The sequence below is a fragment of the Tribolium castaneum genome, chromosome 2 (assembly GCF_031307605.1).
Source record: "Tribolium castaneum strain GA2 chromosome 2, icTriCast1.1, whole genome shotgun sequence".
Taxonomy (NCBI): Eukaryota; Metazoa; Arthropoda; class Insecta; order Coleoptera; family Tenebrionidae; genus Tribolium; species Tribolium castaneum.
In genome coordinates, this window is record NC_087395.1 from 3770788 (window position 1) to 3842216 (window position 71429).

The 71429-nt window shown below is 31.8% G+C and overlaps 6 protein-coding genes across 8 annotated transcripts in view; 3 read left to right on the forward strand and 3 right to left on the reverse strand.

Annotated features, from left to right (window-relative positions):
• Positions 1-243: 243 nt before the first annotated feature.
• LOC107398588 (uncharacterized) lies at positions 244-35485 on the reverse strand. The gene is made up of 21 exons (XM_064355072.1): positions 35384-35485; positions 35246-35337; positions 35054-35190; positions 25488-26004; positions 14207-14643; positions 13752-14149; positions 8531-8736; positions 8255-8435; positions 7980-8210; positions 7625-7933; positions 7337-7576; positions 4098-4313; positions 3909-4052; positions 3714-3859; positions 3251-3667; positions 3138-3200; positions 1477-1657; positions 1282-1428; positions 1029-1237; positions 626-978; positions 244-579 (listed from the first exon to the last, which is right to left on the reverse strand). Exons 1-21 carry the CDS (start codon positions 35447-35449, stop codon positions 296-298), a joined length of 4974 nt encoding a protein of 1657 aa, XP_064211142.1. The 5' UTR covers positions 35450-35485; the 3' UTR covers positions 244-295.
• A 5161-nt stretch (positions 35486-40646) lies between these two features.
• On the forward strand, positions 40647-44395 carry LOC103314609 (uncharacterized). The gene is made up of 5 exons (XM_008201056.3): positions 40647-41148; positions 41194-43691; positions 43736-43862; positions 43907-44049; positions 44100-44395. The coding sequence occupies exons 1-5, from the start codon at positions 40719-40721 to the stop codon at positions 44322-44324; spliced, it is 3423 nt and encodes a 1140-aa protein (XP_008199278.3). The 5' UTR covers positions 40647-40718; the 3' UTR covers positions 44325-44395.
• Positions 44396-46124: 1729 nt separating this feature from the next.
• Positions 46125-47981, forward strand: LOC135265482 (uncharacterized). Its single transcript, XM_064355079.1, has 4 exons — positions 46125-47277; positions 47322-47448; positions 47493-47635; positions 47686-47981. The coding sequence occupies exons 1-4, from the start codon at positions 46303-46305 to the stop codon at positions 47908-47910; spliced, it is 1470 nt and encodes a 489-aa protein (XP_064211149.1). The 5' UTR covers positions 46125-46302; the 3' UTR covers positions 47911-47981.
• A 2693-nt stretch (positions 47982-50674) lies between these two features.
• LOC103314608 (uncharacterized) lies at positions 50675-52626 on the forward strand. Its single transcript, XM_008201055.3, has 4 exons — positions 50675-51919; positions 51965-52091; positions 52136-52278; positions 52329-52626. The coding sequence occupies exons 1-4, from the start codon at positions 50675-50677 to the stop codon at positions 52551-52553; spliced, it is 1740 nt and encodes a 579-aa protein (XP_008199277.3). The 3' UTR covers positions 52554-52626.
• A 2825-nt stretch (positions 52627-55451) lies between these two features.
• On the reverse strand, positions 55452-66040 carry LOC655468 (cationic amino acid transporter 2). 2 transcript variants are annotated; one of them, XM_008201054.3, is made up of 10 exons: positions 65703-66040; positions 65243-65497; positions 65066-65194; positions 61278-61436; positions 61125-61229; positions 56346-56858; positions 56050-56298; positions 55835-56001; positions 55676-55784; positions 55452-55629 (listed from the first exon to the last, which is right to left on the reverse strand). In XM_008201054.3, exons 2-10 carry the CDS (start codon positions 65490-65492, stop codon positions 55514-55516), a joined length of 1797 nt encoding a protein of 598 aa, XP_008199276.2. In that variant the 5' UTR covers positions 65493-65497; positions 65703-66040; the 3' UTR covers positions 55452-55513. The 2 variants fall into 2 exon arrangements, with proteins under 2 accessions (XP_008199276.2, XP_967105.4); XM_962012.5 differs by lacking the exon at positions 65703-66040 and adding an exon at positions 65550-65656.
• Positions 66041-70365: 4325 nt separating this feature from the next.
• The window catches only part of LOC655390 (high affinity cationic amino acid transporter 1), a 28187-nt gene continuing 27123 nt past the window's right edge, over positions 70366-71429 (reverse strand). For both annotated transcript variants that reach the window (XM_064354834.1, XM_064354833.1), the window contains exons 6-7: positions 70692-71429; positions 70366-70635 (exon numbers count right to left, since the gene is read on the reverse strand). The exon at positions 70692-71429 is cut by the window's right edge and continues 324 nt beyond it. In XM_064354834.1, the coding sequence (XP_064210904.1) occupies positions 70529-70635; positions 70692-71429 (845 nt within the window). In that variant the 3' untranslated portion in view covers positions 70366-70528. The remainder of the gene's footprint in view (positions 70636-70691) is intronic.

Here is a 71429-nt window from a genome sequence, read left to right on the forward strand (position 1 = left end):
CGTTGTATTTTGTAAACTGTTGACTTTGTACAAAAACCCAGAATCAAGCCAAACTTTTGTTTTTAATGTTTTTAACTGTATATTCTATGAGACTTTTCAACTAAAAATTCAATTATTTTATTCCTTTTGCTAAACAATTCAAGTGCGATAGTCAAAAATTTTTATATTTTGAACGAAATATTTATCAATTTTCACAACCCTTCAGCTTCCACCCATCCACTCTCAGTGTCGGAAAACCGACAACTGCCGACAGTCGACTCTGTACCATTACTTCTCGTGCAAGCTGTACGTATATTCATGGAATATTTGCAGGATGGGGCCGGTGAAAAATATATTTTTTTGTCAAACTTACAGAAACATCCCTCAGGATGTAGCCGCTTGCACTCTGTTCAATCATTAATCGAATTGAATTAAAAACGTTAAAATTTTGATTATATGACATGAATTCTATAAAAATAACTCTGGTTTCTGGATTTATCCACTCATCTTGAAACATTCTCAAAAAATTAGCCACAGAATTGTACGCTTTACGACCCAAATAATAAATATATCCACCTCCAGTGTAAGTAGCGAATTCACCTAAAATAAAAAAAAAACTTAAAAGATTTTATTTCGAGAGAACTACCGATGGCAGGAGAAGAGCCCGCTTCTGCTCCAGTTTGATATTTCCAAACATTACGAAGTCGGTCATGAGTGGCAGCAATAGGATTATTAACTGATTGTTTCCAACCCACACCGAAAGTTTTAGTTTCGAGGAATCTAATAGAATATTCTGGCCAACAAGAAGTGTTTAGGAAACGCATTCTTGGTGCCACCTCGCATGCATTCGGTTCAATTCTCTGCTGTCTCATTCGAACCACTCCGAGGTATTTATTTGCCACGTCTTTCATCAATGCCGGTTCGTAAATCGAGAAATTGTCATACCATTCTGATGCGTGAAGAACTTCGATTAAAGTTAAATTAATGTATTCATAGATTCTTAAACAAAAAACATTGTTTCTTAGGTTAAAATATAAAAATATTTTTACTTTTCCAATTCATCCAAATTTTCAAACGTAATACTTCTAGTGTGTAAACCTGTAAGCAAGTCTCTCATATCATTTTTAGAAACAACCATAAGTCGGTCCTTGTTTGCCAAAACTACAACGTATAATATAACGATGTAGATGCTAAACATTAAGAGATCTTCAAATTCGGAAATGATTGAATATCGATGAATCAGCCATTTTTGTACTTTCTACAAAAAACGCTAGAAAAAATATGGAAATGTTGCAAACTAACCTTAAATCGTTTTTTCTTTATAGGTTTGTACAAGTGTTTAAAGTAAGGTCTTAAAATCATATTTCCAAATTTGCTACGCAAATACTTTCTCTGGTATTCACTAGTCTGCAGTATGTATTGGTACAATTTTATAACGTTATGTTTTTTCTGCAATAAATTATTATTATATAAATCGTTTATGTTTACAATTGTTACAAAGGAATTTTTCATGAACAAATTCTGAATTACAGCAAATATGATTTCGTATAGAAAAATATCAAAGGCTATTCCAATTAGACAAGAAATAAGCCAACATAAACTACTGTAGTATGGCACCCAAAAACCATAGACCGTCAAAAATGTTGTTGAAATAATTATTAAACCAATAAGGAGTGACCTAAAATACAATTCACTATAGTTATAACTTAAACACAATTTTTTTTCTAACTTGGTTACATTAAAATTCAAACTTAATATAACAGAAGAGAAGAGAAGCTTTCGACAATATCAGGCATTCAATTTTATTTCGAAGTGTTACTTACTTACAAGTCAAGTCAAAAACTAACTATTCTCTAACTTTATGACGTTTAAACCAAACTTAAGAAACATAAGATGGTACAGGGTGACTCAGCAGTGTGTCTATAACTTTATGCTATTTGAAATATTACAATTCTGTTTTTATTGTACGATAGATCGACTTAAAGCCCACAAACTAAAAATATTTTTATTATGCACAAGGTGTTGTATACAGGCTGGTGCACTAAAGTTATATTTTTTTAAATGGAACATCCTATATATTTTTGCATAATTAGATTGTACGCAAAAAAATATTGTAACTTTATATAAACTATTGTGAGTCTATCTCTTTACGTTTCGGAATTATTCAACTTTTCGTTATAAAAAAACCAATTTTTGAAAAATCACTGCAAAGTAGCTTATGAATATTTTCCGATAAATTTGCAACAGAAAAATTCAGAATATCTGGTATTTTTAGCAAATGGACGACTTTTAGTTAAAGTACGCAGATAATATACAGAGTGTGCCAAAACGCAAAAAGTTGAATAACTTATTTTTTTCAAATGGAACACCCTGTATTTTATTAAATGTATCGATAGCATTTTTGATACGCTTTCTAACGGTATAAGGTTTGCATAGCAAATTTAAAATATTTTTCGAGATTTTTCAAAAAAATATATTTTATTACAAGAAAATTTGTTAGCTTAGAATCTGATAGTCAAATGGTAATTAATTTTTTGATATGTACTAATGTGATTAATTACACAAGTAATCTAATTATTACCTGATACATAAATAAATTTCACTTATCAAGAATTAATAATAAAATAAATAAAAAATTATTTTTATTTTTTTTGAACACTTTAAGAAATATTGTAAATTTGCTATAAAAACCGCATATCAATTGAAAGCTTATGAAAAATGCTATCGATACGTGTAAAAACATACCTGGTGTTTTAATTAAAAAAATTATTTATTCAACTTTTTGCGTGTTGGCACACCCTGTACATTATTTCCGTGTTTCAAGTAAAAGTCGACTATTTCCTAAAACTACAAGGTATTCTGAATTTTTCTGTTGCAAATTTGCCGAAAAATATTCATAGGCGACTTTGCAGCGATTTTTCAAAAATTGAAAAATCCAATCATGCAAAAATATATAGAATGTTCCATTTAAAAAAATATAACCTTGGTTCACCACCCTGTATACAACACTCTGTGTACAATAAAAACATTTTGAGTTTGTGGACTTTAAGTCGCTTTATTGGATAATGAAAACATAATCACAATATTTTAAATAATAAAAAAGTTATAGACCGATTATACACCCCTGGGTCACCCTGTATTTATGTGTTTATACTTACCAACAAGCAATAGTCAAAATAAATGCTACCGTATCATTCTTCCACTTTTGAAATTTAGATAATCTGAAACATTAATAAAAACTTGTGTGTTTACAATCACATTTGTTTAGTACCGAAAGCCCCATATTAAAAAAGAGTGAAGCACAAACGCAGAAAATGAAGACACAAAAGCGACCAAAACTGTAAAGTCATTTACTTCGAGCGCTACATAAGTGTCTAAGCAGTCTCTTAGAAGAATTTCTGGTAGTCCATAACATAAAAGTGTGAGGAAATAGATTGTTAAAAGTGTCGACAAGATAATGGTTAGTTTCTGAAGATATGAAATGTGTTCCTCTTTTTGACACAAGTTCCAAACGTGAAATCTTTGAGACAAATTTAGTTTGTTTTTATTCAGTAATATTGATTTTTCTTCTCTGAACGGTTGGACCGCACAATAAGTGATACCTTTTACGACAGAAAATTTGGTTTCGACTTTGAATCGCCATTCATTATGTTGTTGCATATCGAAGACGTAAATGTCGCGACAACGCCTGAAAATTATTTGTGTATAAATTATTCTGACTTTTTCTATAATACCATGTGGGATTCACTCCGAGTGAATCAAACCATAGTTCCATTTCTTTAAGTTCACCTAAACTGCTTTCTGTACTTAGCAGAAACATATCTTCTCCGAATGATTGAAGTAACGACTTTTTGGGGTCAGGATAATTCAAGACATGTGGCTACAAGTCGGTAAATGAGCCTTAAATTAACCTGCATTTTAATACAAACCTCACTAGATTTCTTTGCTCCATGGAGTTTAATAGTTACATTAGATGAAGTACCAGCACCGACTCTGAATCCGGTTTTAACAGTCAATAGATACGCAAAGCGATGCTTTGTATTATTATCAGCTAAATAATACACATTAATTTTCTAAAAAAAAATTAAACATTGAATTTTGTAAACATTATTTTATACCTTTTTTGGTAACAAAATTAATAGTAAAAGAGAGCAAAATAGAAACATTGTCACAGCAACTGTTATGCAAATAATTTGGTTTGAAACAAGTTTTAATTTCAAGTTTGGGGCTTGTATTGCTTTTTCCAGAAACTTTATGTTTTCAAAATATCCAGCAATGGCAGAGAAATGGTAGCACATACAATCGACCATAGTACTATTTCCATTGTCTCCAGGCTAGAAGAAATGCGTATACATGTACCTATATCGCGGTAATTTTTAGAGGAAAAAAAGGAAAGGTATTAATAATAATAATAATAATAATAATCATAATAATAATAATAATAATAACAATAATAATAATAACAATAATAATAAGAAGAAGAAGAAGAAGAATGAGAAGAAGAATACAAAGTATTTTGTATAGATCAAGAAAAGTGTAGGTACATCATAGATCATAAAAACTTCTATGAAAATGTACCTCAATCGTATAAAAGGACTTGATTTAAGTTTTGATTTTTTTTAGCAAAACTTCGAAAGCTGTGCTTTCAATTCTATCACTTGTAGTTTTTTTTTAGGGTGAAAATCATTTTGATAGTTATATCCTGGTTTAAGGGTAGCTTATTTGAAATCAACCAATTTTGGATTTTCTCGTACTGTACTGACATACGCGACTTAAGACAGAGTAAACAGAAGTCAGACAGACCTATATTAATATTAGCGTCATCTGCAAAGTGTATTGAATTAACCTCAGGTACAAATATTTGCAGATCATTAATATACAAAAGAAATAGAAGTGGCCCTATAAAGAACGTTTGTGGGACAACATGTTTAACTCTAATTTCAGCAAAAGATTTACCATTTACGCTAACTTTTTGAAAGCGATTACTTAAGTAAGACTGAATTAGATCAATGCAGCAAGAACTAAAATTATAGCAAAATAGTTTTCTAATTAGCGGAACGTGAGAAACAATATCAAAAGCCTTACTAAGATCAAGAAATAGTGCCATATAATATTTTTTACTTTCGATACAATCAACAACATTTAATAACCGCTAATGTAGTAAGTAGAAGAACGTTTACGATCTTTTTTTGGTATCTAAAAACAGTGTATCATAATACAAGTCAATAAACTAAGAAACGTACAAACAAACAAAAAATAAACTTACAAGTCACTAAAATTACAGCGAAAATATTCATCAAAGTCATAGACACAAATTCACAATTAAAAAATATTTTAGCTTTCTTTTAAAAACATATAAAGGTAAATTACAAAAACTAGTTGACAACATATAAAATTTAGTGCAATAATGTCTTGGTCCAGTTTGGTTCCCTTTTAGGCTAATGAATTTTGGAATGAGTTTGTCACCAATACGAGTATTATAAGCATGGTTTTCAGAATGGTATCGAAAAGTTTGGGTACTTTGTTTCACATAAAGCAGACAGTGGCATATATATAATGATGGTAAAGTCTAAATTTTTTGAGTTCTAAAAGTAGATCTACAGTCTGCTCGATATTCTAAACCACTTATAATTCGAATTATTCGTCTCTGTAATGAGAACAATCGATGCCGACAAGAAGAATGGCCCCAAATTAGAATACTATATGAAAGAACTGACTGAACAAGGGCAAAGTATGCAACTCTAACAGTTGATAGAGATATATTGTTCACTAACTGTCTAAATAAAAATGTTAATTTGCTTAGTTTCGTTGCAAGCGTGTTACCTTGATGGTCCCATAGTAACTTGTCATCTATAGTGATACCTAAATATATTAGTATACCTTTTGAAACTTTCATCAATGTTACTGCAGTTTTTTAATGTAAACAACATATCAACTGTTTTTGTTGTATTCAAGCCCAGTTGATTCGAAGAAAACCATTTGCTGGCCAACAATTTCGCTTGATCACTGTTTGCTGTAGCTGTGTCCAAGGTCTCACCACTGTTGAGTAGTGACGTAACATCCGCAAATAATGTCACTTTGGTGTTCTTTAAACAATATGGAAAGTCATTAACCTATATTAAGAAAAGTAAAGGACCCAAGACAGATCCTTAAGGGACACCACACTCGACAGGAAGACTCTCAGACACACTATTTTTAAAGTTGACACTTTGTTGTCGATCACTTACATACGAAGATAACAATTTGCAACTATTTGGAAGCATATTATAGTAGAACATCTTGCGAACTAATATGGTATGAGAAACACAATCAAATGCCTTACTTAAATCAAGGAATGTGGCTTTTGCAAACTTTGCATTTTCAAAACAATCATGAATCTCGTTCGTAAAGTCCGTAATGGCATCAACTGTGCTTCTTTGTATTCTGAAACCAAACTGATGTGGACACAACAAATTGTTATCTTCAAAGTGCCGTGTCAATTGCTGGACTAAGACTTTTTCTAGTATTTTTGAAAATATTGGTGTTAACGAAATGGGTCAAAAACTGTTAATATCATTTTTGTCAGATTTTTTATGAACAGGTGTTATTAGATTTTTTAAGACATTTAGGAAAAGTAGATGTTCTTATACAGTAATTAATTAATTTAGTAAGAGGAGACAAAATAACGTCCTTTACTGTTTTCACAATATCTTTACTGAAACCATACCAATATTTACTCGTACTATTTTTCAGAACAATAATTGCATCTCTTACTTGAAGAACCAAAATGCGGGACTTTTACATTATTGTTATAACACATACTTGTAAATACAATAGGATCACAGTCAGATTTTGGAACTTTATCTATCACAGTTTTCGCAACATTAGTAAAATATACATTAAAATCATCTGCAGTAATATCACAGTCACTCATATCACAGTTTATGTTCCGACGACGTTTTGAATTTATTACAGTCCACATGGCACCAGAACTGTTTTTAGAGGATTTTATAAAGTTATCATTTGCCTTAATTTTGTCGTTTTTAATAGCCATTAAAATCCAAAATTATTTGGAAAGAGAATTTCATTTTATCCAAGTAGCCTTCCAATTATTTTGCAAAAAATGGGCAACAAAGATATTGGACGATAATTGGTTATGTCATTAGGATCACCTTTTTTAAATCTTGGTATAATTATTGAAATCTTCATAGTGGTTGAAAAAACTATATCATCAATACAGCAATTAATTAGAAAAGAAAAAGAATGGAGGGAAAAGGAATGAAAAGTCAGCAAAAGAAAAAAAATAAGGTAAGCGAAAAAGCTTAAATAGTTTCTCTAGACAAAAATAAACAAATCTTTAAAAATTACATCTACGTACATAACATGTCAGCTTCCATTGATTTGCTTTCATACTCCATCGAATACAGTTTGTTACTTTCGAATGTACGTTGTACTTTATTGGAGTTGATGACTTGTTATCCACAGACACGATTCCAACGTACACTAAGACATCGTAGTCTTTTCTATTAACAAACGAAGTGTTTAGGCTGTCAAATTCATTAACAGTACCGTTGCCAAAATCGTCCATAGTTGGAAATTTAAAATAGGTTGTTATAAACTGTTTCAAACAACAATTAACTCAAATAAAACATAAAACTTTACCTACTTTTAAAGAACTTGTTTGTGAAAACGCAAAAAACTGAACATGCAGCGTCCTCCTTTTCGGGACAGCAAACTGTAACACTTGTGGACAAGAAGATCTTCCACAATCCTTCAAAATTCTAAAAGTACGATTTCTTGTTTTTTCAGCAAAAACAAAACCAGGTCTTTTAGCAAAAAAAATCTCAACTGGTTGAAAAAACTCATAAATACGTTTCTTGCAAGTTGAATGCCAAAACTGGACAATTGCTATATTTGTCGCGACACAAGTGTGGTTTGGGTTCCACCATAATATATCTTGCTTCCAGATTGTCAACTAAATTTTTTTTTCGTAAATTCAATTAAATTTTGCTACAAGTTACCAAAACGTCAAAGGAGTGAGTTTCGTTGGCAAAATCTTGAGAGGGAATTAAAACAACTCCGTCCGAAGCCAATTTAGTGACAGCTATTTCCTTTCCTAAGTCTTTGAGAACGAGTGTTGTGTCGTATTCTCCTTCAGTTTTTATGACACCTTCGCCGATGGCTGTTGTAAATGCGAGTGCTTTTGCCATTTTCATGGACGCATTTAAAGTTTTCCCAGTTGCGTTTCTTAACTAGTGCACAAGTGAAACTATGATCAAACAAATAGTTAACTTACATTATTAAGGTCATTGTAATAGTTTGGACCATGGTCTTCATAATCGGGATAACTTTCAGTCAGCACTGATTGATCCACCTTCTTCTTAGCAGGAGGAAATCTACTTGAAACATTTAGTTTCACAGGTTCTAGTATTTTGAGATTTTCTTTAGCATGCGACTTTAAACACCGAGACACAAACCTAAACATAAAATATTTGTTAATCGGTTAAGAAATTTGCCAACTAACAGTATTGGGCAAAATGTAATTTGTAATTCCAATACTCTGCCAACAAACCTGGCAAGTGATTTCGATTTGTCAGACATGGTAAGAACATTTTTCTTCTTCTGCATCACTTTCAGCATCTTGTCTGTTATCGTGTCACACACACTTGTTGCTATTTTGGCAATTTCTGTATCTGTTTGTGGTGGAGACTTAAAATCATTCAATCTCGTTAACGTTTCACCGATTTTCAAAATATTAGAAGCTCTTGTAGCAGGTGTCTACAAATTGTTGTTATACAGGTGTCCGGAAAGTCGCGCACCTCGTTGAAAGTACTGAAAAAATGTTAAAAAAAAATCCCACATGCACCGTTTTTACATCCGAGCCTACACAAATTTTGAAAAAAGGCAACACTGCTCGAAGATACACATAAAAACTGAAATTAAAAATTATAATTGAAGTCTTGGATACCATTACAAGACGTTAAACACATTTAATTTATAGTGTTCAAACCACTGCTTACGCCGTTGTAGTATGTAGTAGTCGGATTAGTTCGCCCATTATCGTAATTTTTATTTATGTTATTGAATGCAACAGAGCGGTGGACAGTTTTATTTATTGTAATATTTTAAACACAAATAAACAGAACGGTGGACATCGTTATTTATTGTAATATTTTAAACACGAATAAACAAAATAGAAAAAATTAGTAGAATCAAAACTAAAACAATACACTAAAAAATTACAATAAATGCTCAAAGTTTTGTCCATCTACTTAGAGGCAAGCATTTGCTCGACGAGAAATATTAGCATGCACCGTTTGAAATATTTCCGGAGTGATTGTAGCACTAGCGGCACGAATTCGGTTTACCAAATTCTCACGAGTTTCAGGGACTCCAGGTCGGTAAACCATATTTTTTAAATGTCCCCACAAAAAAATCCTAATGGTGTAAGGTCAGGAGAGCGTGGCGGCCAGGCTATAGGACCACTTCTTCCGATCCAACGATTTTCAAAATTTAGGTTTAACGGTGGTGTTAAACATCATCGGTTTAACCATTCCCTAACTTCAACCGAAAAATCTACTGGAGCTCCATCCAACTGCAACCACTGAAGGACTTGGATAGCTACCAAAGGAAGTTCGTCTAACATTGCTTGGAAAGGGCCCGTTAAAAAATTCAGAAAAACATTTCCGTCAACTCGGAGGGAAAGAATGAAGGACCAAGAATGTGATTATTTAATATTACTGCCCAAACATTAACTGAAAAGCGGTCCTGAAGTCCCATCACACGCATTACTCTGGGATTTTCAGTGGTCCAATAATGATTATTGTCCTGCGTGAACGTTGCCCCATCTGTCCACAAAACACTTTTCATAAAATCCCTATTTTCTTCTATTTGTTGAAGATGCCATCGACAATAAGTTCTTCTTCACGAAGCGCCTGCACTTTAGTGCATTTTTTCCGATTTTAGCACTTCGTGGACGATTGATTTGGGTAGTTCAAGTTTGCGGCCAAGTTCTCTTATACTAATTGTAGTGTGGTTCTGGACTTCCTCTAAAATTGCATCTTCTGCAGCAACGGTTTTCGTACTTCTGGGCCGACCAAGTTCTCTTGGTAAAGGCTCCAAACGACCAGTTGTTCGCATTCTATGGTCGAGTCTAAGAATAACGTTTGTGTCTGGATGCCGTCGATTTGGCTATTGTACGGCGTACTGACGAGCGGCTTCACTTGCATTTCCAGCATATTCACCAAACAAGAAATACATGTTGGAAAACGTTTTAATTTTTCACTGACACTCACAGACGAAACGACAATTTTAATGATACCATAAACTTATTGTGAATGGGTAAAATTTGGTTCTTGCGTGTAAATATACAGGAGAAAGTATTCTCAAAGGCTTATTTATCGGTAATGTCATCCGTAAGTAAGAAAATACACGTGTTAACCTAAATATGGAAACACACCAGTGGCGTCGTAACGTATTCTGATTTTCCGCTTTGATACTGAATATTTTTGAATATTGTAACTCTGACTACATGTCATAAGATAGAATTAGAAGTACTTTAACTAAGGCAATTTTTTTTAACTCGAATACATAAATTATTTCTGAAACTCGTAATGTTTTTTCAATTGTTTGCCCCTTGAATACGAGCGGAAATTGAACAAGGAGTAAACTTCCTCTTGCCCCTCACTTCACTCGCCCTTACATGTTGGCTTCAAACAACCTGCCTATAGTAATATTTTTTAAATTTTGGTCGAATGTCGTAAAACGTTGTTGTTTTTCTACGACTGATCCAGAAATACTGATTAGATTATATTATATTAGATTTAAAAAAAACTGGTACATAGAAAAAGTCTTTGTCTTGATGAGTTCTACCACTGGATAAAATTAATGTACTTATTTCGCTTACATCCTATATACCCTACATAAATAAAATCGAATAGAAAGAGGTTGTTTACTGTTGTAGGAGAAGACTACAGGCCGAACTCATAAATTAGATTGGCGACTATAGAGCAGAATATTTCAGAAATTATTTAATTGAAAAAAAAAACAATTATTGGAAAAATATTTTAGAATGAAATTAAATTCCAGTTTTGAAGTTCAGGAGCTTTCAGAGTGCGGATGCATATAACCGTTAGCAACATACAGGATAATTCAAAATCAAAAGTCTTGGACCATCTTTTGGGTCAAAACTGACTTACAAGTTCCTATGAAAAAAATTGTTTAAACTTTGTTGTCAAAGTTACAATATAGAAACTCTATTATAAACAAGCACTGTAACCATGGTTTTATCTGAACAACAATGGTTTGTGCTAAGTGTTGCCAGATTTATCATCATTGTTGACTCAAACATTTTGTTAACATTTATTAAAGAATTAGGAAAAGTTTCTTCAGTTTTTATGTTATAAAGTTCTTTTATTCAATATCAATTATACCTCAAATGAATTTGGATCCAAAATAGTAGTGCAAACACCCTCATTTTTGGCAAATAATTTTTACTCTTTGCTTCATCATATCTTCAACAATAAAAGACTTATGCCCGGTTGCACAAAACTCAAATTAATCGGCCATCATATGATGGTTCGTCAATCATCCATTAGCAAAAAAACAATTTGGCAACAAGGCCTTACGCCTTGAATTTGTCATTTGATACACATTTGACAGCATGATTTTTTTTATTAATATTCAGAAATAAAATCAACTAGACGCCATCTGGTGATGACTTTTGAACTATGTCGAAAACAGTAGAGAAATTTTAAATTCGACATTTAACTGACATTTAATGAATTGTTCAACAATTTGCGTGTATAGTGTTAATTACTTACAATAGAAAGAATCACTTTAAAAGTACGTGGTGGTAAATACTAGCGTTGACTTTGGTTCTGTAGTTTTTCGTGGTATAAAGTGTTTATTGTCGGAACTTTAAAGTGGATAAAAAGTAAAAAATATTTAGATTTTGATTATAAAGTGTTTTCAAACAGTTGTCTAATTAAAGATTATAAGTAATGGATCACAGCGAACACAAAGTTTGGCTCAAGAAATCAATAAATTAGTGAAGTGTGTGAATTTTAGCTTAGAATTTTCCACTGAAAAAATAATGAAATGCTGCGGTAAATCTACAAAGCTACAATAAAAATTAACAAACGCTGATACATTTAAACGTAAATTATGCCAAAAGGTAGGCTTTTCAATGTCTTTGTAATAATTTTCCAATAAAAAAGTGAACCAAACAGTCATTCGTTATTCGTGTTTTCCTCGTCATCTCTCATTTGTCAACATAAGTTTCTTTCATCAAAGATATAATAATCATTCCGCATAGGCAATGCAATAATTGTGAAGCCCCAAAATTCGTACAACGCTCAAAATATACGAATAAACATTTTCCCGTCATTTATGGTTACTGTTGTCGACCTAGCTCAGTGGCGCCCCCAACGGTAATTTTACTTCCGAATTGTGTTTTCTCGGACTGTGGGTTTTACTCAGTGCTTTACTGGACGATTTAACTCAGAAAGTTCTGTATGGTGCAGACAATTTATGGTGCCAAAAATGATGTTTGTGGTCTTGTGTTGATTTGTTAATTCTAGTGATATGAGTTTATGGAAAATTTCTTGACCTAAAGGGTGCAAGAAGCGAAATTGGCGTTGTGAAATTTTGACGTGTTCGCGAACTCTCCAGTTTTCTTTTTTCGGAGGTTTTTGCCTTGCCACTAAGTGCCAAGGAGGTACCAAGAAGCGATTCCTGAAGGCGAAACAAGGGAATAGCCTTAAGGGTAGATGAAGTTAGGGCGTAAAGGAATCTACTCGTGTTTATTACCAAAATCAATAAATCTTGATTTAAACATTGGGGTTTTATTTCAACTAAAACTAAAAAAGTTTTTGCATTTTTTTGTTAAGTTATTAGAACTGCTGTTTAAAAGTGAATCATGCGCATTGGCACATTGGGAAGCAATAAAGTAGATAACATGTTATTGGTTAAAAAATGAGTTATTCCTCGAATTGTTCATTGAACAAACGATATAAATTCATGTGTGAGCGAGTTGTGTTGTGACTTTCTGTGATAACCCTACAAATGTTCTACAAAAGACAAAAAACCAAAAACGCAAAAAAATTTAAAATTTTGTTTGTGCACTGCGAGATTTGATTAGTTGCGTTTTGGTGCAATTTTTACTCTGGTTTTTATTTAAACTAAAGCGCTTTTTACACTCATGGTTAACCAACATCTCAAACAGATTCTCAAGATCTCTGATTTTCTGCAAGGCCTCTCAGACACTTCAGTCATTTGCACATAACCATTCTCATCCAATAAAATAAATTCAAGGTTTTCTTCTTTAATTCTTGTTATTGTCTTACCCCTTAGGTAATGGTTCAGTTTAGTTAATGAAATTTTATCATAAACACCTTAAATTCTCAAACAACAAGTGTTAAAGACGGTTAATCAGAGATTAATCGCCCGTCGTTCGGCCATCAAATTGATGATTCGTTAATCACTGATTAACTATGACATTTGCCTTGATTTGCGTTTGTGAACGGAAAACAGAGTTAATCAATGATTAATTGACAATTATCGTTGACGTTCATCAAATATTTGATGAGAGATTAATCAGCCGTCAGCAGGGTTTTGTGTTGCACAAAATTTTTGATGGACGATTAACGCTTTGTTAATGCCCAATTATCTTTTGTGCAACAGGGCATTAGATTTTTTTTAACATTTTTCTTAGAGTCTAAAGCATCGCCCAATGATGTGCGACTTTCCGGACATCCTGTACATCTAAAATGCAAAATCATTCGAAAACTTACATCAAGTAGGTCTTTGGTGGCTTGGATCTTTAAAGTTCGAATAAAGTCATTAAAAACTGGATCATCATTTTTAGTATCTGTAAGTTCTTCGACCAGAGAAGTCATGATTTGCATTGCTTTTTTTCTCTCAACCGGATCTGAGCTCTTTGCTAATTCTTTAATTGACTGACTTTGTGTTGTGCCACTGTACAGATTGTTGACTATTTTTATTACTTCTGTTGAAGGTTTATTAGTTAGACCTGGAGTCACTTCAACATTAAGGAGAACGGTTGTTGGCTTATGGCTGCCTAGAGTTATTGTCAGTTCAAGTTTCTTGTTTGTAGAAGGTGGCAGCACAAATTTCTCTCCAAAAACGTCAGGGTAATAACCTTCAGTAACCGTCACAGTTTTCGATGAATCTGTGAAAGATAAATTTCAATAAAAATTTGCATATAGCATGAGTAGTTATAATATACCTTTAGTGTCCACATACTCCAATTTGTAATGGTTTCGTTGATTAGGCGGTGATTGAACGCACTTGAACGAAAATGACGTTTTGAGTGATTCGCCTTTTTTAGGTGTTACTTGACAATCTTTGACTTCAGGAGATCCTACGTATTCTATAATCATACTCGAATATCCCTTTCTTTTATGTCCGGCTTTTAAAGTAACGCTTATGTTGTAAATGCCGGGTTTTAAAACGTTTTCTTTAATAACAAATTTGCGACCCTGTCTACCAAACCGGGTGCCAGTCTTGTAGTTAAAAGTAAATTTTGGATTTGTTTTAGATATTATTGTCCAGACAAGATCGTTATCCGTCACAAATTTACAACTTTGACGACAGGATGCTTCGAGAAATGTTGAAGTTCCTGTCACTGTTTCGGCGGCTACTGGAGGGCAATTTTTATGGCATCTAAATAAAAAGATTTAACATTCAGATTACAAGTTGACTATTGCTAAAACTATGCTAGAACAAAACATTGACACAAACACCCAAAATAAAAATAACACGCGCATTCTTAAATCATCAAAAATTGCATGTCAACCTTTGAAATAATTGAGGATTTTTTGTTGTAAATGGTTGATTATGACACGGTTTCACCAATATGGTAGTAGTAGTAGTAGTAAAATAAATCTTAAGAGAAGTAACAAATAAAACAATTTGAGAAAAGGTTAAAAACAAATTTGTTAGTTTGCTTGCAAATTTAATGTATTATTTGTTTAATAGTTTAATAGTTTAAGAGAAGCTGGTCCGGACTCGAACTGAAAACTGATCCTTGTGTAAAATTTTCTACTAAATTTTATTCTGTAGGTCGCATTTCGATTTGGAATTGTCTTGATTATGAAAAAGACGTTTTTCTGAAAATTTTTGAAAAACTAAAATTGCGGAATTTTTGTAATTACATCGTCATATTTTCCATCTGAATAAAGCTAGAAACTTCATTTTTTGCACTAGATTCCTCAATAAACGTAGATTTTAACGTATACTGGGTGTTCCGTTTTTATTATTACAAATTCAAACAGATGGTAGAACATTCAGTTTTAAGCCAAAAGTTTTCAATAAACATGTACGGAAAAATACTTAGTAAGGGAGCTACACTCTCTCAAAAGAGTGCTTCTTTTAGTAGGTTTTCCTCAATATTTCAGAAACTATTACAGATAAAATTACAAAATTTGGTACAGTTTATAACATATACACGCCTAATCAAACTTGGAGATCAAATGTAAACATTTTTAATTGGGGGCGTTTCACGTAAATTCCGTAGTTTTTTACACAAAAATAGTCTCTTGTGTTATTTCGATACAACTCATCGTTTTTGAGTAAAATCTGAACTTAACTGTGACATTAATGGTGCTGTTTCTATTTTTTATGATCACCTCTATAAGGCTCGTGATATATTTGTTCCAGTGAGGTCCAGAATATCCTCTACTTAAACTCCATGGTTCACTAGCAGTGTTATTAAGCTTATTAAATTTAAAAAACTAGCTCATAAGAACTACAAAATTACCGGCAGTTATGCAGCGTATATCAATTTTGCAAATTTAAGAAAACTATGTAAGATAGCGATTTATAACGCCTACGACGACTATACAGGGTGTCCCAAAATTGGCGGAACAGATATGTGGTACACTAATAGGTACTGTTTAGAGAATATAGAAAAAATGTTAAAAAAATTCTATCTTTTTTAATTAAGCTGTAATGGAGGTTTCAAGTTGGAACATTTGACCTCACTTAGTTCAGCACCTACAAAAATTTCATGTATTTTTTAAATGCGGTTTGTTAGAAAAAGAAATAAAAAAGTTATATTCCAAGTTACAGCTTTTTACGGTATTGTCTGTAGCTTTTACAGCTATTTATTTTTTAACCATTTTACCTGAAAAAATATGCGGCAACATTGCCATTAACAACGCTTATGACAATGAACTTATTCCCAATAACGCATCAAAATTGCTTTAAGTGGAACTGATAGTCAACTGTCTGATCAATCTGTCATCAGTCATTGATCAGAATTGTCTGATAATTGTCACCGCCATAAAAATCTTCCGAGTCTTCCTTACTAGCATTGAATTTTCTCAAGTTTTCGTTTGAAAAAGTAAACCGTTGTTCTTTTCACTTAATTTTTTAGTTTTCTTTGATTTTTATTCCACAAGTAATATTCTTGTTGAGTTCTTGTTAAGGTCGTTCCGTTTAGTCGTTTTTTGCTTTCAATATTGTGGTTTTTCTTTGTTTGAAATGTTTTCCAACAATGAATATGCTGATATGCATTTAATATTGGGTGAATGCAGAAACAATGCAAACGCTGCTGCTGTGCTTTATCGAGAGAGATACCCATTAAGAAGGCAACCTAGTAGCAACACTTTTAGAAGGCTTGACCAACGAATTCGTGAAACAGGACGCGTAGATCCAGTTGGGCCATTTTACCGAGATCGAGGGCGACCAAGAACTTCAAGAACTCCTGAAGTGGAAGAAGCTGTTCTGGACTTGGTAGACCAAAACCCAACAACATCCACCCGCATAATCTCCAATATGTTAGAGATTTCCCAAAGTTTAGTTGGAAAGATAATTAAAGATGAACGTTTGCATCCTTTTCACTATACCAAGGTTCAGGCTTTATCACCCACGGACTTGCCAAAACGAGAAAATTTTTGTAACTGGTTGTTGGAGCAAATCCAGCAGGAACCAAACTTCAGCCAAAAAATTTTATGGACTAATGAAGCAAATTTTTCTAGGGACGGATTTTTTAATACAAGAAATAGTCATTACTATGCTCTAGAGAACCCTCATGTAATTCGCCCTAGTCACCACCAACATTTAAGAGATGATTTAAAAATTTAGTCGAAGATCTTCCTCTAGCTTTAATGAATGACATGTGGCTTCAGTTGGATGGTGCTCCAGCTCATCATGCTTTGCCCGTGAGAAACTGGTTGGATGAAAATTTTCCAGAAAGATGGATAGGTAGAGGTGGGCCATTTCAGTGGCCACCTACATCACCTGACTTGACTCCACTAAACTTTTTTTTGTGGGGACATGTCAAATCTCAAGTTTACAAGACGCCAGTATTAAACGAAGATGATCTGAGACAACGAATTTTTGATGCAGCTCATTCTGTGACGGAAGATATGCTTAAAAGGGTTCAAAACAATCTTATTAGAAGATTAGAAACGTGCAGAGATCAACACAGAGAAAATTTTGAACAATTGTTATAACAATCTAATCTAATTTAAATAAACAAGTTATTGAACATGATGAACTTTTCCACAAAAAATTAAGTAATAAATTCCGAGTTTTGAGTTTTGCCTTAGCTTTTTGTTTGTAGTCGGTTAAGGCGTTGATGCCTGTAAACAAAAATGTTTGCTATTTTTTTTTATTTTGTCAGCATAAAGGTCCAAAGATTCAAACCGGATGTAGAAACCACTTTTTAAAACCGTCTGCTCTGGTCTTACCGTACCAGGCCAAAGTTGCATGTTTTCGACCATTGTTACCACAAGAACAAAAGCGTCGTAGGGCTGCGGCAAAGCTGTATTAAGACGGATTTTCGTTTTACCATTAAACTGTCATATTTACATTGACGTTTTGAAACGATTTTGTGACTTGTGAAGTCTGGTTTTTATTGTTGCTATTATATGGTTTCCATAGTTTTTATTATTGCATTATTGTTGGGGCACGTGGATATTGTTTCCATGAACTTAAGAGGTCACCTTTTTTAGAGTTCCTTTATTGGGAGAGTTGGGACACTGAACGTCAAACCGAGCCAATTTTGTATTATGTGGATAAGGTATATATTTCTATCCTTTTTTATTAAAATTTTTGTTAGTAACTTATGTCAGAGGTTTATGTCGAAAATAATTTCAAGGTTATAATTTTTGTCAAATGCATAAAATGACATAATTTTACGTCAAATTTAACCAGGGACGTAGAAAACAAAGAAATTTTGGGATTACTATTTAAAAAAAGAAAACAATTGAATACCTACTAATATTAACGTTTACATTTCTAAAATTTTTCGATATTTATTTAATATTAAATACATAACTTAAAACATACTTCAATGCTAAAAATGCTTTTTTTTCAGTCACAATTTTTAGTTGAACATCTCGTCCCAAAAATTGGTCATCAAGAACCCTTCATATTTCCTGTCGTCTTTTTAAATTTTCTAAAAAATGATATTGAAGGTGTTCTCGTATGAAAAACGTAACAAAATCGTGAATTCCCAATAACTTTATAATTTGAAACAGAATCTAAAATTCACGTAGATGCTAAAGGCGGCCAAGTAGTGACAGGTTCAACTTTCCTAAAAATTAGAACCAATTTTGGGTTCAAGTACCTACGTATTTTATAAATGCATAGACAGATTCCTAAAATCTCATAGATTTTGTACATAACATTATTTAGACAATCCACTTTTCCAAATGCTTGTTAATAATAAACGTAAAACTTGGCAGGAAAGGTTCAATTTCTCTCTCTTTCATCGATGATTACCATTTCTTAAAGTTAAGGAAAAAATGTTTATGATGAAGAGTTTAGACGTAAAATTCTGGTACTTGCAAAGAAATCTCTTTTAAAATTTGGAGTTCATATCAAGAAAAACAGTGAATTGACGACGACTGTCAGTCTAAACCATTTCTAAACGCAGTTAGTCGATGAAAAATGGAAACATTATTTGAGAAATTTATTTGACTTTTCGCCAAATTTCAAGTGTAACACCACTGATCTCTATCCCAATTTGTTTTTTTACACATTCCAACCGACGTATATGAAACAAAATTTCGAAAATTGACATTCAGTGTCCCAACTCTCCCAATATAGGAACTCTAACCTTTATGCCTATCGAGATCATCAAGGTAAAACTGCAATATTGCCAAATTTTCTATTAAAAATAAACAAATATCTTAAAAACTAAGAAAGATGGATTTTTTAAAATATTTTTTTGATGTTTCTGGACCATAGGCCACACCTCTCTGCTAATCTGTTCCGCCAATTTTGGGACATCCTGTATAAATGATACTAAAAATCGGTTATTGAGTGATCCATCTAAATTTTGGTACTTTGTTCGTAATAAAACAAAAACGAATTCCGTACCGGTGCCTATGATGTTTAGTGATAATTTACTGTACGATAATCAAGATATTTGTAACGCTTTTAGCGCTTTCTTTTCATCATTTTATAATTCTAATAAGTTTCTTAATTCCAACTTTAATAGTAAACAGACTGCTCTTATTAATAATGTAAGTTTTGATGTGTCTAGTATCGTTTTGGCTCTAAATCAGACCTTAGCAAGGGTCCCGGTCCTGAAAGCCTTCCTGCCGTTTTTTATAAGTCATGTAGTGCATCGCTAGTTCTACCACTTAAGCTCTTATTTACTCATTCCCTGAGTTCTGGTATCTTTTCATCATTTTGGAAATGGGGTCATGTGGTTCCTGTGCACAAGAGTGGTATTATCGTTCTATTTCTATTTTGTCAATTCCTAGTTTAATATTTGAGTCCATAATCTGCAAGTCATTGACTTCTTCATTTCAACACATAATAGTTTCTCAACAACATGGATTTTTTCCGAGGCGGTCTACTACAACTAATTTGTTGGGGTACGTCAATAAAACAATTAAATATATAAGTGAGGGACTAGAGGTATATGCTGTGTACACTGACTTTAGTAAAGCTTTCGACAAGATTAATCATTCAATTTTACTACATAAATTAGCTTCATATGGAATTGGTAATCCGCTTCTAGGTTGGTTAAGAACTTATCTTATCGGGAGAACGCAGCAAGTCAAGATTAGTCACTCTTTTTCTAATCCTCACTCTATTCCATCAGGCGTCCCTCAGGGTTCAGTATTAGGCCCTTTACTATTTTCACTATACATTAATAACGTTCATGACTATCTCAGTTGTAGTTATAGACTTTTTGCGGATGATCTCAAGTTGTACAAAGCAATAAAAAAAACTGATGATGTTGTTTCTCTTCAGACAGATCTAGATCTTTTAACTGATTGGTGCAGGGAGAATGATATGATTCTAAATGCAAACAAATGTGTTTTTATCAATTTTAATAGAAAAGTCATTCCTTCTTCGCCAATTTTACTGTTAGATGGTGTGTGTCTTCCCTCTGCATCAGTTATAAAGGACCTTGGTATCCTGTTAGATAGCAAACTAACTTTTGTGGCTCACTACGACCATATTATAAGTAAAGTCAATCGGGTTGCTGGCTGCATCTTGAGGTACTTTAGGGATTTCAAATCGTTAAGAACTTTGATGTTATTGGTTTCAACTCTGGTACGACCGATTCTTGAGTACGGTTGTATTATTTGGTCTCCTTATTATCAACGTCATGTGTGTCGTCTTGATTCGTTCAAAATAAATTTGTATGTCGTATTCAATATAAACTTCCTGATCGTGTGTCTTCTTCTTCTTGTTCTTTGAACAAATTATACCTTGGGCTCAGTAATCTGGAGACCCGTAGAGATTATTTTAAATTATGTTTTATGTATAAATTGCTTAACAATATGTACGATGCTCCTGATTTTTTAAGTACCGTAACATTCAATGTGCCTAAGCATGCCGTCAGGACCGTTCCTCTTATTTATTTAGATTTTTGTAATACAAACTGTGCAACTCTTTCTCCTTTGAACGAGTTATATCGCTGCACTAATAATTTTAGTGACATCGATTTTTTTAATTGTGCTTCATATAACTCATTCAAAAGACAAATTAGAAAACTGTTGAAAATGTAAATCAAGTTTTATTATAACAGCCTTCTGATTTTTTTTATGGCGTTAATAAATCAAAATCAAGTCTAACTGAATTAATTTTAACGTTATGTTACAGACCATAAACAGCATGAAAATCAGGGATGAACAGCGGCTTTCAGGCGAATAGAACCTGTTCAGAAGATGCCGGTTAGAAGAACGGGTAAAACGTCGACATTTTTTTACAAATTCATGCGGTCTATCCCCAAACGACCTAGATTTCACTTTGGTTCTGCTCGTCCTTCCTGATTTTTATACTGTTTGTGGTCTGTAATACAAATTTTGAATCGATTTTACTCAAAAACAGTGAACTGTACCGAAACGACACACAAGACCATTTTTATGTAAAAAGTATGAAAACTTCTTGCTGAAATTGTCACAAAAACGAAAGCCAGAATAGTTGGAGTATTTTTACCGTTCACCCACTTAAAATTTTTATTTTGAATGTTTTTTGATAAGGCGTATGCAGATTATTAACTGTATTAAATTTTGTAATTTTATATGCCATAGTTTCTGAAATATTGAGAAAAATCTACTACAAAACACCCCTTTCAGAGGGGGAAATATTTTTCGATACATATTTATAGAAAAATTTTGTCTTAAAAGTAAGTATTTACATTTGTAACAATAAAAACGGAACACAATGTATAAACAAGCCTTAGATTTTACAAAAGAAAAGAAAATTACAGTTGTATTATAACGTGTCATATTCGTGTAACAAAATTTTAGGTATACAGCAGGTGTAATGGTTTTGAGACAAGGGATGGTACGAATAAAATTGAGTAAATGCTTTTACTTCATATTTTGCAAATAAATGTCATAAATTGTATGAGTAAAAATGTAAGTATAAGCTTACATTTTTGAGCGAGTATTTGCTTCAACGTCGAGTTTTACTCAAAACAAAATGAATAAAAAAGTAAATGCTTTTTTCATTGAGCATTACTTCAAAATTGTTGATACTATCTCAGACTCGAAACGAAACAACCTCGCAAACTTTTAGGAGAAGATTTTATAACTTTATATCCGTTTAAACAAAAAAATTTGCATACCTTAGCCAGGTATTTTTTGCATGAAAACAACGAGACGCGGGGATATACTCTAATGGAAATTTATTGAATAATTATTTGTTGCTTTGTTCCATATAATGTTGTAAGCATTTGAGGATAAAGATTTTGCCGGGGATGATGAGGAAAATAATAACAAAAATAATATTTAAGAACAGTGCGAGTTTTGATAATGTTTTTTTTTGGAAGGGGGCAGATTACACGACATTTCACATTTTGTTGAAAAGTAACAATTGTAATCGAAAGAAATAACATCCGCCCTTTTAAAAATTATAACATTGAAAGCTTCACAATGGTTTATTTTGAGTGCAGATTCTCCAAAAAATAGCATTTATTTAGAAGTTAAAGCAAGAGCAAATGCTCTTGTACTTTATACTTCAAGTAATTGCTTTTACTTTATATTCGTGTTTTAAGTAAATACTTTAACTTTATTCATTCATATTAAAGTATATTAATAGTATATTAAAATCTATGTATAAATAAATGTAGGATCGTAGTAGGTGTTAAAAGTTTGCCGCTTCTTTCCATAAAAAACAAACAATGAAAAATTTGGTTTTACTGGTTACCTGAGTAGATAAAAATTGATACATTTCAAAATGTCTTATCTAAGACTTTTTTCTCAGTTATTTGTCAACGGATTGTTATAAAATTTTGTAAAATTTAGAATGCACATGTTTTAGGAGGTGATCTTTCAATTAGGGACAAAAAATGACCTCAAGTTAAAAAATGAGATTTTAAAAATATTACTTTTATTTAAAATTAAGCCAAATAACCGTTGGATCATTAAAGCCCGAAAAATAAATGGCCACACAAAAAATTAACCAAATCGCTCGGCTGATCCAAGAAAAAAAAATTTTGTTGTTAAAAACTTGATTCAAATTTTGATAGTAATTTGAGCAGTCACCTTTTAGAACAGTAAAAAAAAACTGTGAAATATGTAAGCGCTGTCAGAAAAGTAAAATTGTTTTCATTTAGTGAAGTTACTTAAAAAACCAACAACATTGGCTGAAATTTCTGTGTTGTTCAAAAAAGGAATCAATATTCGTCTATGGAAAGTAGAGATGGTATAGAACAACGTTTCTGCGGAACAGTTCCGAACTGTTCCTGTTACCGAATGATATCTGTTCCAAATACCTGCTCCTGTTCCAAGTGGTTCCAAAGCAAGTCACGTTGAAAGTAAAATGAAACTCTTACCGATACCGATAACAATATTGCTTCGTCTGGCTTGGTGTCGTGCCGTACGGGGGAACTACACTCTTACAGGCATCACAAGACTCGAAGTCGGATGTTGTTCCTCATAAAAATACAAATGAAATAAGTGAATTACAATTGATTTATATCAAGAGAGTACTTCTTTTCTTCTTTACATATTACACAAAAATAAAAGGGTTTGAAAAGTTTGAGAGATGACAGTTTTTATTTTTCGTTTAGGGAGAATTGCCCGGAGAATTATATTTTTATCTGTTTATGTTATTTGTTAATCTACAGGTATATACGAGTATGTATACCACAGATTAAAAAAAGCAAGTTTTAGTTCGCAATTAACTTGACGTTTATTGTCTATTGTCAATGCAAGATAAATGACAAACAATCATTGGCAACTTAATTTAAAATTAGTTTAATTCTGAATTAAATTTAAATTTCGCTTTATATTGCAAATTTACGTATCTAAGAGCAAACAAAGAAATAAGCAAGATTAGCAAAATAAAATTTAGAATATTTTACGCATTTACGTATTTACCTATATATGACTAATTAATCATTATTTTTTATTATTACAAAATTATATTATACGTGATTATGTTTTTTATTCATTTTTGTTGTGTTTAATTTCGTTAAAGATAATTAACGATAAAAATAAGACGCCGCATTAGCAAAATATGAACGTTGTAATTCGATACTAAATAATGAAACATGTAAGTATGCGTCATCGAGCGAGAGTACCGAGACCAAAACCACTGTCCGATGCCGATATTGGCAGAGATCGCCGTAAGTGAGTAACAGAATAACAGAAACAATTTCGGGAACAGGCTAGGACCAGATATTAGTTGAAGGATCGAGATATGACGAGACCAGTATTGGTTCCAGTGCGAAAGTTGACAACGGGTGTAAGCATAGAACAGGCGTCGTTCCAAGTATCGCAGTAACTGTTACTTACTGAATGACGGAACAGTTCCGTAGAACAGTCACCGCATACCTGTTCCAAAATAACAGTTATATTATATAACATTATGTAACAGTATTTTCGTACCATCTTTAATGGAAAGTGTCGTTGAACTTTTTGTGAAATATTATTTATGAAATTTAAAGTTCAAAGAATCGTCAATAATTTGAAGACACAGGAAGCGTACCTGAACTAAATCAAGTGAGGATAAAACACGTCACTGGAAACGAAGCAATAGTTGAAGCTGTAATTCAAACTTTTGAAGAGCATCCAATCAGCAGTGTACGAAACATTTCCAAAGTCCTGAATGTTCAAGTGTCTAGAATTTTTCAGTTGTTGTTCAGTCTTTTAGTCCTTTTTGAAAGAATTAAAGCATCCAGTACCAAAAGTAAGTCAAAAATATTGTTTTTTAACTTTGTATGGGTGAGAGATAATTGTGAAATATTCCTAGCGTGACAGTTACGTTTTTGCGAGTCGGATTGACTAAAATTCAATGGTAGTGCTCATTTGTCTCATAGAGATCTACGCTTTTGCATCTGTACCCACGTTTAACAGTTTGTTTCTCATTTTTCTCGGGAAACAGATCTCTTCCACGAACGAGTTTTTTTGACAGCATTTTTCACTGACGATAATTTTTTTAATATTAGTCTTAAATGGCTCAACATTTTGAAAAGGTATGTAAAAATTACGTTTTTAAGATTCGAGTTGTTGCATTAAATGGATTTTAATCTTTACCTTCTAAAATATCTGCATTTTAAATTTCATAAAAATCCGTTGACAAAAATCTGAGATATCAGGCTTGAAAGTCTTAGCTGAGACACCCTGTATAATTAAATGCGACAAATCACCTGAGATCCCATACTCTTTTATAAACAGTCAGTATAAGTATAAGTGCTTTATTTAATCGCGCGTGTTTTAAAGACCAGTTATCCACGAATACTTTAAGTAATTTTTTTATTGGTAAACTTTGAAATACTGATCACTTGCAAATCACTTTGAAATAGTGATAATTATATTACAAGAATTATAAATAATGTAATGTGAGATCAGTATACCTTTCGTTGTCATCGAATTGATTGTCATTATAATAAAAAATCATTAAAAAATTGTCATTTATTTTTACGTTTCTTAGGTCATTGATGTTGCCATGGATACTTTAAAAATCGCGCGTTTTTGAAAATTCGATTTATACACGCTGCTGTGTGCCTTAAATAAGCAAAACAGATTCCGAAAAAAAATTTTTTTTTGACCGTGTATAGTGATAGACTTTTGGATTGTACTTACTTGAGTACCAAATTGACTGAATTCTTCAGTACGTAGATTTTTTGCGATGCATTGTCATGAGTGTCCCATTCGGTGGACACTTTCAAAGTGAAAACAAATTCATCCTCGTCCACAACATGTTTAGCTGGAATAGTCAGCCGTTCTTTCGTGGAAGTCCAATCGCCTTTACAAAAAGTAGGTGGTGTTAATAGTTGCGTACAAGTCCATAAATAAGTTAGTCCTTCGTTAGTGACTTCTTTATGATTAACATTGTTTGATTCTGATCCGTCGACTACGAAGTCAACATTAGGAGCTACAATACGTGATGATCCCCCTTCTATAATTGCTTCCGGATCTTCGGCGAGAATCACAAAGTAGCACTTATAGGTTTTGCCCAATCCTTCGATACCCCCTACCTGAGAAACTTCTACAAGAACCATGTATTCTCCTGGCAGAGTTGCATACGGTTCCATTGTGAAATCTATTTCGTCAATATCAAAGTCAACGTCATTCGTTTCAACCTCTTCGCCAGTGTCCTCTTCAAAATCAAATAGTATTAATAATTTATTAGACGCCAAGAAAGTATTTTACAGTAAAATATAAACAAAGAATCAAAGATGATTAATTATTGGAAAAGCAAACAAGCTTATAAACTAAAAAACAAACCGGTTTATTTCAGTGAATCCTGCGGCTCATTCTATGCATTGTATCAGCTTTTCACAAAAATTCAAATTTTGTCAAAAAAAATGTTTAACCCCAAAACTACGGTTGGTGTCATTCAACTCTTTCTCTAGTAGCACAGTTTTACTCAGTTATCTTTCGGTTATATAACCGCAATACACAAATCTAACCATGGTTATGTTATGTTATGTTTAGCGTCTATAACCATGATTATATTACGATTAGATAACCGTAATGTTTCTTAAGCAATATAGCCCAAGTTAGATTTAGGTTATATATCAGTGTTCTAACCATGGTTATGTCTAGCGTATACAGCAAAGGTTATGTGACGGTTAGATAACTGCTATGTATGTAATGCAATATAGCGTATGCTAGATTCAGTTTATATATCGGTGATCTAAGTATGGTTATGTTACAGTTATGTTTAATATTTGCCGGTATTTCATAATAATAATTACAAAACAAAATAAGTGATCTAAGAAATTTTTGGTTATATGGTGGAAAATTATCTAGTTTGTTGGTCGTAAAATGCATTCAACAGTGATTTTTGCTTTTTCTTTACTTCTACGTGTTGCAAACTCGTGAATCGTCACCTATATATATTGTTTATCATGTAAGTAGAGTACAATTTGAACTTATACTTAATTGAAAGCTGAAAAAGCTTGCATAAATGTATTTTAGTTTTGACCACAAAAAAATGAATTAGTCAAAACCAAAGCAAATTATTCTAAGAATGAATGTTTTCTGACTTTCTACCTGTCGACCTTTTAATCCTTCAATGTTAAGCTGGATTCGGAGAATTTGTCCAAAGTTGAGAAAACAACGAAGAAAACAGTGAACAATACGTTTTTAAAAATAGTAATACTTAAGTTCCTGATAACTGTAATTTGTTAACAGTTTGACAAACTCTTGTTCTTTGGAGGAAAAAGATAACACTGACTACGTTAGAAGTTTTGCTGTAAGATGGCACTTCACCTTTCCTATTACTCCTACAGCATCTTCGGTCTTAACATAAGTTAGTTCTGGTCATCGAACATTTTCTTGCAGAAGTCAGCCCTGAAAATTCTTTTGGAATTTTTCAACAAGGAGTCAACAAAACACTGAACAATATTTGCTGTGCACCCCAAAGAGGCTGGATAGAAGCACCAATTTATTTATTCTAAGAGCCGGTTTACAGAACATTTTAATTGCAATTAAATTTTAATCGCGATTAACTTGACATTTGTCAATGCATTTTAAATGGCAACTTAATTTAATTTTGAATTAAATCTTAATTTCACTTTCTGTAAACCGGCCTTAAATATTTAAAATTTTAATTTGTATTAAAATCTACTATGAGTTTTTTTAAATAAACTTTAGGCAAAAGTTATATAAGGGCGATATAATAGTTAGATCACCAAGCATAACCAAAGTATAAGCGAAATGCAAAGGAAATTATATAACCGCAACCTAACCGCGCGTAGATAACGGTTAGATAAAGTGGTTAACTGACAGTTAGCTTATAAAAGCGTCACATTTGGAAATTGGCGGTTATATTGAAAGGTTTTATCTCTGTTATAAAAGTGTGCTACTAGGGTTGGCTCATTTTGCGTATTATACAATCATTTTAAAACACTAGCTTAGTTGAAAACTTATTTAAACTCATTTAAAAACTGAGTGTAACTTGAAAAATGGTAGATGCACCGAGTTATTTATTAAAAAGTTCATAACTCAAAAACTAAGAGTTCTCGAGCAAAACAGCTTGTTTCTGTGAATCCTGCGACTTATTCTACATATTGGACAAGCTTTTCACAAAAATTCAAATTTTGTTTTTTTTATTACAAAATAGTATACTATTACAAGTGATAGAAATGCATTGTTATATGCGAGTGAAAATTTTGACTTGTCACGAACTTTATAATGGCATTTACAGGTACATTGTAAAAAAATCCAAAAAAAATTAAGTAAATATACGCCTGTAACATTAGCATAGTTCTTTGTATCAGTTTTCGTAATGACCTGTGTTGCTATAGTTATAAAATAAAAATTGTTTATTGTTATCGTTGTTTTCCCCAATTTTCCCCAGATTTACTTACTTGTGAGTAGAATTGACAGTTTTATCTCTCTTGTAAGGGAAATTTGATTTCTCTCACCGAAAACAATGATATAAGTGATAGCTTGTGATATAAGTGATAAGTGATAGCTTTTTTAGCATGTGTTTTAGTGAGTTTAATAGTTTATCTAATATTTACGGCAACGTTTTAGACTTATTTTTTTTAATTGTAACAACATCGAAGTTAATGAATGCGATCCCTTATATAAATTAGATATTAGTCACCCCACGTTTACTGTTAACATTGATGCTTCTAGCGGTGGTAGTATCTTCAATGATAAAATCTGGTACTACGATTATAATCAGGCGGATTTTGAAAACATAAATAGATATTTAAATAATATTAATTGGATTGATTTTTTCAAGGGTCTAAGCTGTGATAAGGCAGTACAGAATTTTTACTTATGCTTAAACGAAGTTATTGATAAGTACGTTCCACTCAAATGTAAATTTTTGTTCTCCTTTCCGACATGGTTTAGTAACGATATTATCAAACTGATCAAAAATAAAAAGTTGGCACATACGCGTTTTAAAAACGCTAATTCTAGTGAAGACTATTTATGTTTTTCAAACTTGCGTCGTTAGTGTAAAAATGATATTAAACTTGCTTATGACAACTATTTATCAAATGTTGAACATGACTGGAAATTCATCAGAGACAAGGCAAATAAATCAAGTTTTTCTTTGACAATGAAACATATGGATGTAATCTGCTGTTTGATTTAAAATCGGTCTGCAACGCTTTTGCAAGTCACATTTCTTCTGTTTATGATAAAAATATCTTCATCAACCCCTGGTCCTGGTCCCGATGGAGTTCCACCTAGTTTCTTTAAAAACACTTGTGACGTCGTTGCTTGGCCGCTTCATATTTTATTCAATTTATCTTTGCGTACAGGTGTTTTTCCAACAATGTGGAAGCATGCCTTTATTATCTCGATTCACAAGTCTGGTTTAACAAACTAGATTGATAACTATCGACCAATTTCTATTCTGTCTACAGTTGGTAAGGTGTTTGAAACTGTTCTAGTTTCAAAATTTTTTCCTTTATTTAAACCTATACTGTCACCACATCATGGCTTTTTTCATAAACGTTCTACTGTTACTAACCTATTCCACTACATAGATTTCATTCAAAAGGCTCTTGGAAGCGGATATGAAGTTCACTCTACATACACAGATTTCAGTAAGGCGTTTGATAAAGTGAACCACTCACTTTTACTACAAAAGCTATCAGCTTACGGACTGTCAGGACTTATGCTTCATATCTCTCCGATAGAACTCAGCAAGTTAAGATTGAAAATCAATTTTCGTACACGGTCAATGCACCCTCTGGAGTGCCACAGGGATCGATTTTGGGTCCGTTGCTATTTTCGATATTTATTAATGATATTGGGGACAATCTTACATGCAGTTATCGTCTCTTTGCTGATGATTTGAAGGTCTATAATACAATTAAATGTGCAAACGATATGCTCAATTTGCAGAGTGATCTCAACCGTTTGAGTGAGTGGTGTAAAAAAAACAAGATGTGTCTCAATGTTAGCAAATGTCAGGCTATGTGTTTTAGTCGTAAAATCGTACCAAACACCCTGTGTATCCTTTAAATAATTGCCAACTCCCTATAAGGTTAGAGGTTAAAGACTTAGGCATTATCTTAGATATCAAATTATCATTCGTGCCTTACTACGACAACCTGGTGTGTGGAGCTAATAAAATTTTGGGTTGTATCGTACGATATAGTCGTGACTTTAGAAATATCGAGACCATTAGACTCGTCGCGTTGGTGAGATCTGTACTAGAATACGGGTCTGTCATTTGGACACCTTTTTACCAGGTCCACATAGACAGGATAGAGTCGGTCCAATGTAAATTCTTTAACTATACTAAATGGAAGCTTCCTTTGCCTGTTGCCACAGATTATAAATTAGGCTTAAGTTACCTTGGTCTCTCCTCGTTGGAAATTAGGCGTCAATATTACCAGCTCTGTTTTATGTACAAATTATTGTTTAATCTAGTCGACAGTACAGAGCTAGTAAATTTACTATCCTTTAATGTTCCTTCCTACTCAGTGAGGAGGGTACCGATGTTCGCACTTCAAAATCATAAAACTAATTATTTGTTGGGTTCTCCATTTGTAATAGTATTTTACAGTATTAGCAAGGTAAAACGATTTTTACTGGCAAAAGGAGGGAATGACTGGCGAGCCGAAGGCGAGCCTGTCACCTCCTGGAGCCAGTAGAAACGGTTACCTTGCGTATACTGTACAATACTTTATATGTTTCTCACTTGTAAACAAAACGAAAGTTATTAATAAAATTTGAATAAAAAATGTGGCTATTTTCGAAAATTTATCAAAATGCTGTAGAAAATTACTGTGGAAACGACATGACAACAACGTTATTTATTAAACAATTTCTTTGCAATTTTGTAATTATTACACCTTTAACAGATTAATAAAATGTCTCACGTACCAGAAGCAATTAGAAACGAAGCGAGAAGTGTAGTATCGGGTTTATTATTACCCAAAAAATCTTCAGCAAGGTACGAGCATCAGTATTTAGATTTTAAAAATTGGCAGAAGAAGCAAAACGTAGGGAGTGTAAACGAGGAAGTGATATTGGCATACTTAAATCAACTGTCGATGAAATATAGCCCCAATTCTTTATGGTCCAAGTGGTCAATGTTAAAAAGCTGCTTAGAAAATAAAGAAAATATTGGAACTGACAGGTTTGCTGTTTACTGTAAATAACTGAAAGAAATAACTGTTGTTTTCAACAGGTGAAACACCCAATTACAGAAAATAAACTTAAACTTAATGATCGTGCTGCATGCACGAAACAAGAACTAAAATTAAATTTTACCTAGCCACTAAAGTAACTAAGTATATGATTTTTAATGTAATTAAATGAATGAAAATGAATATCACAACTACTGCTAATTTTGTTAAAATTACTACACATTACATATAAAGGTGATTTTAATAGAACATTCGTATTACAACTGAAACTGTAAAAAGTCATGGGATGCCGTGAGTTAATTCTAGGAACCAGAAAAATTATCTTATTAACAAGAGCAATACAGACAATCTTGTTGTTTAGTAATTTATGTAAAAATTCAATACTTGAGATAATTCTCCTAATTTCTAGAGAATTGATATTAAATGTCCTTAAAAGCACTAGTTGGTCACATCCCCTATCGGGGTAATTTTTAAAAGAAATATACCATAGCAGCTTCAAAAATTTTTTTTGGACTGATTCAATACTATTTATGTGTGTGGCATATATAGGTAACCAAATAATTGCACAATATTCTAACTTGGAGCGTACAAGGGCAAAAAATAAGACTTTTAAGGCTCTTAAATTAGTAAACTCTCTACAGTTGCGATAAATAAATCCTAAAGTTTTATACGCGCTATTAACAATATTTGTAATATGATTCACAAATAAAAGTTTGTTATCAAAGGTAACTCCTAGATCTTTAAATGTGTTTGTTCTTTGTAAAATGTGACCACTAACATTATAACTATACATGATCGAAATTTTCCTAATAATAAAGCATTTAGATATATTTAGGTTTAGCCTATTAGCCTCGCACCACTGGAGGAGATTGTTGATGTTATTCTGCAAGACTTGACAATCATTATCGGTTTTTATGATATTATAAAGCTTAAGGTCATCAGCAAATAGAAGACTGTTACAAGTTACTGCTGCAGTAAAATCGTTTATAAATAATAGAAAAAGTAAAGGACCTAAATTTAAGCCTTGCGGCACTCCGGAAGTTGGTACGAAGCTAGAAGATAAACAGTTCCTGTATCTAACAAAGTGTTCACGATTAACAAGATAGGAAGTTAAGAGATCAAGTAGGAAGCTACTGAAACCTATGTGCCGTAATTTATCGAGAAGTATAAAATAATCCATTTGGTCAAACGCCTTCTGAAAGTCCGTGTACACTACGTCGACTTGCCCATTTACATCTAGCTCTACAGCGACATCTTGAGTGAAATGTAACAAATTTGTCACGGTAGGCCGTTTCTCCATAAAACCATGCTGAGTAGGCGTTATAATGTGTTTGATGTTTGAGTAAATTCCTCTGTATAATACAGTCTCAAAAATTTTGGCAAAGTTAGATAGCAGTGCGATGGGTCTATAGTTATGAACATCAGAAATATCACCTTTTTTAAATACCGGGCAAATAATAGATTTTTTCCAAACTGCAGGAAAAGTAGAGGTTTTAACAATAAGATTGAATAAATAAAAAAGAGGTTTGACAAAAATATGAGCACAGTCTTTGACGAGGAAACTTGGAATGCCATCAACACCAGAGGTAAACGAATCTTTTGACCGTACTAACGCTTGGAAAGTTTCTTCTTCAGTAATGTTATCTATAGAGACCGTGATGTTATTAATCGGTGAGGAAGCATCGTTTTTGTTTACAGTCTGCTGGGACTGAATATACACACTACTGAAATAGTTACTGAAAGCATTGACTATGGAGAGCGGGTCATGTAATTCTTGATTATTGTACTTCCTAAGACCTGGGATCCTGGTTGCACTTTTCTTTTGTTGAACAAATTTCCAGAAATTTTTAGAGTTGTTTGTTAAAGATTCTTGAGTTACACGGATATACGTTTTGTGGGCAGAGGATATTAGTGATTTGGAGCAAGAACGATAGTGTTTGAAGAGGTTAAGAATATCATCCCATTTAGTTTTTTTGTACTTCTTGAAGTAAAAATTCTTCTTACGGAGACAGTTGATAATCTCACCATTAAACCATGGAGGATAGTGATATTTGCCGTTTTTTTGAGATGAGTACTTCGGCACATGTAATGCAAAGATGTTGTTTAGTGTGTCATAAAACAGGGAACATGCTTTTTCGATATCACTATAATTATTTAAAAAAGACCAGTCAATAGAATAAAGGGATTGATACAGCAGAATAAAATTTGCCTTTCTAAAATTAAACGTTTAACTTATCGTGGCGGTAAATGCATCTCCCTGAATGCTGGTCAACACACTATTGGTGGCATATCGAAGAAAATTGCGTCGTACTTGAAATTAAGTGAACCAGAATTGTATACCGGTCATTCTTTTCGCCGCTCAGCGGCAACTATGGTTGTGGATTCTGGGGGAGACATTTTGGCAGTGAAACTCGCCTTCGGCTCGCCAGTCATTCCCTCCTTTCGCCAGTAAAAACCGTTTTACCTTGCTAATACTGTAAAATACTATTGCAGTATTAGCAAGTTAAAACGGTTTTTACTGGAGAAAGTAGGGAATGACTGGCGCGCCGAAGGCGAGTTATTTATAACGTTGCGAACGTGTTAATTTTATAACTGGCGCTCCTTTCAGTTTTACTAGTAGCTAACTTGTAAAAGTGAAGTTTCTAAGTGATTAGACAGATCGGATAATTGACGTTTACAAGTGAGGAACAAATAAATCTTTTATCAACTTGTAATTTTTATGCGGGGTTGATTGACTTTTTTAAATTTCCGTCTTATGCCTCTTTTCGTAAACATCCTAAAGGACTAGGCACACTTCTTATGGGAATTTAAGGACCACTCAAATTGAGTAATTTTTATATCAATCGATGCGTCTTAAAAAACTGAACAAATCATATTATTGCGCCAAACGTGTAGCTTAATTAGGAACGCGGGAAATTGCAATTAAAGTGAAGATTTGTCCCATAAGAAAAGCATTGGGGCGGCTTTTGGGTGAGTACAAAGAGCTTGTAAATTTTCGAGATTTACAACACTGCGGTATTACTACAATTACTGGATTGGGGGTCAGGTATAGGGAACAGACACTTTTATGGAAATAGGGATTTAAGCGGACAGAAGTTAATATCTCCAACAATAGGAATAATTTAAATTCAATCGCGATTTCTGGCGTTCCTAATCAAGCTACACGTTTGGCGCAATGATATGATTTGATCAGCTTTTTGAGATGAATCGATTGATATAAAAATAATCCAATTTGAGTGGTCCTTAGATTCCCATAAGAAGTTGCCTAGTCCTTTGCATTGCAATGTTAATGTTACCTTATTATTACTACCTATTGTAAAAGGCTTTTTGTACCGTTAAAAACATTATATTATTATTATTATTATTATTATTATTATTATTATTATTATTATTATTATTATTATTATTATTTTTATTATTATTATTATTATTATTATTATTATTATTATTATTATTATTATTAATGTACCTAAAAAACTGCACCTGTAAGATAAATTAATTTTATTTTTCGACACACTCGAAATTTACGATTTTTCTCCTGTGTAAGAAAGTTCTGACAACTGTTTGGCATTTCCCAATACAAAACATTAGATTGTTATAACAATTTTATGCCTTCTTGAGCCTAATGCGAAGAATAAAATGTGATATTCAACTCGTTTTTGTGTAACTCGTTCCATTTACTTCACCTCGTGGAATATAAACCACTCGTGAAATAAAAGCGTCCGATTTACTCTCAGACTCGTTAAATAAATAACTATTCTAATAATAATTGTAATTTTTATTGGAACTTCACCCTAACATTAATACCGTACATTATCATTTCTAGACCGAATAATACCATTATTTTTAAAACACTGGTTTACGCGAGAACTTATTTTTTGTACTTCCATTAAAGTTGTTACGTTAGTCCTTGGGTCACCCTAAATTTAGGAACTAAGTATTTGTCATGTTATTTTTTTTAAATAAACAATCTAAGTTTAACAAATTTCCAACAATGTAAACCCTCGTGTAAACTATTTTTTAGTATCTAGTGTTTGGTTTCAAATGTACTAGTTTTTACGTATAAAAATTACTCACCATCAATTACATACGTGAAGTACCTAAATTGAAAATCATCGATGGTCTTTTTGTTATCGAACTGTACATAATAAGACGATATTCTCACTCCTTCTGAGACATAATAAACCTCTTCTCTAGCTTCTTCTAAACTTTGGCTAGAATGCAAATCATTTATATTTATCTTACAAAAAGTATACAATAAATACGTACGTGCAACGAGGCTCTGGATATGTCGCAAATAATTGTGACAAAACGCCTGTTATTAATAAAAGAAGTAATGCTCCTACTTTTAAAAATTGTACCTAAAATAAACATTTATTTGTGCATTTCTGTAAAATACTTACATACTAATTGTTGGTTTAACTGGATTGTGCAGCTTTTTGAATAAAGAGTCAAGAAAAGCATGAAACGCATTCTAATTACTTGTGACACTTCCCACTGTTTACTTGACAAGATGCAAAACAAAATCTACTTCAAGCCATCTTTATGGTAAAAAAAACTGCAAGTTGAGATGGACTAAAACTGTTCTCATTTCTTAATGCGAACTAATTGATTCTTGGTATCGCACAATTCGTTTAAAACTCTCTTATTAAATCTTCATATCATAAACAACAAAGCAAAAACTTGCTAAAGTTTTAAATAAATAAACAAATAAATAATGAATAGCCATTTATTTACATCAAACACTTGCCCAATTACAGGAAAAGTAAAGGAAGTTGAAAAATAGCATTATGCAGCCTGTTCCGTCTAAACCCCACATTAGGTGATTTTGGATAAATATTGCGTCAGTTGTGGGAAATATATCCGTCGTTGAATGGATAATAAATTATTAGAAAAAAATAAGACGAAAAATTTTGTTTTTAAAGATTACAGATCATTTACAAGCAATTAATAATGTTAATGATGTCTAATCGTCTTTATCATCATCTTCCTCTTAATTTTTTTCTTCATCTTTGTCTTCTTCCTTATCGTCCTCTTTATCTTTATCATCGTCTTTTTCCTCCTCTTTATCATCCTCTTCTTCTTTTTCTTCTTCTTCATCATCACCACCATCTAGACCACCATTATCGCCCCTACCACCGCCACCCAAAACCGCCCCTATCTACTCGTAAATCTGTTCAATCAAATGCTTCGAATAAAGAAAAGCAATATGATCGTATTTTTTCCCAATCTCAAATTCAACTGAAACTGCTGTTTTTTCCGAACTTCCAACTTCATCATACAATCTTTTTATATTTTTATTCCTGTACAAACTATCATTTTCAACATAAAACAAATGCACCGGTAATTTCAAATCTTCAAGTGGATAAGTTATTTATTATTATATTTTACTTTTTACTACTCGCAATTTGCAAATTCTGTTTCAGTTGGATAATTGACGTGCCACTAGGCCAATAACTGAAGTACAATAAAAGGTCGCGCTAAAATATTTCAATAATCATTTAAATAAATCTCCTACGTAATCGTCAATTCTAGTGACTAGCACAGTGACGATCAAAAAGAATGGCACCACTAACAATAGCGAGGTCCCGACCCATATGTTTTCGATCATAAATTTTAATTTTAGTTTATAAACTATTCAGCTAGTTTTTAAAGTAGTCAAATTAATAAATTAAGCGTAATATATCGAGGAGTACATTCTTTTGTATCGTGACTGTACATAGCATACTTTTATTTTTTAGTTAGTTGCATAGGTCAGCTGATTTCATAGATTATAATTAATCTATGAAGTTAAGCAGCTCTCACCCCGGTCATTCCTTGGATGGGTGACCGGATAATGTAATGCCAAAACATCGCAACTAACTCGTCTTTCGGAGGAGACGTTAAGCCGTCGGTCCCGGTCACTACTAGTGGTCGTTAGGTCAGGTCAGAGGCTGTAGATGCGACCTGAAAACTCTGGCACTTGGGTGATGGCATTACCACCATACGCATATTTATATTTTTTTTTATGGCATACTTTAATTTTTTTTTACTTTTTCGTAAAAAATTACCAATATCCAGAGATATTATACGAGTATTTAATTTTTGTTCATTACTCACATCTGAAAATTGACTAGTTCGACCAAAAGCCAGATCTAAAAGAATTCGGCAATACCTTAACCAAACATGTATGAGAAGCATTTAAAAGAAGATATGGAAATGAATATGAAATGAATGAATGGAATAAAATTATAAAGAAGAATCTACAAAGTAATATCTAAAAAATCTACTGGCAGAGAAAAGTCTAGACTAGAATTTAATAAAAAAGAGAATACAAAGGAAATTTTTTGAACGAACCTAAAGAAAAACAAAATCATTTATCGAAACATTTAGAGAATGATTTAGAAAAAAGTTAAAGATGAACGTAAAAAAGAATCTGCAGAAAAATCATAAAAAAAACATTAAAAAATATATTAAAAAATACCTACTAACTATACAGCGGGCTCAAAAACTGGCGCACCAACTCAATGGTGTGTGGAAGAGAAGTGGTTACATATTGTCACATACGCAGAAATCGGGTTAGTTTTGTTATTACCTAATATTCCGTAACAAAAATTATGTTTCGAAAAGAGGTCTGGGTTGCGATGTGTTTCATAAGTGTAACACGGAAATGTTATCAATACTGTCGAGTCAGCTTCTCGAACCATAATAAAAACGCGGAATATTAGGCAGTCCAGTAAAGTCCTGATTAGTTCGAGTTAATTTCTCTTTAATCGGGTTTGTCATTTTTTGCTGTGCTAAGTGTGACCTGTGCCCTTAAAATGATCGTCCCTAAAATGTAAGTACATTTTGCCAATCTAGTCATTGTGTAAATAAACCTTTTATACAAAACACCCACATGCCTTTTAATCCCACCCTGTGACATATGGTGGAGGCGCCGTTGTGACAATATAATGGTAAAAATAGTAAAAAAATTCTTTGTATTAAAGTTATTGATAAATAACTAATTTTAGGTAAATGATGTGGCAACGTTGTCTAACAGTCATGATCGCAATAGAATTTGGTGAACAATAAAAATAAATTATTTTTGAAACGGTTTCCTAGGAAATAATTCCCAGTGTTGGCATATCTACACATTGTGATTTTTTGGATGAATTTTAATTTTTTTAAATTAAAAAAACTGCTAAAATCTGATAGTAAATTTTAAAATAATTATTCATCGTTTTGTTACGGAACAATTACCTGGTATGAAACATAGAAATATAAAAAAATAATGAAAACTAAAGAAGTTAACACAATAAGTTTGTTGCTCCAGATTTTTTAAAATATAACTTTAGGAATTTTTTCAACATTTTTTCCGTAATCTGCACTTGCTTCTCAATAACGTACCACCGAGTTGGTGCGCCAGTTTTTGAGCAGCCTGTAGTTTAAAATAGTGAAGTATTTGCAATTCGGAAATAAAATTAACTAGACGCCCTCTGGTGATGACTTTTGAACTATGTCGAAAACAGTAAAGAAATTTTCGTAATTCCACATTTAATTGACATTTAATGAATTGTTTAACAATTTTGCGTCTATAGTGTTAATTACTTACATTAGGGATAATCACTTTAAAAGTACGTGGTGGTAAATACTAGCTTAGACTTTGGTTCTGCGATTTTTCGTGGTATAAAGTGTTTATTGTTGGAATTTGAAAGTGGATAAAAAGTGAAAAAGATTTAAATTTTGATTACAAAGTGTTATTAAACAGTTGTCTAATTAAAGACTATAAGTAATGGATCACAGCGAACACAAAGTTGGGCTCAAGAAACCAATAAATTAGTGAAGTGTGTGAATTTTAGGTTAGAACTTTTCCACTGAAAAAATCATGAAAAACTACGGTAAATCTACAAAACTACAATTAAGATTAACAACTGCTGATACAATTAAATGTAAATTATGCCAAAAGGTAGGCTTTTCAATGTATTTGTAATAATTTTCCAATAAAGAAAGTGAACCAAACAGTCATTCGTTATTCGCGTTTTTCTCGTCATCTCTAATTTGTCAACATTCGTTTCTTGCACCAAAGATACAACTGTCATTTCGCATAGGCAATGCAATAATTGTGAAGCCTCAAAATTTGAACAACGCTCAAAATATCCGAATAAACGTTTTCCCTCCATTTATGGTTACTGTTTTCAACCTAGTTCAGTGGCGCCCCCAACGGTAATTTTACTTCCGAATAACGAAATAAAAAAAGATTTAGAGAACGTCTGGAAATAGATCTAGCAATAAGTCAAAGATTTAAAGAATATTTGAAAATGGATTTATAAAGAAGAAAGAGTTGTGAAACGGAAGAATTTGTAAACAAATGTGATTAAAAATGTTTACAAGAAAACTTTGAAAAAAACTACAAAATATTAAAAAAAAGATTGCTGAATAATTTACATAAAAGTCTAAAGTGTATATTACGAATTAAAAAAAACGTAAAAAATACAGAAAAGAATCTGGAACTGAAACAAATAACACAGAACAGTTTTAAGAAAAATTTAGAAAATAAGAAAAATAATAATGTAAAGAATACTTTACAGAAATATTTGGATATTTGGAATTTTTCAGAATAATCATCAAAAAGCCCTTAGAGTAAGGTCAATTTTTTGATATACAAAATGAACTTAAATCTTTTCGTAGTTTAGTCTATGTCTAACTGTCAAAAGACATCTGAAAAAATATCAACTCATAGAAAAAAATCTAAACTTAAATTTAATTAAAAAAAAAAGAATTCAAAGGAAAATTTTTGAATAACTCCAAAGAAAAACAAAATGATTTATGGAAACATTAAGATAACATTTAGATTTAGAAAAAAGTTAAAAAGAACGTATAACAAAATTACAGAAGTATCAAAAAAACATTAAAAATATATAAAAAAATACTAACTAGTGTAGAAAAGTAGAGTATTTGCAATAACGAAATTTACAATAGGATTTATAGAACGAGTAGAAATTATTGTAAAATAAGTCAAAGATTTAAACTATAAATAATTAAAACAAGATTTATAAAAGAAGAAAGGTTTGTGAAAGAAAAATATTTAGAAGACTAAAGAAATCTTAAGTAGGATATAAAAATAAATTTGGAGAAAAATTTAAAGACCAAATCTTCAAAAAAATGAGGTTTTAGAGAACGATTATTAAACGAAATGTTTACAAAAAAATCTATACAAAAATTACTTTTAATAACAATGTTAAAAAAAAAATAAAAACTAAAAGATATAAAAGAATTTGTAACGGAAACAAAAAACACAGAAGAATTTGAAGAAAAATCTATTAAATAAAAAAAAGAATAATTTAAAAAATACTATACAAAATGACATGGATTCTTATTCTATTCTGTTCTTAGATTAACCTTTGAAAAATCTCTTAAAGTAAAACCATTTTTTAATATGCAAAATAAACTTTTTATTTTGTTCTGTTTATGAGGATTACGAAGACATTTTTTTTGTACTTTTAACTATTAAATATTAACTATTTTAGCTATTAACTATTAAAAAATATTTAAATCTAAAAAGAAGAAGAATCTAGAAGAGAATCAAAACTTAAGGAAAAATTACGAAAAATCTAATAAAAAATCTAGAGAAAATTCACATAATGATTCAAAAGACAGCCAATAATGTCGAGAAAAATCTAGAAATAAATTAAAAAAGAAGCTAAAATTATAAATCGCTCTTTGTCAAACTTGTCATTTTCGATGTCAAAATTTCGAATGTTTTAAATTCTAAAACTCCACCATGACCTCGCGTAAGAAAAGTCGTCATGAGCCTCCTTTTATGAACAACATCCTGGACGAGATTTTCCACCCTGAAAAACCAGTTTGCCAAATCATTCCAACAGGTTGCCACAAAAAACAAGACCTTTTCTCCCAATACAGACCCCAGCCGAAAACTTGTCTGGACTACAACATTTCGCAAACGGATACAAAAATCGACGCTGGAAACACCAAAATTCACTACCAACAAACTGTAGCCGAGTACATTCCAGGTCTTTCGGACCCTCCACCACCCCCACCCCCAAAAAAACGGCGGTATTTTAGTGGTGGGCCTCCCCAGTGGGAGTTTATGGATGAAATATGGAGACGAGAACAAGAGAAAATACAACAATATTATATTGAAGTGTTTCAAGGGTTTGGGAAACGGACCAGGAATAATCATCGATACGAGAGTAGTTTTTGTAAAAAATTGCCAAAATTTTGATTTGTGATTTCAGTGATGAACAGTCACCGTAAAGCTATAGCAATGGTTGGACCTGCCTGGTTCCAGGAACTTTCTCCCTTACAGTTGGCCACAGTTGATAATTTGAAAAAATGTATTCTTAAGGATTTGGCCGATGATACGATCATCAACACACAGGAAAATATCGCATATCTTGGTCTAGTTTTACGGCCAAATCATAATCACATAGCCAAAGCTTTGAAACATTGTTGTAAATGTCCAGTTGAGTTTCTTCTAATTTTGTACCAATTGATTAATCCCAAACGAGTGAAATATTCGATAAATGACCGACTTTTGCTAAGTGCTGTGGTCCACCTAACCATGCAAGACACCCTAAAGGAGTTACATATCAGAATACCATCACCACCAAGACCACCAAAACAACCAAAACAAGTACCAAAAGTAAAAAAGTCGCAAAAATACGACTCGCCATATCTTGTTCGTTTCACTTTTGAACGAGAACCACCAAAGTTCACAGGGAAGTACTACAACAAGCACGTTCAACGACCCCAAAGTCCTTACTTTTGTTATTTGAAAGAACTGAGGAAAATGCAAGAAGGGGCGTTACAAGTTGTTGCAAACGACAAAGAAATCGAAGAAGAGTTGATTCTTGCCCAATCAATTTATGACGATTTGGTTAATTTTAAACCAGTCCCTAAACTACTGAAACCATCCAAATTTGTCCCGTGTGTCAACTTTAGGTACAAACAACAACTCAAAGCTGAAATGGATGAACGGGAAGAAGAAGTAAAAGAAGTTCAAGATGATGCTCCTTGTTATTTGGAATATGTCCATGCGGAGACAGAAACTGAAGAAATTCACGGTGAATGTGAGTGTCCACCTACCAACACTTGTCCTTGTGCCTTGAAAGACCAATCAGTGCAATGTGGTTCGAAGAAAATTGCAATTGAAGAATGTCATGAAGAAACAACTTGCTCATGTGAAGAACCGGTCAAAAAAGAATGTCTTTTTGAGAGTAGTACCGTTTTTGATAGTTCGGCCAACAGCGATTTTGCGTCGATTAGAGCACAATATGGTAGCGTGAAACGTAAAAGTGTAGAAAGTGAACCAAAAAACACGTGTAAACATGCTGAAGATGTGGCACGTTTCGAGTGGTATTGTGAGTACAAAAATCGTAAACCTGAAGAGAAAAAATCGTGTCGTTGCAAACAGAAATATAGAGAAGTTGTTGAAAAACCGTTTTGTCAGTGCGAACAATGTCAGGACGAAAGAAGGAAGAAAGGAACAATTTATGGAATTGCTGGAATGAAGGAAACAGAATCGGACGCCGTAATCCCGATCATTGACCAAGTCCTTGCACAAAAACCATGCGATTGTTTGAAGAAATACGAAGCTAGAATCGACCAATTCGAAAAAGAAAAGAAGAAACCTTGTAGTTGTCGCAGAGAAGCACAAAAATTGATGGAAACGCCGTTTTGTCAATGTGAGAAATGTAAAGAGGATCGGAAACAGAAAGCTGAGAAGTTTATTATTGGAGGAATCAAGGAAACGACTGAAGACAATGTTCCAATCATTGAAGGTATTACAAGTGAACGCCCTTGCATTTGTGTGAAGCAATACGACGAAAAGGCCGATAAATACGAAGAGTTCCAAAAACGCAAACAATTAGTTTGTTCGTTGAAGCAACAACAAGACAAATATATTATTGATGGTGTTGTTAGTACTCCTGAAGGTCCAATGTATGTCATTTCGGGGATGCGACCCCCAATTGATTGTGCTTGTGCTAAAAACGCTCGCATGGAAGAAGAGGAAAAACGCATGGAGGCCATAATGCCACATGCACCAGGTGGAAGAATCCGATATGGGATTACTGGTGTTAAGGAAACACCCACCGGAAATGTGTATATCCTTGATTGTGCTCTACCGACCGAAGAGTGTGACTGTATGGCTGTTTACCAACAATTCGAAGACGAACATTTTCCTTGTATGGGCTTGTACGAGAGATATTTGGCACAAACGAAAGATGCATACAATGAGTTTATGAAGGAAATGTTGCCTCCAAGTAGTAGACGATCAAGCGTGACGAGTTCGGTCTTTCGTCAAAGTGTTGTGGAAGGAGTTGAAAATGTAAAGCTTGAACCGGTTGAAGAAGAAGAAAAACAAAGTGAAGTTTCTTCACCGAAATCTGAGCCATGTGTGAAGGAATCCAAACTGGACCAAGCAATTGAACCATGTGAAAAAAAATCACATCCATGTGCAAAAGAAGAAAACATTGAACCAAGAGAAAAGAAATCAAAGTTATGTTCAGCTTGTTCTCAGAATTATTATGCTGCGTGTTGCAGTTGTGGTCAAGTCGAATGTAAAGACTGCACGTGTGGAAAAGTAATCGAGTGTGTTGATTGCACGTGTGGTCCCGAAGAAGTCGAAGAAGAGGAAGTTGTTGAAGAGGAGGAAGAGAAACAGGAATTGAAACGATTCTTCATTTTTGACAAAATCTTGTGCAATCGTAGGTGGCAAAAGAAAGTTCTGAAAGTAAGTGGGATCATTCCATTTTTATAAGTAATATCTGTCTGTAGAAAGCTTTACAAAGTATGGCCGATGATGGTTACCCTTTAGCTAAACTTCCAGAATGCTACAAGTTACCACACTTCAAGCTTTGGATGCAAATGAGGTGCGGCAAATTTTGGACTCAGGACGATAAATGTATAAATAAAATTGAGCAAACTTTTGTGTACAATTTTTTTCAGATAACTATGTCTTCAAGAGCCGAATCTTATGGAGGCATTGCGATGTGTGCAATGTCAGGCGTAATCCGTCTCCAAAAATGCCGATCACTCTTCAGGAAGCTCATAAGATGAATTGGTCCCAAGCACCTGCTATCAGAAACATGGTAAGACACAATGGTAAGCATTTTGAAATATTTTACTAATAATTTTGTAGGCAAATGTTGCAATTGAGAGATTTTATCGCACTGTGAAACAGCACAGAGTCAATTTTGGCCGTGAGTTTTTCCCCACAACTTTTTCCTACGAATTTCCTTTTTCGACGTGGAGAGACTGTTATTTTGCTTACACTCCTTCAAAGGAAGAAGATGTTCTAGCACGATTTGTGTGGCAAAAGTACGATTTTAAAAATTTTGCCGACATGCAAAGGGCTTGTGGTTAAGTAATAAAATGGAATTTGGTTTGTCTCTATTGTTTTGTGTTTTGGTAATAAATAAATTATGTGGAAATGAGTTTGTTTTACTCATATCGTATATATATATACAACTGTAGACTATCAAAGCCAAATAAAAACTTTAAACGTATTAAAACGTGAACATAAACAAAATTTGTTAAATTACCTCGGAGAATGTTTGGTTTATAAAAATGAGTAAAAAAACAAGTATTAAAATTTATGTTTTGGGTACGTATCTGAAAGAAATCACAATTTCACCAAACTTTATGCTGTTGAGTTCACTTTAAAGTCAGAAATACTTTTTTATTTCTGAAAAACATAGATCAGGTCAGGTCAGGTTATTTCTGAAAAACATAGGTCAGTGTTAACTCGTTGGGAGAACCGAAAATTGATGTAAATCTAGAAATTTAAAAATTTACTCGCAGCTTTTAAGTTTTGCTAAATAATTTTAGCACTATAAGTTCTAAAGTTTAATTCTTTATTTTGCAATGTTTCAGCTTAACATGAAGACCCACCTGTTATTGTGGCCAAAAAGGTAAGTTAAAGTTTGAGAATTTTACATTCAGTTTGACGTCAACAATTCTCTAAATTATTAATGTTTTTTAAATTTATGTTTTAATTTTTATTTTTTTATTAAACTTTAGTCTTTATTATTTTATTTATTTATTTATGTTGTTACCATAATTCTAATTATACAGGGAACTCAAAAACTGGCCCACCACTTTAGTGGTACGTTGTTAAGGATCACGTGTAGATTACTGGAAGAATCTTGAAAAAATTCCTAGTCATTTTTATAAAAATCTAGAGTTACAAACTTATTCTGTTAACTTCTTCAGTTTTCATTATTTTTTAATGTTTTTATGATTCACATTAAATAGTCGTTCTCTAACAAAACAATGAATAATTATTTTTAAATTTCCTGTCAGATGTTAGCATTTTTTTTTAATTTAAAATTATAAAGATCTATTGAAAAAATCACTATTTGCACAATGGCAGACACGGAATTTTAAACCTTTCTGTCAATTGTCAACGACATGTCATAGGCGTTCAAAATTATGTGTCCGCCACTGTAAATGTGTCAACACATAAAATTATTTACTAGGAAACCGTTTCAAAAATAATTTATTTATCATTTATTTAAAATTTGTTATTTATTAATAACTTTACTATTTTTACTTTTTTTTACTATTTTTATCTTTATATGTAATTAATTTTCTACCCCACACCATTGAGTTGGTGCGCCAGTTTTTGAGCACCCGGTATGTTATTATAAACTAGATTTGGAATTATCGCAACTTTATTATGACTGCAATAATTAATCTCTTCTTAAATTAGCTGACCTTACAATGTAGCCAATGTAAGGTTCTACGAACGAATACAATTTTTTTTGTTTTGTTGACGGGCTCCCCTCGGTCCATTTTTTGTTTATTAAAAAATATCTCAAAATATACACCACACGCTTTGAATTAGTCTCTAAACTATCGAAATCTCAACTCTGCTGGTGTGTCATTTTCATTTCCAGACAACAACTAAAAGCTGAAATAGAAAAATAAAAATTTTAAAAGGTTTTAGATGAATATCCTTGTTACATGGAACACCTCCGTGCGGAAACAGAAACATAATGGGGCTTTCCGTTTAAAAACCCTTGTGCCTTAAAGAATCAAGCGTACTTACAATAAGGTTAGAAGAAATATGCATAAATATCAAGACAAAAAGGTGGAGAAAGATACAACAGTAATCTTGATCATTGATCAAATACTTGCAGAAAAACCATGTGATTTTTTGAAGAAATACAAAGCTAGGATCAACCAATTTGAAAAAGAAAAGAAGAAACCTTGTAGTTGTCGCAGAGAAGCACAAAAATTGATCGAAACGCCGTTTTGTCAATGTGACAAACGTAAAGAAGATCGGAAACAGAAAGCTGAGAAGTTTGTTATTGGAGGAATTAAGAAAACGACTGAAGACAATGTTCCAATTAGTGAAGGTAGATATTACAAGTGAACGCCCTTGCATTTGTGTGAAGCAATACGACGAAAAGGCCGATAAATACGAAGAGTTCCAAAAACGCAAACAAATAGTTTGTTCGTTGAAGCAACAACAAGACAAATATATCATTGATGGTGTTGTTAGTACTCCTGAAGGTCCAATGTATGTCATTTCGGGGATGCGACCCCCAATTGATTGTGCTTGTGCTAAGAACGCTCGCAAGGAAGAAGAGGAAAAACGCATGGAGGCCATAATGCCACATGCACCAGGTGGAAGAATCCGATATGGGATTACTGGTGTTAAGGAAACACCCACCGGAAATGTGTATATCCTTGATAGTACTTTACCGACCGAAGAGTGTGACTGTATGGCTGTTTACCAACAATTCGAAGACGAACACTTTCCTTGTATGGGCTTGTACGAGAGATATTTGGCACAAACGAAAGATGCATACAATGAGTTTATGAAGGAAATGTTGCCTCCAAGTAGTAGACGATCAAGCGTGACGAGTTCGGTCTTTCGCCAAAGTGTTGTGGAAGGAGTTGAAAATGTAAAGCTTGAACCGGTTGAAGAAGAAGAAAAACAAAGTGAAGTTTCTTCACCGAAATCTGAGCCATGTGTGAAGGAATCCAAACTGGACCAAGCAATTGAACCATGTGAAAAAAAATCACATCCATGTGCAAAAGAAGAAAACATTGAACCAAGAGAAAAGAAATCAAAGTTATGTTCAGCTTGTTCTCAGAATTATTATGCTGCGTGTTGCAGTTGTGGTCAAGTCGAATGTAAAGACTGCACGTGTGGAAAAGTAATCGAGTGTGTTGATTGCACGTGTGGTCCCGAAGAAGTCGAAGAAGAGGAAGTTGTTGAAGAGGAGGAAGAGAAACAGGAATTGAAACGATTCTTCATTTTTGACAAAATTTTGTGCAATCGTAGGTGGCAAAAGAAAGTTCTGAAAGTAAGTGGGATCATTCCATTTTTATAAGTAATATCTGTCTGTAGAAAGCTTTACAAAGTATGGCCGATGATGGTTACCCTTTAGCTAAACTTCCAGAATGCTACAAGTTACCACACTTCAAGCTTTGGATGCAAATGAGGTGCGGCAAATTTTGGACTCAGGACGATAAATGTATAAATAAAATTGAGCAAACTTTTGTGTACAATTTTTTTCAGATAACTATGTCTTCAAGAGCCGAATCTTATGGAGGCATTGCGATGTGTGCAATGTCAGGCGTAATCCGTCTCCAAAAATGCCGATCACTCTTCAGGAAGCTCATAAGATGAATTGGTCACAAGCACCTGCTATCAGAAACATGGTAAGACACAATGGTAAGCATTTTGAATTATTTTACTAATAATTTTATAGGCAAATGTTGCAATTGAAAAATTTTATCGCACTGTGAAACAGCACAGAGTCAATTTTGGCCGTGAGTTTTTCCCCACAACTTTTTCCTACGAATTTCCGTTTTCGACGTGGAGAGACTGTTATTTTGCTTACACTCCTTCAAAGGAAGAAGATGTTTTGGCACGATTTGTGTGGCAAAAGTACGATTTTAAAAATTTTGCCGACATGCAAAGGGCTTGTGGTTAAGAAATAAAATGGAATTTGGTTTGTCTCTATTGTTTTGTGTTTTGGTAATAAATAAATTATGTGGAAATGAGGTCTACCTTTGTTTTATTCATATTGTATTTACTACTGTAAACTATCAAAGCTAGAAAAAAATCTTAAAAAATAATAAAACGTAAACATAAAGAAAATTTGTTAAATTATCTCGGAAAATGTTTGGTTCATAAAGATGAGTAAAGAAACAAGTATAAAAAATTTTGTTTTGGGTACGTTTTTTAGATGAAAATTTCACCAAACTTTATGGTGTTGAGTTTACTTTGGAGTCAGAAAAACTTAGGTCAGAGTTAACTCGTTGGAAACCGAAAATTGATCAAAATCTAGAAATTTAAAAATTCACTTGCAGCTTTTATATTTTGCTAAATAATTTTAGCACTATAAGATCTAAATTTTAATTCTTTATTTTTCAATGCTTCAGCTTAACATGAAGACCCATCTGTTATTGTGGCCAAAAAAATAAGTTAAAGTTTGAGAATCTTACATTCAGTTTGACGTCAACAATTCTCTAAATTATTCGTGTTTTCTAAATTTATTTTTTAATTTTTATTTTTATATTAAACTTTAGTCTTTATTATTTTATTTATTTATTTATGTTGTTACCATTATTCTATTTATACAGGGAGCTCAAAAACTGTCGCACCAGTTGGTGGTACGTTGTTAAGAATCACGTGTAGATTACTGGAAAAATCTTGAAAAAATTCATGAAAAAGTCATTTTTATAAAAATCTAGAGTTACAAACTTATTCTGTTAACTTCTTCAGTTTTCATTGTTTTTTAATGTTTTTATGATTCACATTAAATAGTCGTTCTCTAACAAAACAATGAATAATTATTTTTAAGTTTCCTGTCAGACTTTAGCATTTTTTGTAATTTAAAATTATAAAAATCTATTAAAAAATCACTATTTGCACAATGGCAGACACGGAATTTTAAACCTTTCTGTCAATTGTCAACGAAATGTCATAGGCGTTCAAAATTATGTGTACGCCACTGTAAATGTGCCAACACATAAAATTATTTACTAGGAAACCGTTTCAAAAATAATTTATTTATCATTTATTTAAAATTTGTTTCTTATTAAGGGGGTCATTCACGAAACTTATCTGCAAATCGTTACTATAACTGCAACTTGCAATTCCGTTACCGAGGCTTATCGAGATATTTGCAACCTAATTCACAAAAAAATTGCAAGCTATCGGTACCTTACCGGATAGTTAACGAGTTGTTTATAGCAACGCAAGCTGAATTGCAAATCCATTGCAAATCTAAATGTCACTTAGCAAATTGTCAAAACGAAAATTAAATTTATTATCAAAATATGTTAAAAGTAATGGTGAAAACCTCAAAACGCCAAAGAGAATCCAATTATTTCAGCCATTGGGACCGAGGTATTGACTGGAAAAATAGAAAGAAGCTGTTTGTAACTATTTTTTTATCTAGTTTAAGGAACGGAACGTACACACGTCATGAAAGGCCGTTCGAATTTCACAGGTCTTGAAACGTATAACGTATGATCCTGTGGTGTCTCCTTTTGGAAGTTTCACAAAAGGGTTACATCGACAGAAAAAAATTATATTATTATATTGGTGGTTGTGACTGTGATGAAAATAAAATGAACGAGACAGTTACTTTTTTTAGAGATAATCTAAACTACCACCGTATACAATGTATTTAAATTTTGAATAAAATATGTATACTCGTAACAAAATTTTGATTATACGTTATTCTTCAGTTAACGATTTTTTTTGTGACTACTGACCGGGTCTGTGAAACACTTGTAGCATTTTTTATCAAACATTGAAGAAACCACCCATCTACCCGATCAGTCTAAATTTAAAATAAAAGCTATTATAAAAAAATTGCACCCTAATATTTCAGCTACAAATTTATCAAAAACCATTATTTCACTAAAAATTAAAGTAGTAGATTTATTTTCAAGTTCCCTTTACTTGCAATCATGTAAAAAGTTGATAAAAAATTCGACTTACAATTACTTTGCGGCAAGGAACGAGGTACCGCAAAATACAAATGCTTATCTGACATTTGCAAGTGTTTGCAAGTTTTGATGAATTACTTTAACGGGTGCTAACGGTTGCTGTGGATAGTAATTTGCAACTTTTTCGTGAATTACTTTAACGACGATTGCAAGTTATCTGACAATACCGAGCGTTATCGAGTTTCGTGAATGACCCCCTAATAACTTTACTATTTTTACTTTTTTTTACTATTTTTATCTTTATATGTAATTAATTTTCTACCCCACGTCATTGAGTTAGTGCGCCGGTTTTTGAGCACCCGGTATATTATTATAAACTAGATTTGGAATTATCGCCACTTTATTATTACTGCAATAATTAATCTCTTCTTAAATTAGCTGACCTTACAATGTAGCCGATGTAAGGATCTACGTTCAAATAAATATTTTTTTGTTTTGTTGGTGGGCTTCCTTCGGTACATTTTTTGTTTATTAAAAAATATCTCAAAATACACACCACACACTTTGAATTAGCCTCTCAACTATCGAAATCTCAACTCTACTGGTGTGTCATTTTCATTTCCAGACAACAACTAAAAGCTGAAATAGAAAAATAAAAATTTTAAAAGGTTTTAGATTAATATCCTTGTTACGTGGAACACCTCCGTGCGGAAACAAAAACGTAATGGGACTTTTCGTTTAAAAACCCTTGTTCCTTAAAGAATCAAGCGTACTTACAATAAGCTTAGAACAAATATGCAAAAATATCAAGACAAAAAGGTGAAGAAAGATACAACAGTAACCTTGATCATTGATCAAATCATTGCAGAAAAACCATGCGTTTGTTTGAAGAAATACGAAGCTAGAATCGACCAATTCGAAAAAGAAAAGAAGAAACCTTGTAGTTGTCGCAGAGAAGCACAAAAATTGATAGAAACGCCGTTTTGTCAATGTGAGAAATGTAAAGAAGATCGGAAACAGAAAGCTGAGAAGTTTATTATTGGAGGAATCAAGGAAACGACTGAAGACAATGTTCCAATCATTGAAGGTATTACAAGTGAACGCCCTTGCATTTGTGTGAAGCAATACGACGAAAAGGCCGATAAATACGAAAAGTTCCAAAAACGCAAACAATTAGTTTGTTCGTTGAAGCAACAACAAGACAAATATATCATTGATGGTGTTGTTAGTACTCCTGAAGGTCCAATGTATGTCATTTCGGGGATGCGACCCCCAATTGATTGTGCTTGTGCTAAGAACGCTCGCAAGGAAGAAGAGGAAAAACGCATGGAGGCCATAATGCCACATGCACCAGGTGGAAGAATCCGATATGGGATTACTGGTGTTAAGGAAACACCTACCGGAAATGTGTATATCCTTGATAGTGCTCTACCGACCGAAGAGTGTGACTGTATGGCTGTTTACCAACAATTCGAAGACGAACATTTTCCTTGTATGGGCTTGTACGAGAGATATTTGGCACAAACGAAAGATGCATACAATGAGTTTATGAAGGAAATGTTGCCTCCAAGTAGTAGACGATCAAGCGTGACGAGTTCGGTCTTTCGCCAAAGTGTTGTGGAAGGTGTTGAAAACGTAAAGCTTGAACCGGTTGAAGAAGAAGAAAAACAAAGTGAAGTTTCTTCACCGAAATCTGAGCCATGTGTGAAGGAATCCAAACTGGACCAAGCAATTGAACCATGTGAAAAAAAATCACATCCATGTGCAAAAGAAGAAAACATTGAACCAAAAGAAAAGAAATCAAAGTTATGTTCAGCTTGTTCTCAGAGTTATTATGCTGCGTGTTGCAGTTGTGGTCAAGTCGAATGTAAAGACTGCACGTGTGGAAAAGTAATCGAGTGTGTTGATTGCACGTGTGGTCCCGAAGAAGTCGAAGAAGAGGAAGTTGTTGAAGAGGAGGAAGAGGAACAGGAATTGAAACGATTCTTCATTTTTGACAAAATTTTGTGCAATCGTAGGTGGCAAAAGAAAGTTCTGAAAGTAAGTTGGGATCATTTAAGTTTTATAAGTAATATCTGTCTGTAGAAAGCTTTACAAAGTATGGCCGATGATGGTTACCCTTTAGCTAAACTTCCAGAATGCTACAAGTTACCACACTTCAAGCTTTGGATGCAAATGAGGTGCGGCAAATTTTGGACTCAGGACGATAAATGTATAAATAAAATTGAGCAAACTTTTGTGTACAATTTTTTTCAGATAACTATGTCTTCAAGAGCCGAATCTTATGGAGGCATTGCGATGTGTGCAATGTCAGGCGTAATCCGTCTCCAAAAATGCCGATCACTCTTCAGGAAGCTCATAAGATGAATTGGTCCCAAGCACCTGCTATCAGAAACATGGTAAGACACAATGGTAAGCATTTTGAAATATTTTACTAATAATTTTGTAGGCAAATGTTGCAATTGAGAGATTTTATCGCACTGTGAAACAGCACAGAGTCAATTTTGGCCGTGAGTTTTTCCCCACAACTTTTTCCTACGAATTTCCGTTTTCGACGTGGAGAGACTGTTACTTTGCATACACTCCTTCAAAGGAAAAAGATGTTTTGGCACGATTTGTGTGGCAAAAGTACGATTTTAAAAATTTTGCCGACATGCAAAGGGCTTGTGGTTAAGTAATAAAATGGAATTTGGTTTGTCCCCATTGCTTTGTGTTTTGGTAATAAATAAATTATGTGGAAATGAGGTCTACCTTTGTTTTATAAAGCTAGAAAAAAATCTTAAAAAATAATAAAACGTAAATATAAACAAAATTTGTTAAATTATCTCGGAAAATGTTTGGTTCATGAAAATAAAGTTTAAAAATTTATGTTTTGGGTACGTATCTGAAAGAAATCACAATTTCACCAAACTTTATGCTGTTGAGTTCACTTTAAAGTCAGAAATACTTTTTAATTTTTGAAAAACTTAGGTCAAAGTTAACTCGTTGGGAACCGAAAATTGATGTAAATCTAAAAATTTAAAAATTTACTTGCAGCTTTTAAATTTTGCTGAATAATTTTAGTACTATAAGTTGTACATTTTAATTCTTTATTTTTCAATGCTTCAGCTTAACATGAAGACCCATCTGTTATTGTGGCCAAAAAGGTAAGTTAAAGTTTGAGAATCTTACATTCAGTTTGACGTCAACAATTCTCTAAATTATTAGTGTTTTCTAAATTTATGTTTTAATTTTAATTTTTTTATTAAACTTTGGTCTTTATTATTTTATTTATTTATTTATGTTGTTACCATTATTCTAATTATACAGAGATCTCAAAAACTGGCGCACCACTTTAGTGGTACGTTGTTAAGAATCACGCTTAGATTACTGGAAACATCTTGAAAAAATTCCTAAAGTAATTTTTATAAAAATCTAGAGTTACAAACTTATTCTGTTAACTTTTTTAGTTTTCATTATTTTTTAATGTTTTTATGATTCACATTAAATAGTCGTTCTCTAACAAATCAATGAATAATTATTTTTAAATTTCCTGTCAGATGTTAGCATTTTTTTTTAATTTAAAATTATAAAAATCTTTAAAAAAAATCACTATTTGTACAATGGCAGACACGGAATTTTAGACTTTTCTGTCAATTGTCAACGAAATTTCAAAGGCGTTCAAAATTATGTGTCCGCCACTGTAGATTAGAGTTAGGAGAGTTAGGACACTGAATGTCAATTTTCGAAATTTTGTTTCATACACGTCCGTTGGAATGTGTAAAAAATCAAATTGAGATAGAAATCAGTGGTTAACACTTTAAGTTTGGCGAAAAGTCAAATAAATTTGTCAAAAAATGTTTTCATTTTTCGTCGAATAACTGCGTTTAGAAATGGTTTAGACTGGCAGTCGTAGACAATTCATTGTTTTTTTATACGAACTCCAAATTTTAAAAGAGATTTTTTTGTAAGTACAAGAATTTTACGTCTAAACTCAAAATTGGTTCTAATTTTTAGGAAAGTTGAACCTGTCGCTGCTTGGCCGCCTTTAGCATCTACATGAACTTTAGATTCTGTTTCAAATTATAAAGTTATTGGAAATTCACGATTTTGTTACGTTTTTCATACGAGAACACCTTCAATATCATTTTTTAGAAAATTTAAAAAGACGACAGGAAATATGAAGGGTTATTGATGACCAATTTTTGAGACGAGATGTTTAACTAAAAATTGTGACTGAAAGAAAAGCATTTTTAGCATTGAAGTATGTTTTAAGTTATGTATTTAATATTAAAATAAATATCGAAAAATTTCAGAAATGTGAACATTAATATTGGTAGGTATTCAATGATTTTCTTTTTTTAAATAGTAATCCCAAAATTTCTGTTTTCTACGTCCCTGGTTAAATTTGACGTAAAATTATGTTATTTTATTCATTTGACAAAAATTATAACCTTGAAATTATTTTCGACACAAACCTTTGACATAAGTTGCTAACAAAAATTTTATTAAAAAAGGGTAGAAATACAGCGTGCTCAAAAACTGGCGCACCAACTCAATGGTGTGTGGTAGAGAAGTGGTTACATATAAAGGTAAAAATAGTAAAAAAATTCTTTGTATTAAACTTATTGATAAATAACGGATTTTAGATAAATGATATGTGGCAACGTTGTCTAACAGTCATGATCGCAATAGAATTTGATCAATAATAAAAATAAATTATTTTTGAAACGGTTTCCTAGGAAATAATTCCCAGTGTTCGCACATCTACACATTGTAAATTTTTTGGAGAATTTTATTTTTTTTTAATTAAAAAACTGCTAAAATCTGAAAGTAAATTTAAAAATAATTGTTCATCGTTTTGTTACGGAACGATTACCTGGTATGAAACATAGAAACATAAAAAAATAATGAAAACTAAAGAAGTTAACACAATAAGTTTGTAGCTCCAGATTTTTTAAAATATGACTTTAGGAATTTTTTCAACCTTTTTTCCGTAATCTGCACTTGCTTCTCAATAACGTACCACTGAATTGGTGCGCCGATTTTTGAGCACCCGTTATATTATTATAAACTAGTTTGGAATTATCGCTGACTGCAATAATTAATCTCTTCTTAAATTAGCTGACCTCACAATGTAGCCGATGTAATGTTCAAATAAATGTCCCCTCGGTCCATTTTTTGTTTATTAAAAAATATCTCAAAATACACACCACACACTTTAAATTAGCCTCTAAACTATCGAAATCTCAACTCTGCTATTGTTATTTTCCTTTCCAGCTAACAACTAAATGCTGAAATAGAAAAATAAAATTTTTAAAATGTTTAAGATGAATATTCTTGTTACATGGAACACCTCCGTGCGGAAACAGAAACATAATGGGGCTTTCCGTTTAAAAACTCTTTATTGTCACAAAACAATAAAGACAAGAATCAAGCGTACTTACAATAAGGTTAGAAGAAATATGCAAAAATATCAAGACAAAAAAGTGAAGAAAGATACAACAGTATCATTGATCAAATCCTTGCAGAAAAACTATGTGATTGTATTTTCCTAACATCAATAGGCTTGTGGATAAATAATAAAACGGAATTTGGTTTGTTGTCTTTATTGTTTTGTGTTTTGGTAATAAATAAATTATGTTGGAATGAGGTTTACAAATGGTTTTGTTTTATATCGTCTGGTAAAGTTTCGTTGTTCGTTCCGGAACACTTACTAGTCTTTTGTTCGGTACTGTTCCAAATACCATAAGCGAAATATATCAAAAAACCTAAAAACAAATTTAGTTTGGTTTCTCATCTTGTGATGTTAGTGACCTATGAGCATCCAATAACCGTAATATTCCCAAGTGTGAGCTGGCAAAGTCGTCATTAAATACACATTGACTACGATACTAATGCCAGGGATCCAAGGAACTAAAGGAACCTTAAAAAAATATTACAACACGGCTGTAAGATGCTCCAAAAATAACCTACTGCAAATGTTAGTTGTACTGAAGACTTGGGTTGCCACGAAATTATGAATAACAAAACAATTAAAACCACACCAAGTATACAAAGAAGGGAAAGAAGCCAAGGTTCAGCATTTTCCAATTCTTTTTCGAAACCAGTGATAAGTCCAGAAAAAATAAAAGAAACTGAAACTAAAACCACAGAAGTGAGCAAAAAATTCAACAAAAACAATAGCTTACAATACGCCAAAACGAGCCAAGAAACTAAAGATGAAGTTAACCTTGTCGGAAATTGACTTTTTCTGTTAAACATTTGCTTGAAATACATTGTTCCAGTCAATTCTTCCTTGTCTTCAAATTTCTTCTCACATTCGTCAACAGCATACCTCAGGATAAGAACACAAGCTGCTACCATGGAATATGCCAAAAGTGTTCCAATAGACATCATGTTGGCCAACTTATCAACGTCAAAAATACAAGCCAAGCAGCCTAAAAGTTTTATTAATTGATTAACAATCAGTTATAAGACAACAAACCTGCGATACTTCCAGCAATTAAAGTCCCCATAAAAGGTGTCTGAAACTTGGGATGAACAATAGCCAAAGCTTTGAAAAGTAGACCATCGGAAGCCATGGCGTAAATAATCCTGGGTAAAGGAAACATAGCTCCTAATAAACTCGAAAAAAGGCCACAAATTGCACCAACACTGACCACGTATTTCAAGGCAGGCCAACCAACAACATCGTAAATATGGGTCAAAGGAGCTTTCTCGTGTTGTTCATAGTATGGTAGCATCATTGTAAGTATTGTCGAAATGCCAAAGTAGGAAAAAAACACGATGAGAAGTGATGTTACTACACCTATGGGAATAGATTTGCTTGGAGTTTTTGCCTCTTCACCTGCTGTGGCAATACAATCGAAGCCAATGAAAGCAAAGAAACATCTGGCGGCTCCTTGGATCACACCTTTGATGCCAAACGGAGCAAAACCGCCAGTGCCACTCCCTGAAGGGACATCCTCTGATGGAATAGACCAATTGGAAGCTTTGGCTAAAATAAGTTGTAATAATAGCACACCAGCTTAATAGTCGAGTTAAACAAGCCTTCAAATCAACATTTTGGAGGATATACAGGCTGATTCAGGGGTGCGTAATCGGTCTATAACTTTTTTGCTATTGAAAATATTACGGTGCCGTTTCTATTATCCGATAGAGCAACTTAAAGTCCACAAACTAAAAATATTTATATCTTATATCTTTATAATTAGATTCTACGTAAAATAATAAAAAAATGGTACTTTGTATAAACTATTACAGGCCTATCTTTTTTTGTTTCGGAATTATTCAACTTTTTGTGCTAAAAACAACCCACATTTAAAAAATCTTTGTGAAGCCGCCAATAAGTATTTTCCGACAAATTTTCAACAGAAAAATTTAGAATATCTTGTAGTTTTAGCAAATAGTCAACTTTTCGTTATAACGCACAAATAATAGGGTAGTACAGGTGTGCCAAAACGCCAAAAAATAACTCATTTTTTTCAAATAGAACACTCTGTATTTGCTTACACCTATCAATAGCAATTTTGATAAGCTTTCTAATGATGTGCGGTTTGCAAAGCAAATCTAAAAGATTTCTTGAGATTTTCAAAAAAAAAATGTATTTTATAACAATAAAAATCAGTTAAATATTTGTTTTACAAGAATTACTTTTCGTGGTACAATTAACAATTTATATAACACAATGTTTATAACAATATTAATATTCATCATAATTCCTATAGAAGAACAATTAACAATAACAAAAAAGAACATTATTATTAAAAATACTAAATAATAATAAAATAATAGGTAATAAAAATATTAATATAAAAAAATTTAAAGTAGATGTTCAAATATACCACCGTTTTCTTCGATACAAAACGACAATCGCCTTTCAAAAGACAATTTGACTCTTGCTAGTGTGTCTTGGCAGATGGACTGAAATGCTTCAGAAATTCTATTCCTCATATCTTTAGCCGTCGTTGGTTTAACGCTATAAACTTTATTCTTTACAGTTCCCCATAAAAAAAGTCCATTGGTGTTAAATCGGGCGAGCGAGGTGGCCAAGCAATAGGCCCTCCTCTTCCTATCCATCTATTTGGAAAAGCTTCATTCAAATACTGATGAACAATTCTATGATAATGCACCGGAGCACCGTCTTGTTGCAGTCATAACTCCCTTCTTGTATTCAGATCTACATTTTCCAATAGGACAGGGAGATTTTCCTGCAGAAACTGTAGGTACTGGGCACCAGTGAGAACACCATCAAAGAAAAATGGACTTATTACATGTGTGCCAATAATTCCCCCCCCCCCCCAAACATTTAGCGACTATCGGTTCTGATGATCGATTGTCGTAACCCAGTGTGGGTTTTCAACTGAGTAGTAGTGCATATTATGTCTGTTCACACTTCCATTACTTTTAAATGTCGCATCATCGGTAAACAGAATTTTGTTTATAAAATTTCTATTTTCGCCAATCAAATTAAGCATAATTTCAGAAAAATTTATCCTTTTTCGAAAATCTTCCCCGTGTAGTTCTTGATGTAATTCTAAATGATATGGATGAAATTTATGTTTTAATATAATCCTGTTGATGCTGCTTTGTGAAATGTCTGTTTGCCTAGAAATTTCCCGCGTGCTTAAATTCGGGTTTTCTTCTAACATGAGCAGAACATTTAATTCAGTGTCCTGATCAATCCTCCCTCCAAGTATTTCTTTCGTTTCGTACTTGGTTCTACCAGAGTACTTAAATCGGTCCTTTAGCTTTTGAAAAGAAAGAACTTGTGGTGTTCTTGCATCAAGATATTTTTGACGATAGATTCTGCTGGCTAACAAAACATTTCGATAGGCTTCACCAATACAGTAAACCATGTTGATTAATTCTTGCTGAGTAAAATCCATTGTTGCATCAAGCAATTAATAACACTAGCGAGATAAATAACTGTCTCACTTTGAAAACATTGTGGCAGCAGCCTACTTGAAAAATTGTTTTTTTTGTAATAAAATACATTTTTTTGAAAATCTCGAGAAATCTTTTAAATTTGCTTTACAAACCGCACATCATTAGAAAGCTTATCAAAATTGCTATTGATAGGTGTAAGCAAATACAGGGCTGTTCCATTTGAAAAAAATGAGTTATTCAACTTTTTGCGTTTTGGCACACTCTGTACGTTATCTGTGCATTATAACAAAAAGTCGACTATTTGCTAAAACTACAAGATATTCTAAGTTTTTCTGTCGAAAATTTGTCGGGAAATACTCATTGGCGGCTTCACAGTGATTTTTTAAATGTGGGTTGTTTTTAGCACAAAAAGTTGAATAATTTCGAAACAAAAAAAGATAGGCTTGTAATAGTTTATACAAAGTACCATTATTTTTTTACGTAGAATCTAATTATGCAAAAATATATGGGGTGTTCTATTAAAAAAAACATAACTTTAGTTGATCACTCTGTATAACAACATCCTGTGTAAAATTTAAATACTTTTAGTTTATGGACTTTAAATTGATCTATCGGATAATAAAAACGGCATCGCAATATTTTCAACAGCAAAAAAGTTATAGACTGATTACGCACCCTTGGGTCAGCCTGTACTTAAGAAGATATGTATACGTAAATTTCGTTTAATATTTTACAAATTACATAACACAAAGATTTAATTTATTAATTTCTAAAAAGACGAGCAGTTTTTTTAGCAAAATTTAGAAAAAACTCAAATCTCTTTTTATTCAAGAGGTTTTAATCGTAATGAGTTTTATCACATACAGGGTGATTCTTTTGAGGCCTACTTTAGAAACTTCTAACTTCTAACATAGCTTGAGATTTAACAATTCAAATCAACTAAATTATTTTCAAAATGGCTGAATTTCCAAAACTACAAGAAATTGGCGTCAACTTTAAAATTTTAAAAAGGAACCACCTATTTTTATTGCATTTTTAAATTCACCTTCTCAGACTGAGAAAAATGTATCCTAATTGTTAATACTTATCTGTCATAGTTTTTTTTTATAAATTGTTATGTAATTTTTCACTTGCAGGGATTTATTTAAAATACCACAGCTTGTGAATCCTTTATAATAACTGACTAATTTTTTTGCATTTGATAGTCAAAAGTTCGAAGGGTCATCTCAAATCTTCAGAATTGTCAGCTGTCAAATTGCAAAGCTGCTTTGATTTTTTTTAATGCTGATTAAGAAATGATTATAAAACAGTTTTTTTAAATTGAATGAAATTGAATTGAATTGAATGATTGTTTTTTCAATGGCAATCAAAAGAACTTCAATTTTTATTCAAACTTTTATTAACATCTTCTATATCTATCTCTTGCAGTTTTTAAAATAATCGCAAAAAACTAAAAGCTTTTTATTTTTGATAAATAAATTTTTAAAAACTGCGATAAAATTGTGCTATTAATTAAAAGAAATGTTCGATTTGTCTACCATTTACATTACATAATTCACTCGATAATGAGTCAGCTAAAAACAAACTAAAATATTGAAGTTTAATAATTGTGGACCACTTTGGAAGGTCTATTTGATTACCTATGAAAATTACGAAGTAAAATCCGTTTTTTGTTATATAAAGATCGATGTCTTTTCGATTTCCGTTAAGAAAATACTGAAAAAACTGAGTTATAGCAGTTTTTTTATAACCATTTTGAAAAAATCATACTAATCATAAATCTTGACAGTTGACAATTTTGAAAATTCTAGAAGCCTTTTCAATCTTTTAGTTATTAAATGCAAAAAAATTATTTTATCGCAAAGAGTTCAAGGGCTGTGTTACCTTAGATAAATCCTTGCAAATAAAAGTTTTAACAAAAAAATTGACATGCCAAAAACTATAACAGATAAGTACCAACACTGGAGTACATTTTATTCAGTTTTAAGAAGCAAATGCAAAAACGCAATAAAAATTGGTGGTTACAATTTAAAATTTCAAACTTGGTGCCAATTTTTTGTAGTTCTGAAAGTTTGACCACTTTAAAAATAAGTTAGTTGAACTCAGAATCCAAAATGTTAAGGCTCTAGCTATATTAGAAGTAGAAAAGAATTATCCTGTATTGAACAAAAAAATCAATGTAACTCACCAAGTTATTGCAATTTAAAGTTACTGCATTATTTCTTTTTGTGGTATCGCCACCAAGCAATTAATATTAGTTTGCAGGCTTATTTTTCTTATTAGAAATATTTCAAAAACTGAACAAAAGAAGCACGTATATCATCTCAAATTTTGATTTAAAAACTTGGTTGACTGTAGTCTAAAATCTACTAACCTTTCCATAATCCGGAGATTACAACAGTGGCAACGACAAGTAAATTGACTAGAGTGAATATGTTATTAACTAAGGTAGATTCTTTCGCTCCTAATGCTATGGCAACTAAAAATAAGTGCTATAAGTAATATTACAATTGTATTTTGATAATACCAGCAAAAACGAAGGATAGACCCAAAGAAAAAATGTCAGCGTATTGTCCTAGTTCTCCTCCTGCTTCGATGGGAATATTTTCTTGAAAAAACTCAGACATTACGTTGTTTGATAGTTCGTCTAAGTAAAGAAATAGCGCTTTGACAACAGTTGCAGATCCTGAAAAATATTTTGCCAAGTTATTACTAATACTAAAGTAGAGACTTTCAACTAGTTATTGTAAAGCATGGTATAGACATGTGTGTTCGTGTTTTGTAAAATCTGACATTACGTAAACATTTAGAGCCGGTTTATAGAAAGCTTTGTTAAAATTTAATTCGTTCTTAAATGTTAACAACGCGAATAGACCAATTGTATTTGTTCAATTTGGTCACGTGATCAGTTAATCGCTCATTTAATTGCGACTTAAATTAATAACGTTTTTACAAACCGGTTCTTAGTGAGTTAATTACGATTAGAAAAATACTCTAAAGTATAGCTTATCGTACGTTCATAAATTTATACTTTTTACGTTGATAAAAGCTTTCAAAAATTAGTATTTTCTTGTATTAAATTTCCGATTTTTTACTCTTCAGTATTAAAGATGCACAATTTAGAATAATACAATTAATAGCGTTATGTGATGTACTGTAAAATAAAAATCTTGGTGTATGTGAATTGCTGATTTTTTTTAAGTTATTAAAACTTGTTCTGAAATTCCTAGAATAACACAATTAGTTTAAGTACGAAAACTAAACTGTAATTGCACAAATTAATTAAGAATTATGGAACTAAGTTTTTTTTGGAATTTTGTTAGAATTGGAATTCTGCCTACTTTTTTAAATTAATGACTTTTTTTAAGGTCGTAGACTTTAAACAAGACATTAAATATAAAAGGGTTTTATAAAAAACCTAAACGTATTTTCAAACATGCCTTCCATAAAAAAATCAAAGAACCTAATAAATCCGGACTCATTTTTGAGTCAAAACACCATAATAATTTAAAATAGTTTATAATTTCAAAGTTTTTAACAGCTTTCATCTGTTTTTCAGTGAAACAATATCTGACTCATTCGGAAAATTCCAAGTAAGTGGTCACCTTTTTCTATGTTTTAGTTCCGAGTTTTACAGAGTTTCAAACGCATTACTTACCTGTAAATGTTTGAAAAATTTGAGATTATCCATTGAATTTTGTTTTTGAAGCTAGGAAATGACTTGGTCGAAAGATTTTTTTTAAAACAAAAACTGACATCTAAGTTTTCGCTCAAAGTTTCCAAAAGTTTTGTATTATTTATTTATTTGCTACTCAAATATTAAATTTAATCAAAAAATTTTGACCAAAGCTTTGCTTAGAATTTCCACAAATTCCTTACAGTCAGAAAATCTGGGTGAATTTACCAAAAGCATTTTTTTACTGTACCTAATTCAAATACTAATAGTCGCACAGACTTAAGCTTGTAAATCTTTCTTTTCTAGAAATTAAAATTAACTAATTAAAATTAATTATTTAAAAATACTAATTATGCCAATTTTATTATATTAATTGTGTTATTCAAAGATGATTCATGGATGCTTAAATTGATGTTTGTAGCAACAAATTTTTCCAAAACTTTTTACTAACATCACAATTAAGTTTATTTAATTTTTAGTTGATTAATTATTGTCTAGACATAGCAATATTGTTTTACAAATTATTATCACAAAACCACAATTAAGCATCATCTTTCTCAAATGACATTAAAAGTAACAATTTTTTGCAGCAACGTAATTATGAGATAATTTATTAATTAAATAATTTTAATCAGATGACATTGTAAAAAATTCTGAAAAAATTACAGGTATCGAGAAAAGTGCAAAGTATGTTATAATAGCAAAAGGTGAATTATGTGTGATCATTAGTTTTCTACCTTTCCACGTAATTAAAATTAATTAATTAACAATTCTAATATTAATATCAATATAATTTAGTATTATGAAAATAATCGCACTACTATTATTTCTAGTGTTATTTCAAATCTAAAACAAGCTACTTAAATTACATTTTAGAAAAATAATCAAATAAAAAATGTCTACGGATTTTTATCACAATAATTATTTATGTCACGAGTGAATTTTTATAACACGAAACGTGGAAAAACGTGTGATTTATCAATCTCCAGGTGAAATAAATAAACCGATTTACATGAAAACAAGTTGAATACAACATTTTATTCTTCGAATTAGACTCAACAAGACCTAAAATTACTTTAAATCTTTAAATCTGATAAAAATAATCTTACGTTTTGTATTAGGAAATGCCAAACAATGGAGTGTTATACTGGAAATTGCAGATTCTGAAAGTAGACACAAAATAATGGCTAGTAATATAGGTCTGAGTTTTTTAAATAGGTACTTTTTTAGTAATAATAGAAAACTTGCGCTGTGACGTAAGCAATGTCTTGACTAATGATTCGTCAGTCTTTCGCTGCATACAATTAACGCTACGACCTACGTTTGGGCTGGTAAACGTCAAATACAAACGTTAAAACCGTGCGTTGTCGATTGTGACTGTGTTGTGTGCTAATATTTTGCAGGAGTTTGTGTTTTGGTAAAATGTCTGCTCCTGCAGCACATCTGAAGTCGTATGTAAAACAACAGAGGCAGAAATAAAGAAGAGACGCACGTCTTTCGAGCTATCTTTGTTGGCCCAGTTTTCTATCTCAAGTTCTGTGACTGGCTGATTCAAAAAGGAACATTGCTGACGTCAGGCCAGGAATTTTCACCTTTTTAATTATTTTTCTCAAAAACGGTGGAGCTTTGGTTAAAATAAAAAAAATATGAGTCGCCTATTTTGTTGTTGGCTATCCATATAAAAATTTTCATTTTTTAGTATAACACTCCTTGTCAAGACCTTCTTACGCAGGAGAAAACCCGAGAATTTTGATAGTTTTGAAGAATAAAACATCTCTAAGTTTCGCTTGTTCTCAGGTAAAACAAGAAATATCACTTACTTGTAGTCACCTTATAAGGTATTGTAAAATACTTCTAGTTCTAGTAGACTCACATTATGGCATCATAATTGCGTTTATTTCAATTTTTAATTTATAAATTATGATATACAATTTATTATTTTTTAAACTAGTAAATTTTTTTAAGGAGTTTTGCACAAAATATGTAGTAAGCATTGCTTATTGTAAAATGACATAAAACATAATATTTTTTTGCAGCGAGATAATAAATATTAATTAACTTAAATAATAAATCGCTAAATTTTGTGTGATTTTAAATAAAATAACAGTATATTATTTCACCAGTTTTATATGACGTTCTATTGTAGCACAAATAATTTTGGAGCACGACGAAGGAGTGCTCTTATAGAATGATAAAAAAAAGTGTAATATGCTATTTTTTCTACTTTTTATTTTTGTTTGTTCGTGAAACTAAAGTAGAAAAAAATTTATAATTATTTGTTATACATACATATAATATATTCATCTACAGTCAAGTAAATTCAAGTAAATACTAATAAATTATATTATAACAAAAATCCAATTAGCTTTATAATCTGCAGTATTCCGGTTCAAAGTTTTATGTAAATTGAATAAGTTCAAATTTTTTTGAAAAAAAAGTACGAAAGTCGTTGTTTTGGCTCATTTTCGTTCAAGTTTGGCAAAAAATTAGCTCCGAATTTTTTGTAATCAGAAATTATCTGAATTAACGAATTCCAATTCAAACAGGGTGAAATAATATTTCATAACTTCAAAAAAGTTACAAGTTTTCATATGCGTTTTGCTATTACCTATCTAAATTTCAATGAAACATTCACTTACCTATCAGATATTCCAGTATCAAATTCCATCCAATGATAAATGCGAATAACTCTCCTATACACACATAACTGTAAACATAGGCAGAGCCAGCTTTGGGCACCCTTGCCCCAAATTCAGCATAACAAAGCCCTTTAATTAGTTAATTAATTACACTTTAATTAAGAAATTTAATATTACCGGCAAGAATTGAAGTTACGGCTGCAATAAAAAACGACACTGTTACAGCAGGTCCTGCGTTATTTTTGGCAACATCTCCAGCTAGTACGTAGATACCCACCCCCAAAGTACTACCCACTCCCAAGGCAGTCAAATCCAAAGTTGTGAGCACTTTTGCCAACTTTGTTCCTGTTTCTAATTCTACAACTTTCTTCCTCGAAAGAGTTTCCAGCACTTGACCAAATGTGATAGTGCGCAGACCCATTTTCATTAAAACTACAACAAAAAAATTTTTTAAATTACAGGTGATTATGCGATAACACGTTACTTAAACATTCTGCTATTTCCATATTTGTTTTTGGCAAAAGAAAAGCAACTGACTACTAGTCTAGTCCGAATAACCAATTGGTGGCAATTGGGATTAATTTAATTAAAAGTCAATGTCGCAATAGAAAATAATGTTTCAATTGTGATCACTTACCTTCACTTAGCACTGTTCAGGTGTAAACAACAATTAACCATTTTCGTTTAGTTGGTTTTATCGGATTTAAAAGAATTATATAGTTCAATCAATTAATTCCTTCAGATAACGTTAAGTCAACACGTTTGAATCTTCAAGTTTTACGATCCACACGCGATAAAAGCTAAAACTAAATTCTTTTACAACTGATTTGAGAATTTAAATTAAAACGTGTTTGTGTCACTTTTGCCGTGAAACTTGTTAATTCTTCTATAAATATTTTTTGATTTATTGTACGTTTTAAATTGCTGGTGGAAGTAAAAACTGTGGCACGAGTATGTTTGTGATTGTTATAGTAGTGACCGAGATATTATAATTGTTGTAAAATTATAATAATTTTGTACGATATATGGAAGTTTACTAACTAGTACTCCATTTACTTTATCTTTATGATCAATTGTTGGAACAAAGATAAGTATAAAAGTGGATTATTCCATATAATAATGTGTACAATTTGTTTGTAATAAAATGCTTTTTTTAATGTGAATTCGTTAAAATTACAAAAGTAATTTTTTGCATAAATTACCCCAAAAGAATACTCTTTTTAGAACAAGTACCGAAAATCAAGTTATTTATATGACTCTTGGACTAATTTTAATAGTAATTTGTAATCAAATACAAATTCAAATTAAGAGAATTTCAACGAATTTCTACAATTTCACCTGTTTGAACAAAGAAATTGAAAAAAATTGTATTACTGTAACTCAGTAATTATTTTTGTTTTATTTATTTTAATTACTTGCCAATTTTAGCCTTCGAAAGGTGGTACTACACCTCGAGCCCATTTTGTAAACTGCACTAACATGGTGGGTGTTACAGATATAGAAATGGTTCTTGTACCAAAAACTTATTTGAAGCCTTGGTTTCATTATATCTTTATTATGTAGAGGTTAATTTTTTTTTCTACATCTCCAAAATTTCAATTCACAATTTTGCAACGGTACAAGAAAATGTATTTTTTTCGATTTTCCTTTATTTAAACTCAACCTTGTGTAACTATGTAAAACTCTGCATTTATTGAGGAATCTTTTGCACAAATACTAAAGTTTCTAGCTTTATGCAGAAGCAAGATACAAGAATGTAAACAAAAATTTTTCAAATTTTGGATTTTGGTAAAACGTTTTTTTCATAATGAAAACAGCAAAATGACCTTCGGGTTTAAATTTAGCAGAAAAAAGAAAACATTTTTCTGTAAAATTGTATGCATTACGATTTTTATTTAAAACTTTTTTTAATTTTTCTAGCTTAAAATGATTTTAAATAATCTGTAAAAAATAAACACTTTATTTTTTTTTCAACTTTTCTTGAGAGTTGAAACAAAAAATTCTGTGTCTTAAAAAAAATGTGTCTTGAATCAAAAATACAAACTTTTCTACAACATTTCGGTTTAAAGGCTTATTTGACTGAACTGTAAATTGACTATTTTTGTCTCTGAATCCTTTTTTTATAAATTCTGCTCTAAATTATTCCTTAAATGGTTATAATCATTACTCTTTGAGATTTATTTCTAGACTTTTTCCTGATCCTTTTTAAAATTCTTTGTAAATACTTCATTCTTGAAAACCCTAGTCAGCAGTCTTTCATTTTTTTTATGTTTTCTCTCTATGCTTCTTCTTATGATTTTTGTTTAGGTGTTTTTTACCTTTTTTAACTTATTTTTTTGATATTTTCATATATCCTTTTATCGTTTTTTTTGGATTACTTTAAAAATTCTTTTTTAAGCTCTTTTTCCTTTTGGTCCTTTTCTAAATTTTTTTCTAAATTTTTTCATATATTTTACTTCAAATTTAACTTAACTTTTTTTAATTCTTTTAAGATTTATTTATTAGTTTACATTGTTTTTAGTTTGTTTTTGTTTGTTTGCAATTATTCCACTGTGATTATTCTCCAAATTCTTTATTAGATTCTTCGTAAAATTTTCCTCTAAATTTTTTCATCATTTTCTTTCTAAATTTTGTCGTCGACTCTTTTCAATATTTTTTTTATGTATAAATTCTTTTCTAGATCCTTTAGCTTTTTTAACTTTTGGATGAAAATTTTCTCTAGAGTGTATTTTTTTATTTTTAATTGCTTTACATTTTTTTCTCAATTTTTTGCAAACTCCTCTTTGAATTCTTCGATATATTATTCTTTCAAATTCTTTTTCACATTTTTTTGTTAATTTGATTTTCAAATCCTTTTCTAGATTCTTTTCTATACTGTTTACAAGTCTTCTTTTAGTTTCCTCACAACTTTTGTCTCTCATTCATTTTTTCTTTTATTATTCTTTAGACTTTTTTTAGAATCTGTTTCTAATTTCTTCAAATTAGTTTCGAAATTTGGTTTAAACTCTTCTCTAAATATTTCCATACATTTCTTTGTCAGTTTTTCTTCGAATTTGTTTAACTTCTGTTTAGGTTATTCGGCCCTCCTCTAACATTTTCTTCTAAATTATCCTATACATTTTACTTTAAATTTAACTTTTGTAAATTTCTCTCTAAATCCACCAAATTTTTCTTGGAGTTTTTTAGACTGTTTTTTTCTAATTCCTTGGGGAAGTTGAGGGAGTTGACCATCTCAAAGTTAATATTTCTTTATGTATAAATGTATTTTTTTTATGTATAAATTCTTTTCTAGATTCTTTAGCATTTTTTCTAACTTTTGGATGAAAATCTTCTCGAGAGTATATTTTTTTATTTTTAATTGCTTTACATTTTTTTTCTCAATTTTTTGCAAACTCCTCTTTGAATTCTTCGATCTATAAATTATTCTTTCAAATTCTTTTCCACATTTTTTTGTTAATCTGGTCTTCAAACCCTTTTCTAGATTCTCTTCTATACTGTTTCCCAGTCTTCTTTAGTTTCCTGACAACTTTTGTCTTTCATTCATTCGTTCTTTTATTATTCTTTAGACTTTTTCGAATTTCTTCAAATTAGTTTCGAAATTTGGTTTAAACCTTTCTCTAAATATTTCCATACATTCCTTAGTCAGTTTTTCTTCGAATTTGTATAACTACTGTTTAGGTTATTCGGCCCTCCTTTAAATTTTTTTTTGTAAATTATCCTATACATTTTACTTTAAATTTATCTTTTGTAAATTTCTTTCTAGATTCACCAGATTTTCTTTGGATTTTTTTAAACTGTTTTTTTCTAGTCTAGTTATATGGAATTTGTTTTCATTTGTTCCCTGGAAACATTTTCAAACTCCTTTTTAGAATTGTTGTAAACCTTTACTCAAATACTTTTTCAAAGTCATTGTCTCTAAATAGATACCTTAGAGAGTTAGAAATATACAAAAAATGTATTTCTAATTCTCATATATTGAACGACGAAAAAATGATCTTGGTTTCTTTTGTTTGTAAAAAAAAATATTTTGGAAAATTTCCGTAGCGAACACAATAAGAAAAAACATTTGCGATACGTATTTTGTTTTTGAAGAGAACTTGCATAACTTTTACTTTCTTTGCTGAAGTAAAGGCAATAATAAATAAGTTTAGATGTACCTTATACACTTTATTTTTAAAGCTTTGTTTTCATTCTGTATAAAAATCTACAACGATGATGACAGTAACAATTTTCAAACTGTAATAAATAGGCAATATACAAAGTTACATAAATTAAAATAAATGTATCACAATAGCAGCAACTGTGTTAGTATTTCTTAAAATTTAGTAATTTACTTATTTGTTTCATTTGATTGCGCTTGTAACTTCCTGAGTTTTTTTTCCTCACTATTCTCAATTCCATAGAAGAAATAAATAAGAAAACCTACAAAAACAGTTAACAATGAACACAAGTCAAACATTTTCGTTTCAAGCACTCACCAGTAAACAACCAGACACTATACTAATTAATTGGTCAGTATCGAAAAGTATACCCGTTACACCTATTAGAACACTTATTGAGATAACCGGAGTCGCAATGATACGAATTTTAGTTTTATTTATTTAGATCCTTTGAATGCTCCACTAAAAATTTTTCAAATCTTTCTCTAGTCAACTCCTGACAACTTTGGTCTCTCATTTATTTGTTCTTTTATTTTTCTTTAGACATTTTTTTAGAATCTTTTTCTAATTTCTTTAATTAGTTTCGAAATTTGGTTTAAACCCTTCTCTAAATATTTCCATACATTCCTTTGTCAGTTTTTCTTTGAATTTGTTTATTTTCTGTTTAGGTTATTCGGCCCTTCTCTAAAATTTTCTTCTAAATTTCTTATACATTTCACTTTTGTAAATTTCTTTCTAAGATTCACTAGATTTTTCTTGGGATTTTTTTAAATTTTTTTAGACTGTTTTTTTTTTCTAGTCTAACTTAATTGGAATTTGTTTTCATTTGTTCCCTGTAAGCTTTTTCAAACTCTTTTTTAGAATTTATGTAAATCTTTCCTTAAATACTGTTTCAAAATCATTGTCTTTAAATAGATACCTTTAGATAGTTAGAAATACACAAAAAATGTTTTCCTAATTCTCATATACTGAACGACGAAAAGATGATCTTGGTTCCTTTTGTTTATAAAAAAAATAATTTATAAAATTTTCGTAGCAAGGATAATAAGAAACAAATATTCGCTGTATTCGTTTTTGAAGAGAATTGGCATAATTTTTACTTTCTTCGTCGAAATTAAGGCAATAATAAATAAGTTTAGATGTACCTTATACACTTTATTTTTAAAGCTTTGTTTTCATTCTGTATAAAAATCTACAACGATGATGACAGTAACAATTTTCAAACTGTAATAAATAGGCAATATACAAAGTTACATAAATTAAAATAAATGTATCACAATAGCAGCAACTGTGTTAAAATTTCTTAAAATTTTGTAATTTGCTTATTTGTTTCGTTTGATTGCGCTTGTAACTTCCTGAGTTTTCTTTCCTCACTATTCTCAATTCCATAGAAGAAATAAATAAGAAAACCTACAAAAACAATTAACAATAAACACAACATAAACATTTTCGTTTCAAGCACTCACCAATAAACAACCAGACACCAAATCGTATCCAAGTATCCTTATCCAACTCCAACATAAGATACAAATTAATGATGATACTCAAACAAGGAACAAAAGGCACCCAAGGAACTTTAAACGAGAGTTTAACTTCGTCGACCGGTTGTCTTGCAATAATCACAACAAGAGTCAACATAACTAACGTAACAACGATAAAAAGTGTCATGTAGTAAGGTTTATCGAGAACATCAATGGCATAAATAATGAAAGCATCGAAGGCAGCTGTGAAAACAGCAAACAGGATTATACTCCAATTTGTGATTTTGGCGGAGCTTGAACTGGCATACTTGGTCATGTTCAAGTTGAAGAGTTGTTTAAACATTCCAAATAACGTATAACTGTCTTCAAGGTTTTGCTTAAGTTCGAGATTAGGGTATTGCGTTTCTGTGGGTTGGTACCGCAGTATTAGAACACAAACTGCAACGATAGTGTAGGCAAGAAGAGTCCCAATTGACATCATACTAATCAATTGGTCAGTATCGAAAAGTATAGCCATTGCACCTACTAGAATTCCGGAGAGAACAGTTGCAATAATTGGAGTTTTAGTTTTTGGATTAATTTTGGCCAAAAATTTGAAAATTAACCCATCATTCGACATAGCATAGATAATCCTAGGAAGAGGAAACAACGCACCAAGGAGACTCGTACAAAGGGCAATAACTGCCCCAATTGTTACAATCCACTTAATGGCAGGCCAACCCA

What these genes read in the sequence shown, in the direction of transcription:
- LOC135265482 (XM_064355079.1), top strand. Translation starts at nt 46,303, where the DNA reads ATGTTCCAATTAGTGAAGGTAGATATTACAAGTGAACGCCCTTGCATT. An exon ending in GGCAAAAGAAAGTTCTGAAA is followed by an intron (nt 47,278 to 47,321) that starts GTAAGTGGGATC and finishes ATCTGTCTGTAG; the next exon opens with AAAGCTTTACAAAGTATGGC. An exon ending in TTGGACTCAGGACGATAAAT is followed by an intron (nt 47,449 to 47,492) that starts GTATAAATAAAA and finishes AATTTTTTTCAG; the next exon opens with ATAACTATGTCTTCAAGAGC.
- LOC107398588 (XM_064355072.1), bottom strand. Translation starts at nt 35,449, where the DNA reads ATGCGTTTCATGCTTTTCTTGACTCTTTATTCAAAAAGCTGCACAATC. An exon ending in TCCAGTTAAACCAACAATTA is followed by an intron (nt 35,338 to 35,383) that starts GTATGTAAGTAT and finishes TGTTTATTTTAG; the next exon opens with GTACAATTTTTAAAAGTAGG. An exon ending in CCACCAAAGACCTACTTGAT is followed by an intron (nt 8,737 to 13,751) that starts GTAAGTTTTCGA and finishes AACAATTTGTAG; the next exon opens with ACACCTGCTACAAGAGCTTC.
- LOC103314609 (XM_008201056.3), top strand. Translation starts at nt 40,719, where the DNA reads ATGACCTCGCGTAAGAAAAGTCGTCATGAGCCTCCTTTTATGAACAAC. An exon ending in GGCAAAAGAAAGTTCTGAAA is followed by an intron (nt 43,692 to 43,735) that starts GTAAGTGGGATC and finishes ATCTGTCTGTAG; the next exon opens with AAAGCTTTACAAAGTATGGC. An exon ending in TTGGACTCAGGACGATAAAT is followed by an intron (nt 43,863 to 43,906) that starts GTATAAATAAAA and finishes AATTTTTTTCAG; the next exon opens with ATAACTATGTCTTCAAGAGC.
- LOC655468 (XM_962012.5), bottom strand. Translation starts at nt 65,571, where the DNA reads ATGGAAATAGCAGAATGTTTAA. An exon ending in CGTAACTTCAATTCTTGCCG is followed by an intron (nt 65,195 to 65,242) that starts GTAATATTAAAT and finishes AACTAATTAAAG; the next exon opens with GGCTTTGTTATGCTGAATTT. An exon ending in TCTATCCTTCGTTTTTGCTG is followed by an intron (nt 61,230 to 61,277) that starts GTATTATCAAAA and finishes ACTTATTTTTAG; the next exon opens with TTGCCATAGCATTAGGAGCG.
- LOC103314608 (XM_008201055.3), top strand. Translation starts at nt 50,675, where the DNA reads ATGCAAAAATATCAAGACAAAAAGGTGAAGAAAGATACAACAGTAACC. An exon ending in TTGGACTCAGGACGATAAAT is followed by an intron (nt 52,092 to 52,135) that starts GTATAAATAAAA and finishes AATTTTTTTCAG; the next exon opens with ATAACTATGTCTTCAAGAGC. An exon ending in CACCTGCTATCAGAAACATG is followed by an intron (nt 52,279 to 52,328) that starts GTAAGACACAAT and finishes ATAATTTTGTAG; the next exon opens with GCAAATGTTGCAATTGAGAG.